Source organism: Triticum urartu, chromosome 2A (genome assembly GCF_056163025.1).
Source record: "Triticum urartu cultivar PI428250 chromosome 2A, HENAU_Tu73, whole genome shotgun sequence".
Classification (NCBI taxonomy): Eukaryota; Viridiplantae; Streptophyta; class Magnoliopsida; order Poales; family Poaceae; genus Triticum; species Triticum urartu.
In genome coordinates, this window is record NC_141874.1 from 369745932 (window position 1) to 369818020 (window position 72089).

Below are 72089 nucleotides of genomic sequence, written 5' to 3' on the forward strand. Positions count from 1 at the left end.
CTCTAGTTGACTAGCTCGTTGATCAAAAGATAGTCATGGTTTCCTGACTATGGACATTAGATGTCATTGATAACAGGATCACGTCATTAGGGGAATGATGTGATGGACAAGACCCAATCCTAAGCATAGTTCAAAGATCGTGTAGTTCGTTTGCTATAGCTTTTCCAAATGTCAAGTATCATTTCCTTAGACCATGAGATTGTGCAACTCCCGGATACCGTAGGAGTGCTTTGGGTGTGCCAAACATCACAACGTAACTGGGTGACTATAAAGGTGCACTACGGGTACCTCCGAAAGTGTCTGTTGGGTTGGCACGAATCGAGACTGGGATTTGTCACTCCGTATGACGGAGAGGTATCTCTGGGCCCACTCGATAGTGCATCATCATAATGAGATCAATGTGACCAAGTGGTTTATCACGGGATCATGCATTACGGTACGAGTAAAGTGACTTGCCGGTAACGAGTTTGAACGAGGTATTGGGATACCGACGATCGAGTCTCGGGCAAGTAACGTACCGATTGACAAAGGGAATTGTATACGGGATTGATTGAATCCTTGACATCGTGGTTCATCCAATGAGATCATCGAGGAGCATGTGGGAGCCAACATGGCTATCCAGATCCCGCTGTTGGTTATTGACCAGAGAGTCATCTCGGTCATGTCTGCGTGTCTCCCGAACCCGTAGGGTCTACACACTTAAGGTTCGGTGACACTAGGGTTGTTGAGATATTAGTATACGGTAACCCGAAAGTTGTTCGGAGTCCCGGATGAGATCCCGAACGTCACAAGGAGTTCCGGAATGGTCCGGAGGTGAAGATTTATATATATGAAGTCAAGTTTCGGCCATCGGGAAAGTTTCGGGGGTACTCGGTATTGTACTGGGACCACCGGAAGGGTCCGGGGGGTCCACTGGGTGGGGCCACCTATCCCGGAGGGCCCCATGGGCTGAAGTGGGAGGGGAACCAGCCCCTGGTGGGCTGGTGCGCCCCCCATGGGCCTCCCCTGCGCCTAGGGTTGGAAACCCTAGGGGTGGGGGGCGCCCCACTTGGCTTGGGGGGCAAGCCACCCCCCTTGGCCGCCGCCCCCTTAGAGATCCCATCTCCTAGGGCCGGCACCCCCCTAGGGGTCTTATATATAGTGTGGGGGAGGGAGGGCAGCCGCACCCTAGCCCTTGGCGCCTCCCTCTCCATCTTGCTGAGCTTGGCGAAGCCCTGCCGAGATCACCGTTGCTTCCACCACCACGCCGTCATGCTGCTGGATCTCCATCAACCTCTCCTTTCCCCTTGCTGGATCAAGTTGGAGGAGACGTCTTCCCAACCGTACATGTGTTGAACGCGGAGGTGCCGTCCGTTCGGCGCTAGGTCATCGGTGATTTGGATCACGACGAGTACGACTCCATCAACCTCGTTCTCTTGAACGCTTCCGCTCGCGATCTACAAGGGTATGTAGATGCACTCCCCTCTCCCTCGTTGCTAGATGACTCCATAGATTGATCTTGGTGATGCGTAGAAAATTTTAAAATTCTGCTACGTTCCCCAATAGCTGCCATGAACTGAGCCAGGGCAGGGTACCCGAGGATGGCGTTGTATGGGAGGCTGATGCGGGCGATGTCAAAGTCGATCAGCTCGATGCGGTAGTTGTCCCGGGTACCAAAGGTCACCGGGAGGCGTATTTGCCCCAGGGGGCTGGTGGATCCGCTACCGACTCCGGAGAAAGGCTTGGTGGGGCGGAGCCGGCCGTACAACACGTGAAGCAAGACGAAAGCTTCCATGGAGAGCATGTTGAGGCCAGCTCTGTCATCGATGAGGGTCTTGGTCATGGTGACGTTGCAGATGGTGGGTGTGCAGAGCATTGGGAGTGCGCCCAAGCAGTAGTGGTAGCGGGGTGGTCCCCTAAGTCAAAGGTGAGGTCGGCCTTGGGCGCCGCCCATCCCGGAGGGGCTCCCGGCTACACAGAGGCGGCGTTGATCTGGCGGAAGAACTGCTTGACATGGCGGTCTGAGGGCAGTGCCTGCGAGCCGCCGAGGAGGGCCGCGATGGCGACAGGCGTCGGCGCCGCGAAGCACGCGACGAAAAGGTTGCACAACTCCTCCCAAGAAGCCATAGAGGATCCTGGCAGGTTGAGCAGCAAGGCGCGCGGGGCGCTGGCGAGGGCCATGGGGAACTAGTTGGCCATGACCTTGTCGTCGCCTCCGGCCTCCAGAACAGCCTCCTTGTATGCCAGCAGGAATGTTGACCGATCCGCCACGCCGTCATAGCAGGGTGGCATCTTCGGCCTGAACTTGTGCGACCACGGCACCCATTGTAAGGCGGGGGTGAGGGCCCTGAGCCCCATGGCACCGTCGTGGGTGTCCGTCGATCCAGTCGGGGGAGCGGCGCCGGCCATGGGGGGCCAAACGGGGAGGTGAAGCTGGTGGAGGAGCGAAGCTTCGACGCATCCCTACCTGGCGCGCCAAATGTCGGATTCGGGGTTCTGGCAAGCCCTTGAGGTTCGAACTTTGGGGTGCGCATGAAGATCTCTCTCTTCCTAGGTTGCCCTTGCAATGATCTCAAGGCCTAGCTCACCGAACCCAAGGAACAAGAGACACGAGGGTTTATACTAGTTCGGGCAACTGTTGTGGTGTAATACCCTACTCCAGTGTGGTGTGGTGGATTGCCTCGTGGGCTAAGGATGAATCAATATAGTGGATGAACAGCCTCCTGAGGAGAGGTGTTCTTGAGATCGATGAGATGGTGTCTAAGGATGGTCCGAATGATCTGTCCCTTGCTATGGTGGTGGCTAGCCCTATTTATAGAGGCCCTGATCCTCTTCCCAAATGTTAGGCAGGAAGGGATCCCACAACGGCCAATTTTGAAGGGAGACAACTAGTACAAGTTATCCTGACAAAAGGTGGTCTTCGCCTGCCAAAGGTTCTGGTGATGATGCAGTTGTGGGCTCCACGGTGACCTCCGTCCTGCCGTCCTACTGGTCTTGGTCTTGTTGCACCGATATGGAAACCTTTTCCTGATGCCTCGAGACTCCTCGCGCGCGCCTGCCTCTTTAGCACCAAAGAGGAAACTGGCACTCTGCGCCTGCTGGCGCCCACCTGGCTTCGGTCGTCATGGCTCACGTCACGCGAACCTCGTGAGGTGCCCCCCGCCTTGATATCTCCACTCCTCGGGAGCCAGCCTAGTGAGGATGCCCCTGAGGAGGTCTTGTGTCATCTGCCTCGCGAGGCTTGGCCCCTAGCGAGGGTCTTGAGTGGTTGCTGATGAAGATGGGCCGTACCTGGCCGCCGGTAAAGCCACGCCGTGGGCCGCAGGCAGGCAGGTCTGGGCACCCCCGTTCCCAGGACGCCGACAGAAGCTTCTCTTAAATTAATTATTTCCTTGGTATAAGTTCATCTTATATCTGAGATCTGGTCTTTTGCAATCGTGGTTCCGACCATATTGTTCTTCCTTGATTCCATTTCTTGGACAAGTTGAAGTACTTGTCTTCTACAGATCAATACACCTATCCAACCTCTATTCTGCTCTACCTTCGAGTATACCCTCTGGTATCTTGAGAATATCACGGAACTACATAACTTCTTATGAGTTCTTCATCAACTATTATTCTCGCTGATTCCAATTTCCCTCGGGTTCTGAGTTATTAGTCACTCGAGAACACCGATAAGAGAATCGATTCCACACTCCAATTCAATAACTCTAAGTAATTTTCATTGCTTACGAGTTTAATAATCTTTCAAGTCATTCCTAGCCTGATCGGCTATATCATTATCGTGCTAAATTTAATTGTGCCACCTGGTCCTTCTTCCCGGAGCACAACTTTTCACGATGAGCTAACCTTACGTTGATCTTCCTGGTCTTATCTTTCATCTCGAACAACAAGCTTGATTCCGAGTTGGCGTCGTACCCTTGGCTCCAGTAACCTTTCGCTTCATCATTCCTTTGACTTGATGTCATTGCCGACCTGTTACATCTTCAAGAAACCTTTCAACAAATGTGTTGTGATCATCATCAACATTCTGAGTGTTTCCAGGATATCAATCAAATTCATGATGAGAGATATCATCCTTGCCCCTCGATGATTGTGTTAACATTGACAACATTCTTGCATTTCTGCAACACAAAATTGGTTCACGATTTGTGTTGTACCTTGAGTTCCTTGATATCCAACTTATGTTATGTTCTACCTTGGAGTATTACCATATTTTATATCAAGAATGTTGTGAGAATTTCACCACCTCTTAAGAATTCTTGATATAGTAATACTTCTCGCCATCTCCGTTCATATCTTGGTCCCCGTGTTGTTTCTGACCGGGATACTGGCCATTTAACTTTGAAGTGTAATTTCAAAACTTCTAGCAACCCTATTGCTTGAAGATAATGGTTGATAGCTTGATTCTTAGTCTATTGGTTATTGAATCACCATTCTAACATCGATCGGGCTACTTAGTCCGTCCTTCCAGGTGCACGTTTTGATCAATGTTTACTCGTGGGTGTTTTCCTCGGACATACTTCGTTATCTACTTCGATATGTACAATATCATCTCCTTGTTCACATAATTGTGGAAATCCATATTTTTGGGAACCTCGATGAATTGTCACTGATTCCATCAGCCACCTCCTCATCCTCTCATTGGTTTACTGACGAACTCTTGTTTCAGAACTCGCTTCCATAGTTCATGTCCCGAGAATTTTACAATGTCATCTCGTCAATTTGTGTTGCACCTTTTCTTCTCAGGCATCCTGAGTCTGAGGTAATTTGACACCAATCAGATCTGAATCTCAGTCAGATATGATGGTTGGGACATATTTCCAAGAGTTATAACATTGGTCGTTGTATGACACAGTAAGGTGGTGTCATGCCTAGTACACCTGCCGGAGGACCTATTGTTATAGTTTCCTTGTTAGCAAGGTTATCCATTCTTCCATGATGAAATTGTAAGACTTATTCTATAAGTTGTTCCTGATGGATCCTTCGTGTATCCGAAGTCTGACCTTTGCTTGAAGACCATGCCAATGTTATCTTGAAGCATGTCTGTGGTGCTCCGATTTTTAATAAAAAAACATTTGAAGCACAATACTAAATTTTCTTTATCAATTATTCAAACACCGTTGTTTGGGTAATGTCATGAAATTCCTCTCCCCTTACCTAAATGATTTTCTACTTTCTATCCTGTCATGGATATCATGCTCTGCTTGTCCTTGGGAAGGATATCCCCCTGAAATATGTGTTTAAACACATTTTCCTTTCCATTGTTTTGTTTAACCTTTCTTGTAATCCGACTTAACTTACCAGTGATAATTCCCTGCTTAGGTAAGAACCTTGTTGTACCACTCTGTCAGTAAGACCCTATTACTATTGTTGATGACATTCCGGTAACCACCAATGGACGAGAACTTTGCCTATTGGTCCGCCTCGTTCAACGAGCAGGAAAATGGTTCTCTTCGCCCCTCGCCCTTGGTACCAATGTTGTTGCCGACAGAACTGACAGGCTATCCTCTGACATGCCTTGCTTACATGATCACGCAAGACGTCACCGCCCTTCCTACTTTTAACCCACATGGTGGGCCCATAACCCACAGTTCCACAGGATCGAAACCTCACTCTCCTATACACCCCCTATTCCCAAAGATATTCCTCGCGCGTGGCCTCATAGGTAATTCACGAGCCACCTTCCGAGAGATCATCAATTCTGGTATCAGACACAAAACTAATTCTCGTTGCTCTGGACCCCTTTCACGCGCTGTTTCAGGTAATGACGATTGTCTATCTGCTTGAAACTTCTTATTGTGCCTTCTTATTTTGCTCTCGATGTTTTTCTTAAGTTCAATTTGAGAGTTACCTTGCGCCACCCCCCTGAGTTATCCCCTAGATAAGCACCCTTGTAGAGGCCCATTCTCTCGGAGTTATCCCCTTATCCTTTATGTAAGTACGATGGAGATCCTGAAGAAAGGATGTCGACTTCATCATGATGACCTGAAGCAGAGAAATGAAGACATCAACACTATGGAGCAACCTCTTCAAGAAAAGCAACCAAGACTGAGAAGATCCGTTAGAATTTCGTGACCAGAACTTCCCCCCTTACTCCACCTCTTAAATCTCGGGACGAGATTTCTTGTACTGGAGGATATTTGTGACACCCCGATAGTTAAGCTATATTAACCCCTGTTGATGATGCTAGGTCATCATGTTTAAAGTTTTGCTAAACCTCACTTGTTTCAAGATAAATTCAAATACAAATTCAAATGACAAGTCAAATTGAAGTTTCATAAAACAGTGAAATAAAAAATGTTCAAAGTGTTACAAATATTCACTAACTAATTAACAAACATAAACCAACATTGTTAGAAGTGTTTAAATACCTTATAATTGTTAAAACATTTGCTAAAGAAATGATTTAAATGCCTTTTAATTAATAAAAATTACCCACTATTTCATTTAATTACCAGACCATTTTATAGCAGTGCCAAATATTGCATAGTAATTTTTGGGCCAGGTCTCATATTAATTAAGAGTCTAATGCTAGTGGATTTAAAATAAAGCAGAAACAATAGAAGGAAATAACAGAAAAAAACTAACCTAACCTAACCTACTGGGCACTTGGCCCATCTAGAAAACCTAAAGGCCCAGCCGCCCCCACAAGCGTACTAACCCTAGCCCAATCCCCTCAATCGATCCCATCTCTCACCTCGCTCCCTCGTCCTCCCACACCGCCACTACCACACGCGTGCACACCAGGAGAGGAGCTCCTCGCCCCGATTCCCATGGCCGCAGGCGACTGCCTCGAGCCTCCCCGCGCACGCCCCTCTCCTTTAGTGTCGCGCCCGGCCTCCTTCCTCTCCCTCCTGCACCGTGCCCGTCTTCCCTGAGCTCCGCGTGCGCTACATCCAGGGCCACCCCGACCTCCTGCCGCACGTCGTCGCCATCGGTCTGCTCGCCTCTGGCCACCCCGTACCTCCCCGAGTTGCCCATGACCTCCTCTGTGAGCTCCCGCGGCTGTTCCCTCTCTCCCCCTCCTCGACTCACCGATGTAGGCTGTCGTCCGCGACGCCCGTGCTCCTAACAGTGGTCGCGGTCACCGCGCTCGCGCCCGCGTCCTGAGTGTCATCGACCTCGCCCAGTCCACGCCCTGCGTGCCCCTACTCGCGCCCGAGCAGTCCCGTGCGGTTGCTGCCTTCTGCCGCTGCCTGTGCCTGCTGTTGCTGTTGCTGCCGCTGCGCCCGCGCCCGTAGTTGCCTGCGCTGCCGCCGCACCGCTCCGCCTAGCCGCCGTCGGCTGCGCCCAGGGCTCCCAGCGCCCTGCGCTGCCGCTACCGTGGCTCCCTGAAGCCCGTCCGCCGTGGCCAGAGTCTGAGCACTACACTAACCGCCGGCCTAAACGGCCTTTGCCACTGATCCGCCCAGTAACCCCACTGACACCGGGCCCAACAACCCCTAATTAGTTTAGTTAAATGTTTGTTTTAGGTAACAGTGTATGACAGGTGGGACACCCCTGGAGATTAAACTTAATGATTAAAATCAATTAAAGCTTCTCACTATGACATGAGCAATGCTACACACACGGACGGGGTATTACGGGATCAACGAAGAGGCTTGCATTGGATCTTCTGACCTAATCAAATCAGGTGAAGGGGCCCACCCCCGCTTGAAAATCAGGGGGCAGAGATTAGTTAGAAGAGAGACCTTGTAATGGTCCCGTAAGCATCTGTGTGTTTAGAATTATCGCTATGACATATAAGTCGTACTGGACCTTTGACCAGTCAACATTGACCAGTCAATTGCTGAGAGGGCAGTTGATTGGACCCATGGGTAGCCACACATGCAAAAGTGTGGGTACACTTTCTGGTACCCATAGCATTTATATATTGAAATGATTTTCGGATTAAATAAATCTATAATTCTAGAAAATGAATAAAACTTTGAAAATTAATATAAAATAAACCGTAACTCGGATGAAAATACTTTATACATGAAAGTTGCTTAGAAAGACGAGACGAATCTGAATACGCGGTCTATTCATCCGCCACACGTCCCTAGCATAGCAAACATGCAACCGTACCCCTCCGGTTCGTCTGTCCAAAAATGGCAAACACCAGGAATACTTTTCGGATATTCCCCCCCTTCGCCGGCATCGCCGAGTACCGCGTTAGGGCATACCTAGCACCGCGTATTGCCATGTTATGCTTTGATTGCTCTGTTATTTATTATGTTCCCCCTCCGTTACTTCTTTCCGGTAGACCCTGAGACCGCGGTTGAACCAGTGATCGACTACTTCACCTTCGAGGGTTTGTTTCTGTCGGCAGAGCGACCGGGCAAGCAAACCCCCCTTGATCAAACAGATATCGCCCACTCTCTTCTCTCTTATTTTTGCATTAGGTTTGCTACTATTGTTGATTCGATAGCTCCTATTCTGTTGCATAGCCTGTCATTGTTGCTACTATTGTTACCTTTACCTGCAATCCTAAATACTTAGTATAGGATGCTAGTATTCCATCAGTGGCCCTACATTCTTGTTCATCTACCATGCTATACATCGGGCCGTGATCACTCGGGAGGTAATCACGGATACATACATATTATACATGTTACATGAGGTGACTAAAGTCGGGTCGGCTCGTAGAGTACCCGCAAGTGATTCCGATGTGGGGGCTGAAAGGACAGGTGGTTCCATCCCGGTAGTGGTGGGCCTGGGTTCCCGATGGCCCCCGACTGTTACTTTGTGGCAAAGCGACAGGGCAGGTTGTGACCACCTAGGAGACAGGTGGGCCTGATCCCTGGTCAGCGTCCGCGGATACTTCAAATAACATGCTTAACGAGATCTGGGTATTTGATCCAAGTCTGGCCATTGGCCTATACTGTAACGCCCTCGATGCGGCTATATCTCCCACGTGTCGAAGCACGACTTAGAGGCATAACCGCATTGAAAGCAATGTCGCAAGTGAGGTAATCTTCACACCACCCAAGTAATACAATAGGGGAAAAGATACATAGTTGGCTTACAATCGCCACTTCACACAATACATGAATAAAGCATTACATCATCCAAATACAATCAAGGTCCGACTACGGAACCAAAATAAAAGAAGAACCCCAAATGCGATAAAGGTCCCCGATCGACCCCAACTGGGCTCCACTACTGACCAACTAGAACGAAACAACACAAAGGACAAGATATTCATCGAGCTCCTCCTTGAGCTTGGTTGCGTCATCTGCACGGTTTAACGGCACCTGCAAGCTGGTTTTGGAAGTATCTGTGAGTCACGGGGACTCAGCAATCTCGCACCCTCGCGATCAATACTATTTAAGCTTATGGGTAAGGTAAAGGTATGAGGTGGAGCTGCAGTAAGCGACTAGCATGTATGGTGGCTAACATACGCAAAAGAGAAGGCAAAGCACGGTCGATAAAAGTATGATCAAGAAGTGATCCTAAAACAACCTACGTCAAGCATAACTCCAACACCGTGTTCACTTTCCGGACTCCGCCGGAAAGAGACCATCACGGTTACACACGCGGTTGATGCATTTTAATTTAAGGTCAACTTCAGGTTTTCTACAACCGGACGTTAACAAATTCCCATCTGCCCATAACCGCGGGCACGACTTTCGAAAATTCAAATCCCTGCAGGGGAGTCCCAACTTAGCCCATGACAAGCTCTCACGGTCAGCGAAGGAATAGACCTCCTCCCGAGACATTCCGATCAGGCTCGGTATCCCGGTTCTTCAAGACACTTCGACAAGGTAAAACCAATCCAACAACACCGCCTGAATGTGCCGACAAATCCCGATAGGAGCTGCACATATCTCTTTCTCAGGGCACACTCAGATTGTCTTAGGTACGGGTAGGCCAGCCCAGAGTTGCCCCTGGTGGCCACCGGCAGCTGACAGGTTGGACCAACACTCAGAGGAGCACTGGCCTGGGGGGGTAAAATAATGATGACCCTCAGGAGCGCGACTCCCAAGGGAAAAGAAAAGGCTAGGTGGCGAATGGTAAAACCAAGGTTGGGCATTGCTAGAAAAGCTTTAATCAAGGCGAACTATCAAGGGGTTCCCATTATAACCCAACCGCGTCAGGAACGCAAAATCCGGGAACATAACACCGATATGACGGAAACTAGGGCGGCAAGAGTGGAACAAAACACCAGGCATAAGGCCGATCCTTCCACCCTTTACCAAGTATATAGATGCATTAATTAAATAAGAGATATAGTGATATCCCAACAAGTAAACATGTTCTAACAAGGAACAACATCTCCATGTTCCAACAAGGAACAAACTTCAATCTTCACCTACAACTAACAACGCTATAAGAGGGGCTGAGCAAAGCGGTAACATAGCCAATCAACGGTTTGCTAGGATAAGGTGGGTTAGGGGCTTGGTTCAACAATATGGGAGGCATGATAAGCAAGTGGTAGGTATCGCAGCATAGGCATAGCAAAAGAGCGAGCAACTAGCAAGCAAAGATAGAAGTGATTTCGAGGGTATGATCATCTTGCCTGAAATCCCGCAAGGAAGAAGAACGAGTCCATGAAGACGACAAACGGACGTAGTCGAACGGAACCTCACAAACGCGACGTTATCGGAACCAACCCGAAGAAGAAAACACCGGAAAAGAAGCACACAACATAGTAAACAACCAACACATGAACATGGTATGATATGCGGGATGCGGTATGCGATGCATATGCATGATTTGCAAAGGAATGCTTGAACCTGGCCTCAACTTGTAAAACCAAGTGTGCCACTGGAAAGGTGAGATGAAATCGCTTGAAAACGATATAAAGATCACCGGAATCGGAGTTACGGTTTGAAAATGGCAAGCGATTCAAATATGACCACGTTCTGCGATTTACAGCAAGTAGCCAACTAAATGCAACAAGTTAAACATGCTACAGCACTCAAACATGACAACAAAATACATGGCAGGGATCCACTCATGATGCTTAACAAAATATGAACACTGAGCTACGGCCAATTCATCCATTAACAGGTTCAAACAAGCATGGCAAAAATGCATTTGGCAAACAGATCTCAGACTTAGTGAAATTAACACTTGTCTGGAATTTCAGATCAGGTAGCACACTTTGGAGCATGAAAACTATAAGCTACAGGACCTGAACAAGGCAAAGTAAAGCATGGCATGGAGCTACTCAAAGAGCTTACAAAAGTCCCTTAGTGACCTTGAGCCAAAAGGGATCAGAAAATACAATTGCAAGCATGTGAACATGGCAAAAATATAATCAGTTCTCAGACTTAGTGAAAACTGGAGCATGCTGAAAACAGATATCAAGTAGGCATGTTTACGAGCTCGATGCACTCACTACAGAGCAAGTCATGACAATCTAAGCATACACCCATCAAGAATACACAAAATACAAGCTAGATATGGCAAGAACAATAACATAGCATGCACGGATCAACTACAACATTCTCGGCAAAATCGCTAACAAGTAGACAATCTGCCCAGATTCACGAAATGACAAAAGTAGAGCTCGATTGACTCAAGCTAGGGTGCTCCATAATTGCAAACAAAGACATGGATGGATAGAGCACTACAAGATTAACAAAACATCCTTACCGATCATCCTCAAAAGAGGCACGGATCACTAGGAAACAACATGAACATATGCCATATGAGATAAACAGATCAAGGACTTAGTGAAAAAGGCTAAGTCCCTGAAATCAGCATTACCAAGTGCCTCACTTTGCAAGCTTGTGCTAGTCACCACACACATCACAAAAATACATGGGTTGCACCTCTGGATAGATGGCAAAACATATAACAAAACACATGTAGAGCTCATGGGCATATCATGCACACATAAATCATGGCAAAAATGACAAATATCTAATTGGAGTAGCAGATCTGACAATTATCTCAAATAGCATTCTTCCAACAGCATTTAGGGCATCAAGATGAACTCAAATGAAAATGATGCAATGAGATGAAATGATGTGCTCTCTGAGGCGAGCATTTTGATATGCTACACGCTCAAATCGGAGCCATGAATGCGGAGTTACGACATGATGAATATGGGCATATGAATCTGGAAATTTCGGGGACTTAGTGAAATTTATACCTCCGGAGAAAGTCAACCCGGGACGGAGACGTGCGGGACGGAGGGATCCGGATCTGGACAGGGCGTTTGGATCGGGGAGTGGTGGATCTCGTCCACCTTCTTCTCCGGATCCGGCTGGCGAGGGACGAACTCTGGCGAGGTCGAAGACGGGGCGGCGCACGCCGGCGCGGCTGCCGGAGCTTGCAGCGGCGAGAGGAGGCGGCAGGGAGGCTCGGTCGCCAAGGCACGGAGGAGGAGGTCCGCGGCGCGGCGGCGGAAGCAAGATCCGGCGGAGAAATGGCGGCGGGGAAGGTGAGGCGAGGCAGCGGTCGACGCTGGCGAGCGTCGGTGGCGGTGGGGCGAACGCCGGCAAGGAGGCGGGCGGCGGCGCATCGAACCCGCGGGCGACGGGGACACTAGGCGACGGCGCGGCGCGATTGGGCCGCGGGGGCCCTCCTCGGGCCCGGGCGGGCCGCGGGGAGAGAGAGGCCGGCGGGGAGGCGACATGGCGAGCGGTGGTTGGACGCGCGATGGCGAGCGGACATGTCCGGCCCGGTCGGACACGTCCGGCGGCTGGAGGAGGACGGAGACTAGGGTTAGGGTAGGGAAAGATCCGAAAAATTCGGGGGAAGCCACATATTTATAGGTAGAGGGAGCTAGGAGAGTCCAAATGAGGTGCGGTTTTCAGCCATGCAATCGTGATCGAACGACCGATATGATGGAGGAGGTTTAGGTGGGTTTTGGGCCAAATTGGAGGGGTGTTGGGCTGCAACACTCACGAGGCCTTCTCGGTCCCTCGGTTAACCGTTGGAGCATCAAACGAAATTCAAATGGTACGAAACTTGACAGGCGGTATACCGGTAGTAAACCAAGGCCGCTTGGCAAGTCTCGGTCCAATCCGTAAATGTTTAATCCCCACACGCGAGAAGAAGGTAGAAAGGACCACCGGAGGAGATAGGAGCGCCGGAATGCAAAACGGACAACGGGGAAAATGCTCAGATGCATGAGACGAACATGTATGGAAATGAAATGCACATGATGACATGATATGCAATGCATGACACGCAAGCAATGACAAGGCAACAACAGCGAATAACTGGACGACACCTGGCACATCGTGTTGGAAATATGCCCTAGAGGCAATAATAAATTAGTTATTATTATATTTCCTTGTTCATGATAATCGTTTATTATCCATGCTATAATTGTATTGATAGGAAACTCAGATACATGTGTGGATACATAGACAACACCATGTCCCTAGTAAGCCTCTAGTTGACTAGCTCGTTGATCAATAGATGGTTACGGTTTCCTGACCATGGACATTGGATGTCGTTGATAACGGGATCACATCATTAGGAGAATGATGTGATGGACAAGACCCAATCCTAAGCATAGCACTAGATCGTGTAGTTCGTATGCTAAAGCTTTTCTAATGTCAAGTATCATTTCCTTAGACCATGAGATTGTGCAACTCCCGGATACCGTAGGAGTGCTTTGGGTGTACCAAACGTCACAACGTAACTGGGTGACTATAAAGGTGCACTACGGGTATCTCCGAAAGTGTTTGTTGGGTTGGCACGAATCGAGACTGGGATTTGTCACTCCGTGTGACGGAGAGGTATCTCTGGGCCCACTCGATAATGCATCATCATAATGAGATCAATGTGACCAAGTGGTTTATCACGGGATCATGCATTATGGTACGAGTAAAGTGACTTGCCGGTAACGAGATTGAACAAGGTATCGGGATACCGATGATCGAATCTCGGGCAAGTATCGTACCGCTAGACAAAGGGAATTGCATACGGGATTGATTAAGTCCTCGACATCGTGGTTCATCCGATGAGATCATCGTGGAACATGTGGGAGCCAACATGGGTATCTAGATCCCGCTGTTGGTTATTGACCGAAGAACGTCTCGGTCATGTCTGCATGTCTCCCGAACCCGTAGGGTCTACACACTTAAGGTTCGATGACGCTAGGGTTATAAAGGAAGTTTGTATGTGGTTACCGAATGTTGTTCGGAGTCCCGGATGAGATCCCGGACGTCACGAGGAGTTCCGGAATGGTCCGGAGGTAAAGATTTATATATGGGAAGTCATGTTTTGGTCACCGGAAAGGTTTCGGGGTTTATCGGTAATGTACCGGGACCACCGGGAGGGTCCCGGGGGTCCACCAACCCCGGAGGCTTGCGTGGGCTAAGTGTGGGAGGGGACCAGCCCCAGGTGGGCTGGTGCGCCCCCCCCCCCCACAAGGGCCCAAGGCGCCTAAGAGGTGGAAAGGGGGCAAACCCTAAAGGGGTATGGGCCTTAGGGCCCATCCTGGTGTGCCTCCCTCTTCCCCTCCCCTCTTGGCCGCCTCCCCTTTCCCATCTAGGGCTGCCGCCCCCCCTAGGGGTGGGAACCCTAGAGGGGGCGCACCCTCCTCCCTCTCCCCTATATATAGTGAGGCCTAGGGGCTGCCCAAGACACGCGATTTGATCTCTCTCGTTGGTGCAGCCCTCCCTCTCTTTCTCCTCATATCCCGTGGTGCTTGGCGAAGCCCTGCAGGATTGCCACAATCCTCCACCACCACCACGCCGTTGTGCTGCTGCTGGATGGAGTCTTCCTCAACCTCTCCCTCTCTCCTTGCTGGATCAAGGCGTGGGAGACATCGTCGGGCTGTACGTGTGTTGAACGCGGAGGTGCCGTCCGTTCGGCACTAGGATCATCGGTGATTTGGATCACGATGAGTACGACTCCATCAACCCCGTTCTCTTGAACGCTTCCGCTTAGCGATCTACAAGGGTATGTAGATGCACTCTCCCTCCCCTCGTTGCTGGTTTCTCCATAGATAGATCTTGGTGACACGTAGGAAAATTTTGAATTTCTGCTACGTTCCCCAACAGTGGTATCTGAGCTAGGTCTATGCGTAGTTTCTATGCACGAGTAGAACACAAAGTAGTTGTGGGCGTTGATTTTGTCAATTTACTTGCCGTTACTAGTCTTATCTTGATTCGGTGGCATTGTGGGATGAAGCGGCCCGGACCGACCTTACACGTACTCTTACGTGAGACTGGTTCCATCGACTGACATGCACTAGTTGCATAAGGTGGCTAGCGGGTGTCTGTCTCTCCCACTTTAGTCGGATCGGATTCGATGAAAAGGGTCCTTATGAAGGGTAAATAGCAATTGGCATATCATGTTGTGGTTTTTGCGTAGGTAAGAAACGTTCTTGCTAGAAACCCATAGCAGCCACGTAAAACTTGCAAACAACAATTAGAGGACGTCTAACTTGTTTTTGCAGGGTATGCTATGTGATGTGATATGGCCAAAAGGATGTGATGAATGATATATGTGATGTATGAGATTGATCATGTTCTTGTAATAGGAATCACGACTTGCATGTCGATGAGTATGACAACCGGCAGGAGCCATAGGAGTTGTCTTAATTTATTTATGACATGCGTGTCAACATAAACGTCATGTAATTACTTTACTTTATTGCTAACCATTAGCTGTAGTAGTAGAAGTAAATAGTTGGCGAGACAACTTCATGAAGACACGATGATGGAGATCATGGTGTCATGCCGGTGACAAGATGATCATGGAGCCCCAAGATGGAGATCAAAGGAGCTATATGATATTGGCCATATCATGTCACTATTTGATTGCATGTGATGTTTATCATGTCTTTGCATCTTGTTTACTTAGAACGACGGTAGTAAATAAGATGATCCCTCATTAAAATTTCAAGAAAGTGTTCCCCCTAACTGTGCACCGTTGCGACAGTTCGTTGTTTCGAAGCACCACGTGATGATCGGGTGTGATAGATTCTAACGTTCACATACAACGGGTGTAAGACAGATTTACACACGCAAAACACTTAGGTTGACTTGACGAGCCTAGCATGTGTACAGACATGGCCTCGGAACACAGAAGACCGAAAGGTCGAGCATGAGTCGTATGGTAGATACGATCAACATGAAGATGTTCACCGATGTTGACTAGTCCGTCTCACGTGATGATCGGACATGGCCTAGTTGACTCGGATCATGTAATCACTTAGATGACTAGAGGGATGTCTATCTGAGTGGGAGTTCATAAGATGAACTTAATTATCCTGAACATAGTCAAAAGATCTTTGCAAATTATGTCGTAGCTCGCGCTTCAGTTCTACTGTTTAGATATGTTCCTAGAGAAAATTTAGTTGAAAGTTGATAGTAGCAATTATGCGGACTAGGTCCGTAAACCGAGGATTGTCCTCATTGCTTCATAGAAGGCTTATGTCCTTAATGCACCGCTCAGTGTGCTGAACCTCGAACGTCGTCTGTGGATGTTGCGAACATCTGACATACACGTTTTGATAACTACGTGATAGTTCAGTTAAACGGTTTAGAGTTGAGGCACCAAAGACGTTTTGAAACGTCGCGAAACATATGAGATGTTTCGAGGGCTGAAATTGGGATTTCAGGCTCGTGCCCACGTCAAGAGGTATAAGACCTCCGACGATTTTCTTAGCCTGCAAACTAAGGAGAAAAGCTCAATTGTTGAGCTTGTACTCAGATTGTCTGAGTACAACAATCATTTGAATCGAGTGGGAGTTGATCTTCCAGATGAGAAAGTGATGTTTCTCCGAAGTCATTTCCACCAAGCTGCTAGAGCTTCGTGATGAACTATAATGTATCGGGGACATATATGATGATCCTCGAGATATTCGTGATGTTTGACACCACAAAAGTAGAAATCAAGAAGGAGCATCAATTGTTGATGGTTGGTGAAACCACTAGTTTCAAGATGGGCAAGGGCAAGAAGGGATACTTCATGAAACGGCAATTCAGCTGCTGCTCTAGTGAAGAAACCCAAGCTTGAACCCAAACCCGAGACTAAGTGCTTCTGTAATAAGGGGAACAACCACTGGAGCAGAATTACCCTAGATACTTGGTAGATCAGAAGGCTGGCAAGGTCGATAGAAGTATATTGGATATACATTGTGTTGATGTGTACTTTACTAGTACTCCTAGTAGCAACAGGGTATTAGATACCGGTTCGGTTGCTAAGTGTTAGTAGCTCAAAATAAAAGCTACGGAATAAACGGAGACTAGCTAAAGGTGAGCTGACGATATGTGTTTCCAATGTTGATATGATCAAGCATCGCACGCTCCCTCTACCATCGAGATTGGTATTAAAACCTAAATAATTGTTATTTGGTGTTTGCGTTGAGCATAGACATGATTGGATTATGTCTATCGCGATATGGTTATTCATTTAAGGAGAATAATGGTTACTCTATTTATTTGAATAATACCTTCAATGGTCTTACACCTGAAATGAACGGTTTATTGAATCTCGATCGTAGTGATACACATGTTCATGCCAAAAGATAGTAATGATAGTACCACCTACTTATGGCACTGCCGTGTAAGTCATATCGGTATAAAACGCATGAAGAAGCTCCATGTTGATGGATCTTTGGGCTCACTCGTTTTTGAAAAGTTTGAGGCATGCGAACCATGTCTATTGGTGTATATGCATGAAGAAACTCCATGCAAATGGACCGTTTGGACTCACTTGATTTTGAATCACTTGAGACATGCAAATCATACCACATGGGCAAGATGACTGAAAGCCTCGTTTTCAGTAAAATGGAACTAGAAAGCAACTTGTTGGAAGTAATACATTTTGATGTGTGCAATCCAATGAGTGCTGAGGCATGTAGTGGATATCGTTATGTTCTTACTTCACAGATGATTTGAGTAGATGTTGAGTATATTTACTTGATGAATCACGAGTCTGAATTATTGAAAGGTTCAAGTAATTTCAGGGTGAAGTTGAAAGATCGTCGTGACAAGAGGATAAAATATCTATGATATGATCATAGAGATGAATATCTGAATTACGAGTTTGGCACAGAATTAAGACATTATGGAAATTGTTTCACAACCAATACAGCCTGGAACACCGTAGCGTGATGGTGTGTCCGAACATCATAACTGCACCCTATTGGATATGATGCATACCATGATGTCTCTTATCGAATTACCACAATAGTTTATGGGTTAGGCATTAGAGACAACCACATTCACTTTAAATAGGGCACCATGTAATTCCGATGAGATGACACCGTATGAACTATGGTTTAGAGAAACCTAAGCTGTCATTTCTTAAAAGTTTGGGGCTGCGACGCTTATGTGGAAAAGTTTCAGGCTGATAAGCTCGAACCCAAAGCGGATAAATGCATCTTCATAGGACACCCAAAACAGTTGGGTATACCTCCTGTCTCAGATTCGAAAGCAATAAGGGATTGTTTCTAGAATCGGGTCCTTTCTCGAGGAAAAGTTTCTCTCAAAAGAATTGAGTGGGAGGATGGTGGAGACTTGATGAGGTTATTAAACCGTCTCTTCAACTAGTGTGTGGCAGGGCACAGGAAGTTATTCCTGTGGCACCTACACCAATTGAAGTGGAAGCTTATGATAGTGATCATGAAACTTCGGATCAAGTCACTACCAAACCTCGTGGGATGACAAGGATGCGTACTACTTCAGAGTGGTACGTAATCCTGTCTTGGAAGTCATGTTGCTAGACAACAATGAACCTACGAGCCATGGAGAAGCGATGGTGGGCCCGGATTCCGATAAATGGCTCGAGGCCATAAAATCCGAGAGAGGATCCATGTATGAAAACAAAGTGTAGACTTTGGCAGAACGGCTCAATGGTCGTAAGGCTATTGAGTACAGATGGATTTTAAAAGGAAGACGGACAATGATGGTAGGTATCACCATTAAGAAAGCTCGACTTGTCGTTAAGATGTATTCCGACAAGTTCAAGGAGTTGACTACGATGAGACTTTCTCACTCGTAGCGATGCTAAGAGTCTGTTGGAATTATATTAGCGATTACTGCATTATTTATGAAATCTGCAGATAGGATGTCAAAACATTGTTTCCTCGACGATTTTCTTGAGGAAAGGTTGTATGTGATACAACCGGAAGGTTTTGTCAATCCTGAAAGATGCTAATAAGTATGCAAAGCTCCAGCAATCCTTCTAAGGACTGGAGTAAGCATCTCGGAGTTGGAATGTATGCTTTGATGAGATGATCAAAGATTTTGGGTGTATACAAAGTTTATGAGAAACTTGTATTTCCAAAGAAGTGAGTGGGAGCACTATAGAATTTCTGATGAGTATATGTTGTTGACATATTGTTGATCAGAAATGACGTAGAATTTCTGGAAAGCATATAGGGTTACTTGGAAAGTGTTTTTCAATGGAAAGCCTGGATTAAGCTACTTGAACATTGAGCATCAAGATCTATAAGGATAGATCAAAATGCTTAATAGTACTTTCAAATGAGCACATACCTTGACATGATCTTGAAGGTGTTCAAGATGGATCAGTCAAAGAAGGAGTTCTTGCCTGAGTTGTAAGGTATGAAGTTAAGACTTAAAGCTCGACCACGGCAAAATAGAGAGAAAGGACGAAGGTCGTCCCCTATGCTTAAGACGTAGGCTCTACAGTATGCTATGCTGTGTACCGCACCTGAAGTGTGCCTTGCCATGAGTCAGTTAAGGGGTACAAGAGTGATCCAAGAATGGATCATAGGACAGCGGTCAAAGTTATCCTTAGTAACTAGTGGACTAAGGAATTTTTCTCGATTATGGAGGTGGTAAAAGAGTTCGTCGTAAAGGGTTACGTCGATGCAAGCTTAACACCTATCCGGATAGCTCTGAGTAGAGATACCGGATACGTATAATGGAGCAACAATTTAGAATAGCTCCATGTAGAACAGTTATTTGAAATGGCTCCAAATATAGCGTAGTAGCTGCATCTACAAGATGACATAGAGATTTGCGAAGTACATACGGATCTGAAAGATTCAGACCCGTTGACTAAAACCTCTCTCACAAGCAACATGATCAAACCCAGAACTCTTTGAGTGTTAATCACATAGTGATGTGAACTAGATTATTGACTCTAGTAAACTCTTTGGATGTTGGTCACATGGCGATGTGACCTGTGAGTGTTAATCACATGGCGATGTGAACTAGATTATTGACTCTAGTGCAAGTGGGAGACTGTTGGAAATATGCCCTAGAGGCAATAATAAATTAGTTATTATTATATTTCCTTGTTCATGATAATCGTTTATTATCCATGCTATAATTGTATTGATAGGAAACTCAGATACATGTGTGGATACATAGACAACACCATGTCCCTAGTAAGCCTCTAGTTGACTAGCTTGTTGATCAATAGATGGTTACGGTTTCCTGACCATGGACATTGGATGTCGTTGATAACGGGATCACATCATTAGGAGAATGATGTGATGGACAAGACCCAATCCTAAGCATAGCACTAGATCGTGTAGTTCGTATGCTAAAGCTTTTCTAATGTCAAGTATCATTTCCTTAGACCATGAGATTGTGCAACTCCCGGATACCATAGGAGTGCTTTGGGTGTACCAAACGTCACAACGTAACTGGGTGACTATAAAGGTGCACTACGGGTATCTCCGAAAGTGTTTGTTGGGTTGGCACGAATCGAGACTGGGATTTGTCACTCCGTGTGACGGAGAGGTATCTCTGGGCCCACTCGATAATGCATCATCATAATGAGATCAATGTGACCAAGTGGTTTATCACGGGATCATGCATTACGGTACGAGTAAAGTGACTTGCCGGTAACGAGATTGAACAAGGTATCGGGATACCGACGATCGAATCTCGGGCAAGTATTGTACCGCCAGACAAAGGGAATTGCATACGGGATTGATTAAGTCCTCGACATCGTGGTTCATCCGATGAGATCATCGTGGAACATGTGGGAGCCAACATGGGTATCCAGATCCCGCTGTTGGTTATTGACCGGAGAACATCTCGGTCATGTCTGCATGTCTCCCGAACCCGTAGGGTCTACACACTTAAGGTTCGATGACGCTAGGGTTATAAAGGAAGTTTGTATGTGGTTACCGAATGTTGTTCGGAGTCCCGGATGAGATCCCGGACGTCACGAGGAGCTCCGGAATGGTCCGGAGGTAAAGATTTATATATGGGAAGTCCTGTTTTGGTCACCGGAAAGGTTTCGGGGTTTATCGGTAATGTACCGGGACCACCGGGAGGGTCCCGGGGGTCCACCAAGTGGGGTCACCAACCCCGGAGGCTTGCGTGGGCTAAGTGTGGGAGGGGACCAGCCCCAGGTGGGCTGATGCGCCCCCCCCCACAAGGGCCCAAGGCGCCTAAGAGGTGGAAAGGGGGCAAACCCTAAAGGGGTATGGGCCTTAGGGCCCATCCTGGTGTGCCTCCCTCTTCCCCTCCCCTCTTGGCCGCCTCCCCTTTCCCATCTAGGGCTGCCGCCCCCCTAGGGGTGGGAACCCTAGAGGGGGCGCACCCTCCTCCCTCTCCCCTATATATAGTGAGGCCTAGGGGCTGCCCAAGACACGCGATTTGATCTCTCTCGTTGGTGCAGCCCTCCCTCTCTTTCTCCTCATATCCCATGGTGCTTGGCGAAGCCCTGCAGGATTGCCACAATCCTCCACCACCACCACGCCGTTGTGCTGCTGCTGGATGGAGTCTTCCTCAACCTCTCCCTCTCTCCTTGCTGGATCAAGGCGTGGGAGACATCGTCGGGCTGTACGTGTGTTGAACGCGGAGGTGCCGTCCGTTCGGCACTAGGATCATCGGTGATTTGGATCACGACGAGTACGACTCCATCAACCCCGTTCTCTTGAACGCTTCCGCTTAGCGATCTACAAGGGTATGTAGATGCACTCTCCCTCCCCTCGTTGCTGGTTTCTTCATAGATAGATCTTGGTGACACGTAGGAAAATTTTGAATTTCTGCTACGTTCCCCAACACATCGGTCTCGGGGCGTTACATATACGCACTAACCAACTACGCGGGAACAGTTATGGGCACTCGACGTCGTGGTATCAGCCGAAGCCTTATTGACATCAGTGACTGAGCGGCGCGCACCGGGTTAGACCGCATAACGCAACTTCCTTTGTAATGGAGGTTGCTAGGTCTGCTCACCGGCCGCGTTCGCAACGTGCAGGTGTGCAACGGGCGATGGGCCCATACCCCTACGCGCTTAGGGTTTAGACCGGCGTGCTGACCTCTCTGTTGTGCCTAGATAGGGCTGCAACGTGTAGATCTTTCGAGGCCGGCCATGATCCAGGAAAGTGTGTCTGGCTAGAGGGATCGAGCGTGTTGGGTAATGTGGTGCACCCCTGCAGGGAAGTTTATATATTCAAATAGCCATATCCCTCGGTAAAAGGATGATCCGGAGTTGTATTCCGACCTTATGACAATAGAACCGGATACTTAATAAAACACACCCTTTCAAGTGCCAGATACAACCCGGTGATCGCTCTCTCACAGGGCGACGAGGAGAGGATCGCCGGGTAGGTTTATGCTATACGATGGTACTTGGTGAACTTACCGGCTACTCTCTTCTATATGCTTCAAGATGGAGGCTGCCAGAAGCGTAGTCTTCGCTAGGACTAGCTTCCCCCCTCTTATTCTGGCATTCTAGAGTTCAGTCCATGGATACTACCCATTTCATTGATACCAATGCATATGTAGTGTAGATCCTTGCTTGCGAGTACTTTGGATGAGTACTCACGGTTGCTTTGCTCCCTCTTTCCCCCTTTTCCATTCTTCTCGGATGTCGCAACCAGATGATGGAGTCCAGAAGCCAGAGGATCTCGATGATGTTCCTACGTGGAGTTCGGCTTCGAGGAGTAGTTAGGAGGTCCCAGGCAGGAGGCCTTGCCTTTTCAATCGTTGTTACTTTTGTGCTAGCCTTCTTAAGGCAAACTTATTTAACTTATGCCTGTACTCAAATATTTTTACTTCCGCTGACTCTTGTGTATTCGAGCTTATGTATTCGAGCCCTCGAGGCCCCTATCTTGTAATATAAAGCTTGTATTATTTTTAATTTGTGTCTAAAGTTGTTTTGTGATATCTTCCCGTGAGTCCTTGATCTTGATCGTACATATTTGCTTGTATGATTAGTGTATGTTCAAATCGAGGGCATCACACCTATATAATGATCATTGCCTGGATATCGTCATAATAATTTGAAGTTCTATCAATTGCCCAACAGTAATTTGTTTACCCGTTGTATGCTATTTTCTTGAGAGAATCCACTAGTGAAATCTACGGCCCTGAGTCTCTTCTTCATCATATTTTCTTTTCGATCTATTATTTGCCTCTTATCTTCAGACCTATTAATCCAAAACCCAAAATACCTTGCTGTAATTTATTGTTATTTATTTTACCTCACGTTCCCGCGAGATCTATTTATCCAATCTACTACAAATTTATCTATCTTTTACCCGGGAGGGATTGACAACTCTTCTTACGCGTTGGGTTGCAAGTATTTGTTTTTTGTGTGCATGTACCGTTTACATAGTGTTACGTGGTTCTCCTACTAGTTCGATAATCTTGGTCTCATCACTGAGGGAAATACCTACCATAGCTGTGCTGCATCATCCCTTTCTCTTCGGGAAAAATACTGACGCGGACATGAGCCATCACGTGGCTCCACCGACGACCTGGTGTGGCCCAGTTCCAAGGAATCGTAAGCAAGACCCTCGCGAGGGCCCATGCCTCGCGAGGCGAACGACACCAAGGCCTCCCGAGGAGCGGAGATCTCTATGCAAGCACCTCACCTTGCGAGGCGCGCAATGACGTGAGCCATGACGACCAAGGCTAGGCGGGCGCCAGCGGGCGCAGAAGAGGACAGTTTCCTCTTTGGTGCTAAGAAGGCAAGGACGTACAAGGGTTTCCAAGAAATCCCCCAAAGGTTTCTATTCCAGTGCAACAAGATCAAGACCACGAGCTCGGTAGGCCGGATGTCATTGCCGAGCCCATCATTGCGCCACGACCAGAAGCTTTGTAGGCGAAGACCACCTTTCGTCAGGATAAGATATACTCTTATCCCCTTTCAAACTGATCATTGTGGAATCCCTTCCCGCCTAAGCTATGTGGAAAGAGGACCAATGCCACTGTAAAGATAGGGTAGACTCCATCGTGGAGGGGGATCAAATCCTTTGGCCATCCAACCCTTCGGCAATTGAGCTCTCCCGAGGCAGCTCACCCTTGTACTAGTTCATGCTCATTCTCCTCGTGAGGCAATCCACCATAAAGCAGGAGTAGGATTTTACACCACAAGGTGGCCTGAACCTAGGTAAACTGATGTGTCCACTTCTTCTTCCCGCTCGCTCTAACCCGACGAGGCCAAGCCATGAGGCAGTGAGCTTGGGGCTGTAGCTAGGCTAGATCTTTCATACATGCCCCAGGGTTTGAACCTCGTTTGGGTCCGCGGAGCCCCGATTCCAACAATACTAGCCGTAAAATTCAAGGCAATTATTTTCTTGATTTTCTCCTTATTTATTGGGTGCATGATACCTAATCAGAACGAGATAATCGCACATGCTCCAGCGTTGGTTGTCATTAATTACTAAACTTTTTTTGAAACTCATTAATTACATGTGCACCTTCGACATGATCCAACCGTCTACCTACGCCCTAACGCAAAACATCCTTGACGAAGCTAGGCTGGGCTTCGGCTGTTGCCAAAGGGCTGGCCAGATTCACTTTTGATCCATCTTGAGTTTTGTATTTTCCTATCCTTGCTAGCATAACCATCCTCTATCCCTGGTCGTGCCTAGCCATTGTAACTCTATTCAATCTATCAATGCAATGATATACAATTTATGTATTCACAAAAATTAAGAGAATTAGTATTCACGGAAGTAACTCCATAAATGATGCATGCATCTTTTATTATTTATATGGACTACGACCAAACCCCAAGACCTATGGCGTCTCACCTAAACGTCAGAATTTATGGCATTTGAACTTTGTCACGTCAGCGCCATGTCTGCAAGTGTGAGCCAGTGTGAAACACCGAGGACCATGGCGTCTTCTGTGCGAACCAGACGCCAAGGATGTTGGGGTGATAAAAAAAGTCAGAAACGAAATTCTTTTCAAAATGGGGCCAATTCGTGATTTAGTAGTTCGTCAAAAAATTCAGAGGAAGAATTTCGTCCGCTTTAATCCCCTTTCGCCTTTCCCCGCTCGCGTCTTCTCGAAAGCGCCAGCCCAGCACAGCAGAGACAGCCAACCCGATCCCAGATTTACTACCGAGTAGTAGTACTACTAGTATACAGGAGTATTTCTCAAAAAAAGAGAGGAAAAACTAGTATACCGGAGTAACTCCAAATCAAATCCATCTCCAGCTGCAGCAAAACAAAAACAAAGGGCAGCAGCTGCCGAGCGAGCAAACAACCACCAGCTCACTCGCGCACGCATCCCAGATCAGAGATCCCATCTCCTCATGGCCACCGCCGCCACCGCCTCCGCCCCGGCCTCCGCCTCCACCTCCGCCGCCTGCGACGCCCCCTCTGCTTCCTCCTCCTGCCCCGCCGCCGTCTGCCTCGTCCCCTTCAGGTACGCTCGCTCTCTCACGCTCAACCTCCTCGCTGAAACCCCGCAAGCAGGGGTAACAATGTGCTGCTGCTGCTGCTGCACAGGTGGTGGGCGGGGGTGCGGGAGGAGGCGGCAGAGGAGGGCGGGGTCCGCTACGCAGCCACGCCGGCGGCCTCACCCTCATATTATGGCCTCAGGCTCCTCCACAGCTTCCTGCACCCGGATCTCGTGCTGCGCCTCGACCGCGGGGAGTGCCGCGCCAGCGCAACCTCAGGAGGGAGCCGCAGCTACGCACTCGTCCCGGCGGACGAGCTCTCGCGGGCGCTCGCCAGGTCAGTCGGCGTCACTCCGCATCCTCGTTTACTCCTCGTTTTTGTCTTGTGTAACAACTTGGATGCAATAATGCTCGAGGGTGAGAATCTAGAATGGTGGTGCAATCGCATGAGCTGGCTTGTTGGTAGATTCAGCTCTAGTAGTAATGCGGTGATAATGGTAACACGTGAGTCTCATGTGCTGACTATTTTGAATTCCGATCAAGTGCTTACGCTTTTAACTTAGGGCATTCAGTTAATTGGACTTCCTCTTATTGGTTAATTCGGTCACATAAACAATACTATGGATTTTCAGGGTTGAAGCCTAATTACTCAACCAAAAAATTGGAATTTTCTTTTTTTTGTTTCCTTTCAGTAAATATTCATTTTTCAATAAATTTACAGTAGATAAACCACCTACTGTTTCCCTACAAAGCTGAAGCACCTAATAAACTGATGTATTTAGGTTCAGTTTTCCAGGTTGTTAAGTGGCTGAAATGTAACCCTTTATTTTTTTCTTAAAGCAAAAACATTACTTTTTTGTACATGTACATATAGTTGTGCAGTATGTATATAGAAATTTTCATAAATATATAGTTTTATCTGTGGTTTACACAAAAAAACAAATACATGGATCAAACAAATATGTTACCTTTTGCCGTTTTAGAGGCATAGATTTGTCTGTCTATGTAGACTACAAATTAACATATTATTCAATAGAAGTTAACAGATACGTAGAATACATACACACAAAAGGGCAGCCCGGTGCATGTACCTCCCGCTTGCGCATGGCCCGGGTTCGACCACTTTGGGTCCTTTGTACACAGCCTTTCCCTACATTTCTGCAAGAGGTTGTTTCTGTTAAGCTTCATGCACTAGGCAATGCAACCAAAAGTCCGAACTAACCTTAGGCCCTGATACCATGTTAAGCTTCATGCACTAGCCAACGCAACCATAAGTCCGAATTGATGGAAAGGGCTAGGCAATCCACGTATACACTTCAACACCCCTCTCAAGTGTGATGCGGGAAGTCAACACGTGAATAGACTCAAAAGGTATGGCTCAAGAGGCCTATACGTGGACACAAAGAGGGGCAACAACAATTTTTTGATAAATTGCGAAAGCTTGGCCTTGAAAGACCATAGGCCCTGATACCATGTTAAGCTTCATGCACTAGCCAACACAACCAAAAGTCCGAACTAATGGAAAGGGCTAGGCAATCCACATATAAACTTCAACAGTTTCCAGGACTCGAACCCGTGACCTCATGGTCACAAGGCAACAGCTTTACCGTGCTCCCCTTCACACACACACACATGCACGCCCGCGCGCGCACCCACCCACACGCATAAGCGCACGCGCACACACACACACATCCTTGAAAAGTATCGATTACCATTTTCGTATTTTTGAAAATATAGTAGAGCCCGCGAGCCAAATTGCCGCTCTCTTCGCTATTAACATGCCATGCTTGCTACTCCTGAGGTGCTTGTCTTCCTGGTAGCATGAATGTTCAAACTGAGCTAAACAGACTAAGAGCAACTCTAGCAGATCCCGTATCCTAAAATTTCAAATTCTTCTCCCTGACCCATTTGCCTATTTTTTAGGGAATTCATTGTTGCGCAGCTAGCAGATCCCCTATAAATTATTTCCCTAAAAAAATTTGAACACAATTTTATCACACAAATTCATTTCAAACACATGTTTAAACCACTTTGTTCCATAATTAACAACAACACTATATTCTACCGTACTAGAGTAGTTAATTTACCTAGTACATACTACTTCATCGCCATTAAACTAGCTAGATTCATCAGGACATATAGATAAATTCTACTTCTAGTCTTCTACTCCTCATCGGAGGAGGTGTTCATCACCCCCACACCGGAGGGACCGGCCTCCTCGTCGTTGGCGGCTGGCCAAATGCATGCGCTGTCCAATGACGCGAAGATCGCGTGGTTGTTGGCGACGATCTTCGGATTCGCCATGAGTGCCTCCACGGTTAAGGCATTGGCACGCTCTGCGTCAAGTTGCGCCTCGACATAGCACCAGCGACGCTCCTCCGCCATCTCAGCAAAGCGGGGGTGCTGCTCATCCACCTCCTTGGCTAGCGCTCATCGTTTGGAAGTGGATGCCGTCGCCCCTGGCCGCCGCACCCACCACCTTGAAGCGGCCACCGGCGAATCCGGCAGCCAGGTCTACCGCCACCCGCTTCTCCTCCTCTGAGATCGTGTCTGGAGAGCTCGGAGGCTCACCGGTGGCGATACGTGCTCGGTGACGCTCGTATTAACTCTTCTATTCATGACCTTGCTCTAAGTCTAGAACTTAAGGTTGCTAACTGTGATATGCTGATGAGTTCGGCGCCCCCTCCATGCGTAAGTTTGTTTTGGGTTGCTATTATAAAATCCTTTTCTCCCAAGCATGGATGCAATAAACCTTGTGTAGACACTAGATAGCCATGTATAAATGACGTGCTCTGCATCCTATTTGACCTACATATTTCATTTTTAGTAAGTAGCATAAGTATGAAGTATCATCTGTGTATTGTCCAATGGAGCCCGTTGCTCTATAGGAAATCTTGTCTGACTACATTTTTTTTTCACAAAAAGGTGGTGCAGAATACACATGGGCTCACCGTAAAACCTTCTGGTCTGCAGTTTTCATTCAATCACTGGGAGCAATTCATTTTAAAACCTCTTTATTAATGATAGCCCTCTTTGTCAATTAGGGGCCTTGTTGGCCTCAATATGATCAATAATTTTGATGAGGATCCTTGATGTTTTATGTTTTTTTAGGAACATAGCTATTACTCATCCATGTTTCTGTATCCAGGTTCATGTTTGGGATTTTTCATTATAGATAGATAGGGCAATATGAAGGGAGCCTTGGCCCAGTGGTAAAGCTTCTGCCTTGTGACCATGAGGTCATGGGTTCAAGTCCTGGAAACAGCCTCTTACAGAAATGAAGGGAAAGGCTGTGTACAATAGACCCAAAGTGGTTGGACCCTTCCCCGGACCCTGCGCAAGCAGGAGCTACATGCACTGGGCTGCCCTTTTTTTTATAGATAGGACAATATCTCCTTAACAGCATAACTGGATTGCGAGTCCATCTTTTTGGGACCATTCTGCATCAGGAGAGCATTTTGTACATTGGACTTAACCAATTGATATGGAAGTGTCTAATATTTCACTTTTCACCTGCTCACCCAAAGTTAGGTTAGCTAGCCCCTGCTCATAGATTGATTTTGGCACGTGCCATTTCTATTTGCTCTCAAACCTGGACTCGCCTTCCATTGATGACTCTGTAGTTTATACATGATTAGTGGCTCAGTGCGTAGAATTTCCTCATATATACATGTCTGTAGCTAATGCCTACACACTTCCCATAACTGAGGTGCAATGCTTGCATTTGTGTTCCGTACTGTTGTATTGCTTGTGTCATACTTCTTATTCATGAAGTTATTTATAGTTGGATGCCAAAGATAACTCTCATATTGACCATGCTATTAATTGGCGAAGTATCCAGTGAAAATGGCTTTTCAGTGAAAACCTGAAAATTCCTTCGTTGGCCGTCAGATCTATAATGGACGCCATGGATCAAAGGAGGGATCTCTCGGCATCCACTTAAACGCCATTAACAGATAACCCCTAGGGATTGCCTTACCCAACTCCGACCTAACTCACCCACGTCCATGGGCCGTCGGGAACGCCACGACGGCTCCGAGACTCCCCGCAGCGGCCACAACCGTCAGAGACGAGGTCGTGCGCCGCGTCAGAGCTCCCTTTCCTCGGCGGGTAGGGCTCCTGAGGACGCCGCCGGGCGGTGGGGGGAAGACGAGGATATCCGCGGTGTCCGAACAGGCAGCTTCGCCGACGACGCAGACCGTGTGACAGGGGAGTGAACTGCGAAGGTGACACGCACGCCGGTCGCACCAACCGTGGGGATGAAGTAGAGCGGCGCTGTGCTACCAGGGCCACCAAGCTGCTGCGTCGGGTGACGGTAGGTGTGACCTGCAGTAGCCGCGTCCATTACAGTGGCGTCTGGATGCGTCGACCTCGAGCGGCAACACGGCGGACGCGGGCTGCCCCCATGCTACGTAGTTCTCTGAAGAATTGTACCTCACTTTCCAATTTCTCTACGAAACATTCAGCGCAGCCTCTGTTCTCTGAAGAATTGTAGTACATGAAATGTTGAAGCTTGTGCACTGATATTTGCTAATCTGTTAGTGCTGGACCTGTGCAACTCCCCTGTAGTTTTTGAAGATGTTCGTTCGGTGGTGATGAACAAATTGAAAAACCTGAAGCATCTTGTTGTACACACTGATTGTTTGGTGGTGATGATCATCAAATATGCACTGTACAGTACATGTACCATTGCATGAGCATCTCATAGTCTAATTTGCTAGGACACCTAGCGCTGATGGGGATATGTTTTGTCTGCAGAAATCGCTGTACGCTTGAGCAGCAATCTATTTTTCTATGTAATGCGCCATTAACCTTAGAGTACGAGCTGGTGAACGCTGCCTAGTGATTGATCTATGTCTTCTCTTGCATATATAGCTCTTGTCCGTTGGATGTGGTGGTCGTAAACTCTGGACAGCTTACCTCTAAATGGCTAGGAAGAGCCCGTGGCATGTCAGGGGACATAGGTTAGCACGAATAAGGATTGGCGTATAGTAATCTGAAGGTTGAGACGCAACCGGAGGAAGGCGAGCGGCAGCCGACAGAGGCCCTGTCACGGCCGACGGAGCGAAGGGCATGGCTTGAGTCGCCACCGACGAAGGGTCCGTTGCTACCGGTAGAGGGAACGACATGGCTCGAGTCGCCACCGGAGGAGGGCCCGACGCTGCTGACGGAGGGCTGGTTGCTACCGGCGGAGGGCAAGGACTAATGGCCGCCGGAACAAAATTCTCCATTGCGGCGTAGATTGGAACGTGAACCGATCCCAGGGATACTCAAGAAAGATTTTTACTACTTGATGATGGATAAGTTAGGGGGTTATCTGCTAATTGTGTTTAAGTGGATGCTGAGGGATCCCACCTTTGATCCGTAGCGTCCATTATAGATCTGATGGCCCATGTAAGAATTTTCAGATTTTCACTGGAAATCCGTTTTCACTTGATACTTCGGCCTATTAGTTTGACATAATCGTGTCATTTTGTTTGTCTGGGTCGTATCTACCTAGGGTTCAACTTGTTACTTGACTAACTTCATCTTGTCATGCCCTTAGCCCCGAATTTCATCTCGGAGTGTGGCTTGATTACCTAAAATCATGGGGACTATTTTGCAAAAGAGTCACGACGGTGAACCCGGAGACTCAACCCGTGCTTTATTATTAGGGAGAGATAATCGTGTCATTTTGTTTGTCTGGGTCGTATCTACCTAGGGTTCAACTTGTTACTTGACTAACTTCATCTTGTCATGCCCTTAGCCCCGAATTTCATCTCTCTTTTCACTTTTCTTCAGGCAGAACTCCAGTTTGGCATTGCATAATAAACATTCGTTTGCTGAAGACAGTGCTGGTGCTTATCCTTTGGTGCTTAGAATTTCTGTGCGTGAAACAAGCATTTTGACTGTTAAAATCAGCAAAAAGGTAATACTATTTGAAAAGCAATATACGACTGACCGAATTTCCTAATTTGACGATGATTCATTCTGTTTCAGGATAATCCAGTTGATAACTATAAGCGGGCAAACAAGATGTTTAACATTGATTCTCAACCAGTATGTTGCTGCTTGTTGCATTTCCAAGTTTTGGAAATACACTTCCGTTAGTGCGGTTTACTTAATGTTTCTGTATCCAGGTTCATGTTTGGGATTTTTCAGGGCAGACAAACCTAATATTGATGAATGAATGGAATAGATCACATCAAGACTATTGCCATTCAGAGCAAGAGGTAGTATTGGTTGGCCATGCATCCCCCCCCAACCACACACACACAATTCTGTTGATACAATTGTTTTTACATGATAACATTTTAACATTGAATTATTATTCAATAACCTCTGTTTCATAAGCCTGTCATAAGGTGTCCACTAGATCTACCTTATCACTTTCTTATCTTTTTACATGTGCAGAATCTTCTAGAAGTTCAAGTCTATGCAATGTCTGATTCCTTAACATTCAAGATTGGTGGGAGTAGCATGATTGTTGATATGTCCTGTGGGAACATTGGAAGAGTTAGCTCTATGGGGTTAATCGGACTAGAAAATCTTGGAAATACTTGCTTCATGAATAGTTCAATCCAATGTTTGGCTCATACAACAAAACTTGTTGATTATTTCCTCGGAGATTATGACAGCGATATAAATCGGACAAATCCACTTGGACTGAATGTATGCAGAGTTTGTCTTGAGCTTTTATTTATTTTATCCAATCAGCTAAATATTTACTGACGCTTCCATTTCCTAGGGGGAACTTGCCTTGGCATTTGGAGAATTGTTGAGAAGTTTATGGACGAATGATCGAAACACAGTTGCACCACATAACTTTAAAGCAAAGATTGCCTGCTTTGCTCCTCAGTTCAGTGGCTTTAATCAGCATGATTCACAGGAGCTTCTGGCTTTCTTATTGGATGGCCTGCATGAAGATCTTAATCAGGTAAAATGCAAACCATATGAAGAAGCTAAGGATGCAAGTGGCCGTCCGGACGAAGAAGTAGCTGATGAATATTGGAGGAACCATTTAGCCCGAAATGATTCTGTAATAGTTGATACCTGCCATGTAAGTTTAAACTCCTATTCTCTGAAGTTTCACTTTCTCAAACAATTCTAAAAAGAAAGTCTTTGCTCCAACCCTTCAAGATATCTATACCGTTTCATAAACAACAAAACAACGTATAGTAGATAGTGTTGAAAGCAAGGTTGAAAAAGATTGCATAATTCAGCCGCTTAGGCACACCAGGGAGTGGTTTTAGTTTTAGTGGGCCTTCTTGTGCCAGATATACCACATGAAGTAGAGGCAGAACACATGCTGCACTTCCTTCCATACCCTGAGTCCGCGAGCTGCACTTGCCGTTACCACCACCACGAAGCACTAGAGTTCCGTCACCCTTTTACCTCAGCACCTCACCCTCCACCATTCACCCTTCCCCCTCACTCAACCTGCTGCAGAGGAGCACTAGGAAGGTTTTGGCGGTCAAATATTTTTTACATGGCTGCCGGGCCAGATCCTAGGTTGGTGCTTAGGTGGCCAGTGAACACTCGCCTGGCACCTAGTGCCTATTTGAATGTTTGGTTGAAGTGCCCATATTCGTTTTCAAAAGAAATACCAACAAGGTTTGACTTGAAGACACTCTAGTCGATTCTTATGAATTTAACAGAAGGACATAACATGAGTTGCTCTATTATCTTTCTATTTTCCTTTTGAGAAAGTTAAATAACCATTTCTTGTGTATAATTTGTTAGGACATTGCAAGCTCAACTATTTTGCACAGAAGAACTCAATTTCTGTTGTTAATTTTCTTCTGATTTTCTGTTTGCAGGGACAATATAAGTCTACATTAACTTGCCCTACCTGTAATAAAACATCTGTCACTTTTGACCCATTTATGTACTTATCTTTGCCTGTACCTTCCATGGCAAAGAGGACAATGACTGTGACAGTTTTCAGCACTGATGGTAGCAGAGAGCCATTCTCATATGATGTCAGTGTGCCAAAATTTGGCACTCTTAGTGACCTTGTTCAGGCACTGAGTGCTGCTTGCTCACTTGGAGGCGATGAGTCCCTGCTGATAACCGAGGTATCTTTTCTTTCTCCTTCGTTACCTGTACAATGCTATAAACCTTCTGGTCTAGTTGAGCAATACAAGTGTTATAGGTCTTCCACTTACTGGAAGTGACTATACAGGTATATAATAACTGCATTATCCGATACTTGGAGGAGCCTTCTGATTCAGTGTCATTGCTGAGGGATGGAGATAAATTGGCAGCGTACCGGCTACCAAAACAATATGAAAAATCTCCACTTGTGGTTTTTACACACAAACACTTTGCTGAGTAAGCACTGTCAGTTACATTTCTTCTTTGTTTAGACTTTTTTTTGGCGAGAATCTTTGTTTAGTTTATGTGTGATAATTTAGCTAATAATGTGGTTTTCGTGGTCTTTATTGTTCTTACACTTTTTCTTGGCACCATTGAATTCAGGCATACTGGTGTTGATAATTTTGTAGCTCCACAAATGAAGGAATTTGAGGCTCCACTTTTGGCATCACTTCCTGAGGCAGTCAATGGATTGACTCTTCAGGAAATCTATCTGAAATTGTTGAACCCGTTCCGATTTTCCAAGATCATTAGTTCTGATTGTGGAAGGGGCAACAGTGACTGTGCTGTCTACTCGATGGATGCAGCTGGTGACTGTGCTGTTAATTTAATGGATATAACACCTTCCAGTTCAGACGGTAATGTTCATAGTGCTCAACTGGAGGATGGCCCTGAAAGAAACCAGTGCAATGATAATTCTTGTGAAGTGATGGAAGGACCTAGTGAGACATATTGTGGGGAAGCAGATGTTTCTGACAAGGAGGCACAGACGGAGCAGTTTGGATTTTATTTAACAAATGAACGGGATGATGTTGAGCGCACAAAAATAGAAATGAATGATCTTGATTTACTTGAGGCAAAACCAAACCGGCTACATGTAAGTGTCAATTGGCAACATAGTGCGTCAAAACAATATGATGTCTCAATGCTTAACAATCTACCCGAGATACACAAGCTTGAGGTTATTCCAAAAGGAACCGAAGATTCTGTTGCACTACATGGTTGTCTAGAAGCCTTTCTAAAAGAGGAGCCATTGGGGCCAGAGGACATGTGGTGAGTGTCCCTGAGGAACAAGTGTATTGCTTTTTGCTACTGTTTACATAATGCTGCATTTTGGCATTCCTCTTCTCATTTGTTTTTAAATAGGAGTATTATTTATAAACTTATTTCTCAAGTGTTAAATTTGCAAATAAAACCACCAATGCAAATCTCACGTCGACAATTCTGAATTTTAGGTGTCGTGTTGGGTTCATAACCGAGACTTGCTCTGTTGTGTGTTTTGCTTTTCAGGTACTGCCCTTGCTGCAAAAAGCATCAGCAAGCGATGAAGAAATTAGATCTCTGGAGGCTACCTGAAGTTCTGGTCATCCATCTGAAAAGATTTTCACATACCCAGTTCACAAGAAATAAGCTCGAGACATTTGTAGATTTTCCCATTAGTGATTTGGACCTGTCATCATATATTGCCACCGAGAATGAACAACTATACAACCATTATCGCTTGTATGCCATTAGCAACCACTATGGAAATATGGGAGGTGGACATTACACAGCAAGCATCTACGTGAGTTCCTGTGCTAGCATATGATATTTTCAACTCCTAAACAATAAAACTTGTTAATGAAGTGTCTTACTGATATTGTTTGATCTTTGTGTAGCAAGAAGGCAAGGGATGGCACAAATTTGATGATGAATGTGTAACACCTATAAGCGAGGACAATATAAAAACAGCTGCCGCGTATGTTCTGTTCTACAGACGAGAGTGACAGACATGGCTTCTGTACAAAAGCATTGTTCACTGGAGCTCTGGCGTGTCTGGATTTTGCCTATATCATTTGGACAACATTTTGGCACTTGAATCTCTCAAGCCACTAACCCATACAACAGCGTGTACAGATTCAATTGCCAACAGGAGAACAAAAGGACCTGGCTAATGCGTTATTCTTTTTTTCCAACCAACACACAGTATTCTTTTCCGTACATGGATTGGGCCCATAGTGTAAAAATGCTTCATTTGAGCAGCAATGTTCTTTTGCCAAGAGTGCGAAGTGATGTAACAGCTCTGTAAATTAACTCCTGTGACGTGTTGTAGAGCTGCCACGAGATTGACGCTACAGCCACTCGCTCCCTGTGTTGGTCCATCCATGACCATGAGCCACCGGCATGATGAAAAATGCAAAACATATTTTCATGATACCCTGGACTCTGACCTGTCCCCAAAACTCAACTGTTTGACAGGTAACACGAGATGAATGCTGAGATGAGTGCTGCCGTTGGCCTTTGTGTTTTGACAAATATTCCAACCCCGATTAAGACGTCTTATCTGCAATGACACGTCATGGGGTCAGACAAGGTAGGATGCACGCCAGGCCTGTATGTGTAAGGTGTCTTCAGAAACTTGTGAATGACATGTCATGGGGTACAGTGAAATCTTGGTGTACAAGTTCATACCCGCCCTTTATGTTTCTGTCACGTTTTTGCTGCTGATGGCGATAATATCCACTCACTAGAATAATCAAGTTGGGTTGTCACTTTGCAGTCTTATTTTTGTGGACTGGACCATCCATGCTCTAACCTAAAGTTCGATCAGAATAGAAGGCGTAATGTCCTCCACAATTTTTTTTTTGCGGGATTCACAAAAATAAAATAAAAAAATAATAGAAGGGGTAATTGCAGAAAACCATCACATTTATATGGTTTCAGATTACCACTGTAACAATGTTTTTTTTAGAATTTTCTCAATTGTGATAGTAAACTGAAACCCTAGCTCCAAATATGGTGATATTTTTTAATTTACTCCAATAGAAAGATTTCCTAAGGGTTTAGGAGAAATATCTGAATCTTTGAAACAAAGGACCACCTGCATGAGTGAATTGACATAAAGAACCACTTCTGAATTCAAATGCGGTCCTTTTTGCCATTTCACATGCGCAGGTGGTCCTTCATGCCAAAAGTTTGAAATATCTCAGTTCTATTCAAACTCCGGTTGGGCTTCGAGCAGGCTGTGAGCTTGAGTAGTTCATGGAGTAGAATTTTTGCGGTGATTACGAGATTTAACTCAAAGTTTCTCACAAACTCTCCTGCGTGTTTGGGTTGGTCATCAACCGTTGATGAGACTTAAGGTACAGGGTGCGTAAAGAAAGGCAAGAGAGCCGCTAAGACCACAAGAATGAATGGCTCTGATGGATGATGGGTCTGATTGATTGATTGGATTGGGGATACCTCCTCATTCAGGTGAAGCAACGGGCCTGGCGTGTCCTCTCCTCCTGATGGGCGACCAAGCATGCATTTGCTACGCGTAAAGTGTTCTTGTCCAGGGCCCGGGCCCTCCCACCGCGTACGACGTACGTGCTCGCCAGGTAAACGTACAGACAGTATTCAAGTCCACCAGGGTTAACTTTGTACTGGGGGTCGCTTAAAGAAAGAAAAGAAAGAAAGGCGATCTCGCCTCCTGTCGCCAGGGCGCCTTCCTCCGCCGCTGTTCTCTGGCGGTTCCCCTCCGCTGACGACCTCGGTCGTCGGATCCACGTGTGTGGATTGTTTTAGGCATTGGTTTCTTAGGATTTTGGATTGTTTATCGTCATGGCTTCGGCGGTGCCGATGAAGGTGTCGACTAATAAATCTTTAAATTCTTCCTCAATGAAGCGATCCGCTTGTGGGGTGAATTTAAAATTTTGGAAACCAGACTGTTTAAGCAAAGATGGTGCAGTGGTGGCATCCTCATGGTGGACCTGTGTCTTTAGGCTTCGTTGTTGCGACGACGTTTGCTCCAGCGCCTGCGTGGAGCTTGGGAGGTAGTTCAGAAGCGGATGCAGATTGTGGTCTGTATCGACAGCATCTGGCAGATGGTGGATCTGAGTTCGTGGTTCGTGGCAGGCAGATATGGTTTCCTCCTCCAACGTCTTAGTTGGGCGGGGTGCCATCTGGAGTTCGATGGCGTGTCTGGGGTGTTGTCCCGGTCTGATTCGTTCAACGGCAATGGCTTCGCCTTTATTGATGAGCCACCTTGGAGGTCTGCGAAGCTGTATATCAGCGATGGAGCCGCTTCGAGCTCAGGTGTGGAGGTGATCCGTCATTTTCTCCTTTGGTGTCTGCCATGGTGGTGCCAGAGGCAGGTGATGGACGTTAGTGTCAAGTTCAGATGATTCTTCAGTCTTGTTTGTAATTTTACTTCTAAGCTGGTGTTCCTGTGTGCAAAGGCTAGCATTCTACTGTCTTTTCAGTTTTGTCAGGTCGGGATGTACGTGACTTGTACTATGATCCTTATGATATAAATAAGACACGTATTACCATGAAAAAAAGTCCACCAGGGTTCAAGTCCTGATGCTTGCATTTATTTCTGGATTTATTTCATGATTTCCGGCGATGCGATTTCAGTGGGAGGAGACGTTCATGTCGACGACGAGGTGCCTACGGTGACTTCGTAAATTTAAGATGATATGAGTACGGCTTAGTCTTTCGGAGGTGCTCATAGGGGTAGAATATGAGTATGTGCGTTCATAAAGATGAATGTATACGCGTGTATATAAACGCTTGCGTCTATACTGTGTTAAGAAAAATAAACATACAAACAGTTCTTAAAAAAATAAAAGTAAATGTGCATTTCGCCCGAAGTACTACAATAGTTCTTATGAAATCATGTCTATGATGACGATGGTACGGTGGTGTACGTATATGTACAATCGATACGGTAACTGTGCCGTTCATCAATTTTAACATCTATAATTGGACCTCTCAAACGTTCAATTGAACAATCCAGTCACCGTAAGAAAAAAAGTCATCCAACCGGACCCCCAACTTTGTCCTCATATGCTCGGGCTACAACAGTTCGCCAGCCACACTACAATAGTTTTTATGACATCTGTCCACGACGATAATTTTACCTCCATGCAAAAAAGAAAGAAAAAAGATGACGATTGTACCTGTGTGTAGGTACATTCGATGCGGTAATTGCGCCATTCACCAAGCAAACGCGAGGTTATACACCCGTTTTCCTCTCGTGCCTAGTGACTGGAAACCCTAGTTGCCACTAGCAGAGGCTAGCCTTCTGGCGCCGTCCTCCGCGGCTCCCCTCCTTTAACATATATCGCGCGTGCGGTTCATGTAGGTTTAGGTTTTAAGGCCCTAATAACTTAGGTTTTAGGTTGTTCGACTTCTTGGCTTCGACGGCGACGATAGCGGTGCTGAATAAAGAAGCTATAGATCCTTTCCCGACTAGGTTACCGGCTCTATGATCGGTGATGGATTTGGGAACTAGTATGTAAGTGGGGATGTCGTGGTGGCGACGACATTGTTGCGGTGGACTTGTGTCCTCGGACTCCGCTGTTGCAGCGACGTTTGCTCCAGTGCCGGTGTGAACCTTGGGAGGTAGTCTAGGAACGGATGCAGATTGTGGTCTGCACCGACAACGAATGGAAGACGGGTTGCGTGCTGGGTTCGTGGGTTGTGGCCGATAGGTATGGTTTCCTCCTCCGGCGTCTTAGTCATCCTGGGGTGCTAGATCTGGAGTTCGATGGCATGTTTGGGGTGTTACCCCCATATGATTCGTTCAACGGCAATGGCTTCGTCTTTGGTGAGCTACCTTGGATGTCCGCAAAGCTGCATATCAGTGATGGAGCCGCGTCGAGCACGGGTGAGGAAGTGATTCGTCATTTTTTCCTTTGGTGGCTGCTATTGTGGCGCCGAAGGCATGTGATGGGTGTTGGTGTCAAGCTCAGGGGATTATTCGGGTGCGTGTCTGGCTGCCAGGACCCACACAAAACAATTTTCTATTCCCACTCGAACTGCTTCACGCCGCATTCACTACAAAACAGACACATCCGTGACATTATGGCCCAAACAAAAACATTTTGTCATGATGATATTTGTGACAAAAATACGTATCATCGTAGACTTGGTGGGCTCCTACTTCCGTGACAAAAAATTATGATAGAAAATGGGGTTTTTTGTACTACGCAGGTCGGAGTCGCACCTCCATGACATTCTTTGGACCATCTATGATGTAAAAAATCATGGTAGAAGTGAGGACGAGAATTTTTCGAGGATTTCCCGGTATATGGTGGGCAACCGAGGGGTGGTCGATCCCGAGCGATGCAGTGTGGTTTGCTTGTTTCTCTCGTATGCGCGCGTGTGCGAGCCCTTCGCTAACTGAACCCAAGCGATCCCTTCGCTTACCGAAACCGATTGATCAATCCCTCGACTCACTAAACCCGATCGATCGATCCCTCGCTTATAACCCCATCGATCGACCCCTTGCCTTACTGAACCCGAGCGATCGATCCCTCACACTAAGTACTGAACCCGAGAGATCCATCACACCACTACTGAATCTGAGCGATCCCTTCGCTGCTTACTGAACCCGAGAGATCCCTTTGTTTCTTACTAAAACTGATGAAGCCGAGTGATCGATGCAAGACTCGTGTTGGCCCGATCGATCGATGTGTTGCATTGAGCCCCCACGCGAGACGTGAGTTAACCTAGCAACTAGTTGGTTGCCTCTCGATGAACAATCCATGTTGCCGTCGCACGCGTGGTACGTAGATCGAGCCAAGACCAACAACCAGTTGCATCGATCGAACCCCTTGCGCGAGACATGTTGACCTAACCGGTTGGTCGGGTGTGGATGAACAGTCCCCGTTGCTGCCGCGCGTGCGGATGCCTCACCCCAGCCGGTGGATATTGGATGAATAGGACTCCGACCGTGTAGTAGGCGGTTGGCGCTGGATGAACATGACCCCGAGGAGGTCGTGTCGCGGTCAGTTATTTAGAGGGAGCAGACCACTTTGAAAGCACAAGTGCTCCCTGGGTGATTTTGGTAATTAATGACAACATATCTCTTGTTGGACTAACACTTTTACCTAGTATGTTTTAGATGAGTTCAACAATGAAGTGGCATGGACTAGAGGATGTGGAACCCCTTCAAAATGCTAAGGACAAAGGATTGGCCCAAGCTCCAAGCTCAAGACTCTACATTTTATATCTTAGTCCAAGATCACATTGAGTCTATAGGAAAGCCAATACTATTAAGAAGGGATGAGGTGTTTTTTAATGGCCTGCTTGCTCAAAGTGCTTAGTGATATGCTCCAAAGCCCTCAACCACTTTCTCACTTCCAAATATGTCCTAAACCAAAAGTCAAACTCGGCCCCACCGATTCTTTCTATTCGGAGCCACCGAGTTCAGTTGACATAGCCACTGCCAGAAACCCTAATCAGTTCGGTCTCACCGATGGGACCTCGGTCTCACCGAGATGGGCTTGCAAACTCTCTGTTACCTGTTGCAATATTTTCGGTCCCACCGAGATATGCAATCGGCCCCACCGAGTTTGCTTGGCCAACTCTCTGTTTCGCTTATTACCCAAATCGGTCCCACCAAGTTTGAGTAATCGGTCAAATCGAGTTATGGATTTACCCTAACCCTAGCACATCGGTCCCACCGGGTTGATCCAGTCGGTCCCATCGAAAACCCTAACGGTCACTAGGTTTGCTAAATCGGTCCGACCGAGTCTTTCACTTCGGTCTCACCGAGATTGGCAAATTGTGTGTAACGGTTAGTTTTTTGTGGAGGCTATATATACCCCTCCACCCACTCTTCATTCATGGAGAGAGCCATCAGAACATACCTACACTTCCAACCTATATTTTCTGAGAGAGAACCACCTACACTTGTGTTGAGACCAAGATATTCCATTCCTACCATATGAATCTTGATCTCTAGCCTTCCCCAAGTTGCTTTCCACTCAAATCATCTTTCCACCAAATCCATATCCTGTGAGAGAGAGTTGAGTGTTGGGGAGACTATCATTTGAAGCACAAGAGCAAGGAGTTCATCATCAACACACCATTTGTTACTTCTTGGAGAGTGGTGTCTCCTAGATTGGCTAGGTGTCACTCGGGAGCCTCCGACAAAGATTGTGGAGTTGAACCAAGGAGTTTGTAAGGGCAAGGAGATTGCCTACTTCATGAAGATCTACCGCTAGTGAGGCAAGTCCTTTGTGGGCGATGGCCATGATGGGATAGACAAGGTTGCTTCTTCGTGGACCCTTTGTGGGTGGAGCCCTCCGTGGACTCGCGCAACGGTTACCCTCCGTGGGTTGAAGTCTCCATCAACGTGGACGTACGATAGCACCACCTATCGGAACCACGACAAAAACATCCGTGTCTCAAATTGCGTTTGAATTCTCCAAACCCTTCCCTTTACATACTTGCAAGTTGCATGCTTTACTTTCCGCTTCTCATATACTCTTTGCATGCTTGCTTGATATGTATTGTGTTTGTTAAACTAGTGCCTAAGCTCCACTTCAACTTAAAGAAATTAAAAACTGCAACTTTTGGCACTTAGTGTCTAATCACCCCCCCCTTCTAGACACCTCTTCTCGATCCTTTCAATTGGTATCAGAGCTTTGGTCTCCATCGCCTTGGTTTAAACACCATTGGAGGAAGATGGATGAGTCTTCTTTGGGGAGTCTTAGACGTAGAGTGCCTATTCTTGATGGAGAATATTTTCATGAGTGGAAAAATGAAATGCTTGAGATTTTCAATGAATATCACTTGAACAAGTATATTGCTAGCCCTTGTGCACCTCATGTTGATCCCATGCATCCTACCCTTGATGAATCAATTGACATGATTCACAATCTTAGAACTATTAATCTTATCACTAGCGGCTTGCGTAGAAACTTGATTGGATGTTTGCCTACTCTTAAGTGTACCTACACCATATGGAAATTTCTTGAGGAACTCTTTCCAAATTATTCCTTGAAAATCTAGATGAAATTCTCCATAAGTCTATTGCCTTGATTAAGATGAGTTCCAATGATCCCAAATTTGGTGACTGCTTATTTGAGCTTACTAATCTTACGAGTGCTAAAGGAGATGTTGGAATCATTAGCAATATCATTTCTAGAGCTATTAGAATTCATAAGGATAACTATAGAAATGATCATTTATCTAATGAATTGCCCTCTCTAGGAATTGATCAATCACAAGATGATGTTGAACATGAATACTCGGATGAGGATGATGATGATAGTGACTATGATCTCGATGATGCGATGTGACACTTCAGTCTTATGGCAAATCTTTGCGGCTACATGGCTGGAGGAAAGGAATGGGTCCTTGATAGTGGATGTACTGATCATATGACTGGAGATAAAGACATGTTCCGTGAGCTTGCTGAAAATGACGACCCTCGAAAGTATGTCACTTCTGGTGATAATTCAAAGGGTAAGGTGGTTGGCCTTGGTAAGGTGGCCATCTCACATGATAGCTCCATACAAAATGTCATGCTCGTTGAATCTCTTGGCTACAACTTACTTTCAGTATCTAGACTTGCTGATTTCGGTTTCAATGTCGTATTTACTGAAGTAGACTGCCAAGTGTTTCGTAGAGATAATCATAAAATGGTCTTTACCGGTATATGTAGAGGAGACCTTTACATTGTTGATTTCACTAAAAAGGCTCAACCTAAAACTTGCTTAATTGCTAAATCTTCTAAAGGCTGGTTGTGGCATAGAAGGCTAGGCCATGTGGGCATGCGAAACCTTGACAAACTCATTAAAGTAAATCATATCCTTGGTGTTAACGATGTCATATTTGACAAGAATAGACTTTGTAGTGCTTGTCAAGGAGGGAAACAAGTTGGAGGAAGTCAACGCGCTAAGAACATCATGACCACAAGAAGACCACTCGAGCTACTTCACATGGATCTCTTTGGTCCAAATGCCTACAAGTCTCGGTGGTAACTCATTTGGTCTGGTCATAGTTGATGATTTTTCAAGATTTACGTGGGTGTTCTTTCTTGATGACAAATCACAGGTCCAAAAGATCTTAAAAAACTTTGCTAGGAAGGCCCAAAATCAATTTGACGTGAAGATCAAGAAGGTTCAAAGCGACAACGGAACGGAGTTCAAGAACGCAAATGTGGACACCTTTCTTGACGAAGAAGGGATCGCACATGATTTCTCGGCTACGTACACACCTCAACAAAATGGAGTTGTTGAGAGGAAGAACCGGACTCTTACCGAGATGGCAAGAACGATGCTTGATGAGTACAAGACGCCAAAATACTTTCGGGCGGAAGCGGTAGAGACAGCTTGTCATGCAACAAATCGCTTGTATCTTCACAAGCTACTCAGCAAGACAGCATACGAGCTCCTCACCGGTAACAAACCACAAGTTGGATACTTTCGAGTATTCGGCTCAAAGTGCTACATTCTTGATAAGCATCGTCGTTCTAAATTTGCTCCTAAGTCTCATGAAAGTTTCCTACTTGGTTATGGCTCAAACTCTCACACATACCGTGTCTACAACAATTTCACCCGAAAGGTTGAAGAAACGGTAGATGTGAAGTTTGATGAATCTAACGGCTCGCAAGTAGAGCAATTGCCAATTGATGTAGGAGACAAAGATCCCTCGGAAGCAATTCAAGACTTGTCTATCGGCAAGATTCGTCCAATGGAGGTGAAGGAGAGTACCTCGTCCGTCCAAGTGGAAGCTTCTACCTCACAACAAGGTGAACCAAGAGTTGATACGGAAGCATCCACGAGTGGGACACACCAAGAAGAAGAAAACGAGGAAGTGCACCAAGACGAACGTCAACAACCTCCTTATCCACCACGACAAGAGAACGACAACGCCAACAATGAAGAAGGCCAAGAAGAAGAACAAGATGAAGAAGATGTTCAACAAAGACCCAAGCAAAAGCTTTCACGAGTTCGAGCAACAATTGCTAAAGATCATCCCGTGGAGAAAATCTACAATGATATCCAAACCAGGAGAATCACTCGCTCAAAAACTCGTTTAGCTAACTTTTGTGAACACTATTCATTCATCTCTCGCATTGAACCTATGAAGGTTGAAGAAGCATTGGAAGATCCGGATTGGATAAATGCTATGCATGAAGAGCTACACAACTTTGAGAGAAATCAAGTGTGGACATTGGTTGAAAAGCCCGACAACAACCACAACATCATCGGTACCAAATGGGTGTTTCGCAACAAGCAAGATGAAGATGGACAAGTGGTTCGCAACAAAGCGCGTCTCGTCGCCCAAGGCTACACACAAGTCGAAGGTATGGACTATGGTGAGACATATGCTCCCGTTGCTAGACTTGAGTCCATTCGCATCTTACTTGCCTATGCTAATCACCATAATATCACCTTGTACCAAATGGACATTAAAAGTGCTTTTCTAAATGGTGAAATTGAAGAGGAAGTTTATGTTAAGCAACCTCCCGGCTTTGTCAACCCTAAGAAACCTAATCATGTTTACAAACTTCACAAAGCCCTTTATGGTCTTAAACAGGCTCCTAGAGCATGGTATAAATGCTTGACCAAGTTCCTTATTGAAAAAGGCTTTGAAATTGGAAAAATAGATTCTACTCTCTTTACTAAAAGGGTTAATGGAGAACTATTTGTATGCCAAATTTATGTCAATGATATTATATTTGGATCAACTAACCCTCATTTTAGTGAAAAGTTTGGGAAGCTAATGTCGGAGAAGTTTGAGATGTCCATGATGAGTGAACTCAAATTCTTTCTTGGTTTGCAAATCAAGCAAACTAAGGAAGGCACCTTTGTCTCTCAAACGAAGTACACCAAGGACTTATTCAAGAAGTTCAATATGCAAGAATGCAAAGGTATGACTACATCCATGCCTACTAGTGGACATCTTGATTTGACCAAAGATGGTGAACCGGTTGATCAAAAAGTTTATCGCTCTATGATTGGTTCATTATTATATCTATGTGCTTCACGTCCAAGCTGCTCCTAAGGAATGTCATCTTAAGGCCATGAAAAGGATAGTGAGATACTTAATACATACACCAAATTTTGGCATTTGGTATCCAAAGAGAGCTTCCTTTGATCTTGTTGGCTACTCCGACTAGGACTATGCCGGTGACAAGGTTGATAGGAAGTCCACTTCGGGTACTTGTCAATTCCTTGGTAGATCTCTTGTGTCTTGGTCTTCCAAGAAACAAAACTCGGTATCCTTATCCACCGCTGAAGCGGAATACATTGCTGCGGGTTCATGTTGTGCTCAATGACTCTGGATGACCCAGACTCTTAAAGATTATGGGATATATGTGAAACATGTTCCATTGCTTTGTGACAATGAAAGTGCTATCAAGATTGCTCACAATCCCGTGCAACACTCTCGAACTAAGCATATCGAAGTTCGTCATCATTTTATTCGAGATCATGTTGCTAAGGGTGACATAAACCTTAAGCATGTTCGCACCGATAAGCAATTAGCGGATATATTCACCAAACCACTTGATGAGAAAGTGTTTTGTAGGTTAAGAGGTGAATTGAACATCATTGACGCTTCAAACTTGGAGTAGGAACTCCATTGGATACATGCAAGACTTGAGCTTGCGACTAATCTCTTGATATTTCTCTTATGATGATTATCTTATGTCTTGAGAATTTGCATCTTGCATGTTATCTAACCCTTGTACGCACTTGAATGAATCTAATTCTATGAGATTGTAATTCACTCACATCTTGAGTAATCTCTACATCATAAAGTCTCTATACAATGGTGATTGATGACAAGGAAGCACGAAACCTTTCAAACATATCCTTTGACAATTTCTATGTTGAGTTTCATGATTGTCATGTTGGATACACAAGTGCTCTTCCTTGAGAAAACTAACCCATGTAGGTAGATGAACTCAAAATCCAAAGGGTGCTCCAAACTCTTGATGGGCTACATCAACCTTGAGCAACCCACACAAGTTCAACTACATGATCAAGATCAACACCGCCACCCAAGGTATGTTATTCCATCTTAGAGTAGCTTTACTCCAAGTCATGAGTCAAAGCAACTCGACAAGATGTGAATACTTCAAGATACTTAAACGAAAAATGGTAACCCCATTTTGAGCTTAAACGATGAGTATGACCTATGATCAAGTGATCTCACTTGACTCCTAAGTCAATGTACTCTAACATAGGTGACTTTATCACCGCCCAACTCTAGATGAAGTTCTCTTGTGTTCTTTTCTGTGTTCTTGCACTTGCCTCATGCATATTTGTTTCCCCTTTCAAACTTCATCTAGACCTTTTAGTTTCTTTTCTTTGTTCTTTGTTCTGCATTTTTCTGCATCCAATTCATTGCAAATCTTTGTGAGATCTTATTTGTCTAGTGAGCTGAGGTGACAAGTGTTTTTCTGTGATGAACTCGGTTCCACCGGTTTCATGTTTCCGGTCTAACCGAAGATTTTCAGAGCAACCGAAGCATAAAACTCGGTGACACCGATTGCACTACAGGAAAAACATTTTTCCATTTATTCCTGCTTTATTCTTGATCCAGCTCCACTCAATGAATCTTGTCCTCTGCAAGCATCACATTTACCTTAATGCTTTGTACTGTGATGCAAGGACCGAACCCATTCACAACAAATTCCAGAAGACCCTTCTTGGAAATTTATGTCAAAGGGGGAGAGAGAGATCACATCAAAGCTTAATCATATCTCTAGGGGGAGAGATCTCTAGGGGAGGGAATACTCCAGGAAAGAGTAATCTTCAAGGATCCCAGATGCTTGATGTTCAAGAGGAGAGATGCCACATGTCTTCTTGGGGGAAAGACATGTTCATATGTGCTTATTTCATTTGTTTCTTTGAGCTCTGTTTTTCTGTTCCCTATCTTCTCCCAGTATCCCATGCTAGATTCAGGGGGAACAAGACATCCAAGGGAAAGAAAATTCTTAAATTCATTGCATATCCTTCTCTTTGGGGACATGTCAATACCTATCGTGGTACTCTGTACTCACTCTACATGTCATCCCAGTCTTGGTACTCTTGTGGTTTCTTTTGTTTGCTCTAGCTAGTAGGTGCATATGTGTTATCTAACCTTGTTTACGCAGGTTCATACCATCCTAGCCAACTCAAGACCACAAGGTAAGTATATGCATCATGGTCATGTGTATGAGAAATTCTTGCTGATGTACATACTGTTTGCAAGAAGGACTCATGGGCATGAAGGTACATTTCTCATATTTTCATCACTTGCTGTGATGCATATAGCCAAGATATATGTAACACATTGCCACTCTGTCATGGTTATGCTCTCACATGCTTCTATATACCATATTCACATGATTGCATACATGTAGGGGGAGCCTATGCTTGTTACATGTCTTTCCAAAGCTTTACTTGCTATTCTCTATATCTTTATCTAAAGCTTTGATGTATGTTGCCATCAATTACCAAAAAGGGGGAGATTGAAAGCACAAGTGCTCCCTGGGTGATTTTGGTAATTAATGACGACATATCTCTTGTTGGACTAACACTTTTACCTAGTATGTTTCAGATGAGTTCAACAATGAAGTGGCATGGACTAGAGGATGTGGAACCCCTTCAAAATGCTAAGGACAAAGGATTGGCCCAAGCTCCAAGCTCAAGACTCTACATTTTATATCTTAGTGATCCAAGATCACATTGAGTCCATAGGAAAGCCAATACTATTAAGAAGGGATGAGGTGTTGTTTAATGGCCTGCTTGCTCAAAGTGCTTAGTGATATGCTCCAAAGCCCTCAACCACTTTCTCACTTCCAAATATGTCCTAAACCAAAAGTCAAACTCGGCCCCACCGATTCTTTCTATCCGGAGCCACCGAGTTCAGTTGACATAGCCACTGCCAGAAACCCTAATCAGTTCGGTCTCACCGATGGGATCTCGGTCTCACCGAGATGGGCTTGCAAACTCTCTGTTACCTGTTGCAATATTTTTGGTCCCACCGAGATATGCAATCGGCCCCACCGAGTTTGCTTGGCCAACTCTCTGTTTCGCTTATTACCCAAATCGGTCCCACCAAGTTTGAGTAATCGGTCAAACCGAGTTGTGGATTTACCCTAACCCTAGCACATCGGTCCCACCGAGTTGATCTAGTCGGTCCCACCGAAAACCCTAACGGTCACTAGGTTTGCTAAATCGGTCCGACCGAGTCTTTCACTTCGGTCTCACTGAGATTGGTAAATTGTGTGTAACGGTTAGTTTTTGTGTGGAGGCTATATATACCCCTCCATCCACTCTTCATTCATGGAGAGAGCCATCAGAACATACCTACACTTCCAACCTATATTTTCTGAGAGAGAACCACCTACACTTGTGTTGAGACCAAGATATTCCATTCCTACCATATGAATCTTGATCTATAGCCTTCCCCAAGTTGCTTTCCAGTCAAATCATCTTTCCACCAAATCCATATCCTGTGAGAGAGAGTTGAGTGTTGGGGAGACTATCATTTGAAGCACAAGAGCAAGGAGTTCATCATCAACACACCATTTGTTACTTCTTGGAGAGTGGTGTCTCCTAGATTGGCTAGGTGTCACTTGGGAGCCTCCGACAAAGATTGTGGAGTTGAACCAAGGAGTTTGTAAGGGCAAGGAGATCGCCTACTTCATGAAGATCTACCGCTAGTGAGGCAAGTCCTTCGTGGGCGATGGCCATGATGGGATAGACAAGGTTGCTTCTTCGTGGACCCTTTGTGGGTGGAGCCCTTCGTGGACTCGCGCAACCGTTACCCTCCGTGGGTTGAAGTCTCCATCAACGTGGACGTACGATAGCACCACCTATCGGAACCATGACAAAAACATCCGTGTCTCAAATTGCGTTTGAATTCTCCAAACCCTTCCCTTTACATACTTGCAAGTTGCATGCTTTACTTTCCGCTGCTCATATACTCTTTGCATGCTTGCTTGATATGTATTGTGTTTGTTAAACTAGTGCCTAAGCTCCACTTCAACTTAAAGAAATTAAAAACTGCAACTTTTGGCACTTAGTGTCTAATCACCCCCTTCTAGACACCTCTTCTCGATCCTTTCACACTCCTATTTACTCCATTAGGTCTTTGCTCTAATTTATCATGCTGATATGCATACGACGCCTTGCATTGCTTACTTTATACATCGTGTATGTCATCTGATTATTTTAGACATGCTTTGTGTGAATGCCATCTATTTAGTTTTTATATCATATAAGTGAATTATGCAATGCCATCTTGTTTAGCCCGACATCATATATTTGAATTATGCAATACCATCTTGTTTAGCCAGTCATCATATATGTGAATTATATCATGCTATCCTTTTTTCATCATGTATTACATTTCTCAACAATGTTAGTACATTCAACTACACCATGTGCATCAACCATTTGACACGGTGATGGAAACATCTGGAGTGAAAATAAGGTCATCAGAGCAGACAATGCTACCCAATGAAGCACATATCTTGCCGGTTATAGATAGATCCTCAGAGGAGAATTCAGAGACAGATGACCAGTCCTATTTCCCCTCGAGGTGTATGCTCTCACTTGGCAGGGTTATATTGCTCATATCATGCATATGGTGTCTTGCATTGCTATGTCATCTGCTTTAGTTTAGACATGCTTTGTGTGAATGCCACCTGTTTAGTTTCTATACCATATATGTGAATTATGCAATGTAATCTTGTTGCAAGGCATTATATATGTGAACTACGAAATGCCATGCTGTTTAGCCAGGCATCATATATGTGAATTATATCATTCCATCCTTTTTTATTACGTATTCCATTTGCCGACAATGTTTATATATTCAAATACTCTTCATGTGCATTAGCCGTTTGAATCGGTGATGGAAAATTTTTGGAGTGAAAACAAGGTCCTTCTTAACATTGCTCTTGTTTAGCATGTGCGCTAATGGAACAAAGGACCCATCGTATGGGCCATCACTGATGTACACCTAAGCACTAACCTTTTGGGCTGATGCCCCCCAAGAGTAAACATCCAATGCTTTAAAGGTCCGCCCAGAGAACGCCTAACCCTAAACTCTTTCCCCCACTTCTTTTTATACTCCCCCTTCTATCCCTCTTAACCAGCGATGCATCACATCAATATCTCCTGCACACATCTTTCCACCTCAACCCCCTCCCGCGACTACCCTTCCATCAACATGTCCTTTCCACCCACATGTTGATAATGCATCTATGCCGCCTATGGATCTTGGTGGTTCATGACAAGGAAAGTAAGAGGAACATGTTTTACTTGAGTATATTTCAGATTAATTTCTCATGTTTAAGTGAAAACAGAAGATGGCAAACCCCAAAAATTGAGTTTCCCACAGCTCAATGGCTTGTAGTTTTGTATGACTTCTAGTGGTTCTGAGGCTCCACATTGAGTCCGAGGACAACCATTCAATGAACATGGGCACAAGCATTAGAAGTAGGGATGACGACTTTCACAAACAATGTTATCCCTCAAAGTTTCCCCTCATTCTGTTTCATTTTAACTATTACATGTTGAGATAGCACCGATGGGCCAACTCATATCACCACTGATGCGCCAACGACCCATCAATGGTTCTAGGTCAATGATGACTTAGTAATTAGTGATGAGCTAGTTGACCCATTTGTGATGACTTTCATCACTAACCAGGTGAATGGTACTTGTGAGTCGCATTGGGATTTCCCCGAAGAGGAGGGGATGATGCAGTACAATAGAGATTAGTATTTCCCTCAATTATCAAACCAAGGTTATCAATCTAGTAGGACAATCACGCAATAACTCGTTAGCAGCACCTGCATACAAAATAACAAATCCTCACACCCAACACGAACAAGGGGTTGTCAATCCCTTGGCGGTTATTTGCAAGATTAAATTGTATGGTGATAGATAGATATATCAAACAAAAATACAAAATAAAATAAATAAACCAAAATTGCAGCAAGGTATTTTTACGATTTTTAATAAGGTAGACCTGGGGGCCATAGTTTTCACTAGAGGCTTCTCTCTTGAATATAGCATACAGTGGGTAAACAAATTACTATTGGGCAATTATAGAAAAGCAGATAATCACGGCGATATCCAAGGCAATGATCATGTATACAGGCATCACATCCGAGACCATTGTTCAAGAAATCGGTAACTGGTAGCTGCTCGGTCGGCTTGGGAGTAGTGATTAATCGGTGAATTGGCCTATTAACTAGATTAATCAGTAGATTAAATAGGAATTGCCAACATATATCTAGTTTTTATGTATTATACATACTCTCATGCTCTGAACTATGTAATATACCAAAATATGTTACTATTTGGTCGAACCCTAGCTATTGAGGAGCGAGAGGGAGATGGGAGGGGTTATAGGGTAATTTTTTGGGATTTGTTTGCCAAAAAATTAATGGTCAGCAGTGATTAATCGGCCTAACAACCGATTAATCAGTCTAACTGGCGAATTAATCGGTCTAACAAGTTAACATGATGAATAGGTGCTATTCGATTCAGTCACCCTAAGATTAGCGATTAACTGGCCCGTTAACTGATTAATCGGATGAATTCTTGAACAGTGTCCAAGACAAGTAGAGCATCTACTAGTATTAATCCACACATCGACCGCTATCCAGCATGCATCTAGAGTATTAAGTTCGTAAAGAACGAAGTAATGTCTTAAGCAAGATGACATGATGTAGACAAAGTAAACTCACGCATGAATAAACCCCATCTTTTTATCCTTAATAGCAATGATACAATATGTGTCGGTGAAACAAACCTTGGGTCTGTTGCCCAACTATGCACATGCACAAGATCAAGATTGAAGCACCAGCTCAAGATAGGGACTGAAGGCCCAAGAGATTTGAAGAACCTGTATACAACCAAGGAGGACCAAGGACGGGTCAGAGAACAAGATATCTACGAGGAAAGTGCCTCCCTCACCGGGTAGGAGAGCCTGGCAAGGGGCCAGGCCACCACCTGAAGCAAGCAACCAAGACTCCCCGGCAGCGCCTGCCAGGGCTTGCGGGGCCTGAACCACCCCGCCAACCGCGCAAGTACGATCCACATCGTCATTCAGTGCGGTGTCAAGCCGCAAGGTGGTTAAGTGGCAGCATTTGCCACATGGCAGCCATCTCCTATAGAAGAAACCCAGAGGTGACACCCGTCCAACGACGTGTCAAGAGAACGGATGCGGAGCTGGCGAGATAAGCCCGGCAGGCATTGCCGGGCAACTAGTGATGTGACACTAAGCGGTGCATTTAATGCACCCTGCCAGCCCGCAAAGTTAGGTATGATAGCACTGTTTACTATCATATCAGTGGGTAATGACTATTTTGCCACTGTGGTGACCCCTTTATCTATAAACGGAGGCCCATGGCAATCATAGGAGGGGGTTAGAGGGTTGGAAACTTGACAAACCCAAGCCACCATATGCTTGTGGTCACCATAGCCTTGAGGTAGGCCTTGCCGGGCAAGTGTACCACGCACCACCATGTTCATTTCCACCATCAATCCACCAAAGCAGGAGTAGGGTCTTACACCTCGCGGTGGCCCGAACCTGGGTAAATTGCTTGTGTGCTCTCTGTCGTGCCGCCCTGCATTGGTCTGCTCTTTGTGCAACGCGACGTCCCCCGTCGAACCAGCAAGGGGCCGCCCGGTCCCATAGGTGGCCGTGGATATCCCGCAACATCTTTGGCGCGCCAGGTAGGGGGCTCACTTGTGCGAACCTGAAAGCACGCACAACACGTCATATTCATCGCCATCTTCATTTTCGACGACGCCATCAACCATGGCGCCCAAGAAGAAGAAGTCTGACCCTTCGGCCCAGCCATCCACCTCGAAGGCTCCGCCGCCCGCGACCTCAGATGCCGCGGGGGATGCGGGGACAAGTGAGGACGTGAGCACTGCTGGGGGCGTGGCAGGAGCAGGTGGCGCCGTCGCCACTCCCCCTGCGGCAGGCACGAGGGCTGAAGGCGTTGGAGGAGAACAACTTCAGCAACATTTCAACGGTCAAGCTCCGCAAGGTATGGACGGGAGGGTGACTCCACTTACATCCCTTCCTCCCACCGACGGGCGCAGCCACAACAATGGCGCTCGGTCCGGGATGAGCCACCGTCCTCTGGCCGTCCCTGCCACGGGGGCGGTCATGGCACGTGTGTCTCCTCCTGGGCGAGCCGACCCAACCACCACACCTGACGGAGCCACGGACCCTCGAGCGCCATCGCCGCGTGACCCCGCTGCCCATGTGGCCGCCCCACCACAGCACAGGTGCGCCACCGCTGTGATAGCCTGGCTTATTAGGGATGATAGACTACTCATATCAATAAGGAATTCCTTCTTTTCCGGGAGCCCATTCAGACGAAACTCCAAAGTTAAGCGTGCTCTGATACCAGGGACCGATGATACCGCTCCAGGTGATTCGACTGAGCTCAAGTGGGAGTTCGATGAGGACTCAGGACGATACTATGTGTCTTTCCCAGATGATCAGTAGTGGTGCCCAGTTGGGGCGATCGGGGACTATGTTGCATTTGGGGTTTATCTTTATTTTGGTTCCGTAGTCGGACCTTGAGTGTATTTGGATGAATGTAATGACTTATTTATGCATTGTGTGACGTGGCGAGTGTAAGCCAACTATGTATCCTTTTCCCTTATTGTATTACATGGGTTGTTGTGAAGATTACCTCACTTGCGACACTGCTTTCAATGCGGTTATGCCTCTAAGTCGTGCCTCGACACATGGGAGATATAGCCGCATCGAGGGCGTTACAAGTTGGTATCAGAGCCGACCCTCGCGGTTACGCGGATGTTTGCGGACAGGTGTGCGGTCATGTTGTTCGACGTTTGTGACCCGTTGTGGCACACGGCATGGTACATGTACCGGACTGGATGCACAGACGTATGTGCCAAGAGGGAACGTTCATGTGGCCAGACAAGGACGTCGGTTCCTCTGAGTGGGGGTGTATGTGATAGCCTGGCTTATTAGGGATGATAGACTACTCATATCAATAAGGAATTCCTTCTTTTCTGGGAGCCCATTCGGACAGAACTCCAAAGTTAAGCGTGCTCAGTTTGGAGTAGTGTCAGGATGGGTGACCGACCGGGAAGTTGCTCCCGGGTGCGCACGAGTGAGGACAAAGTGCGCAAAAAAGACTAGTATTGATCTATGGGGCCAGTCTAGATCCCGCCAGGAGTAACGACCACCGGCGGGTGTGTCCGGGGCGTTACAACCGCCGTCGCCGCCGCGGGCATCGTGAGGAGCCAGGCGACGGTGCGGTCGAGGTCATCAACTTCCATGCCAAGCACAACCACGGAGGCTATGGCGCGGGCCCACCTGCTACTAAGGTTCCCGCCAGTAGCCGAGCAAATGGATGAATGGCGTGCCACCATCCAGAGTATCGGTTTCACCGAGGCTGGGGGCTCGTGGCGCGCTGGCCCTCCATGACCTCCCCAAGTGACGACAACTGCTCGTACTGCTGGGCGAACGGAGGGGGCGGTCCCTACTGTGCAGTCCCCACCATGGCAGCATGCGCGGGCGCAGCAAGATCAAGATCCTGACGACGTCTCGATGGCCTCTTCTGACCCTCGAGCACGTCCGGGCCAACGGCGGACCCCGGAAGATAGGCGGTGGGGAGACGCGCGCGTTGTCGTGGGACGGCCTCTTGACGACCCCCGCCAGACCGACGGGTACGACGGCCTCAAAGTCAACGAGCCTACGTTCGGTGTTGGCAGGTGCCTACCTTTCGAGGTCGGCTGCCCTACCTTTACGCGTGAGCTACGACAAGTCCGTTGGCCACCCGTCCACACGTTCAAGCCGGAGATACCCGAGAAGTATGACGGGAGACTGAACCCTGCAGAGTTCCTGAGCATCTACACCATCGCTGTTCAGACTGCCGGGGGAAGAGACAAGAAGGTGTTCGCCAACTACTTCCCATTGGCTGTAAAGTCCAACGTGAGATCTTGGCTCATGCACCTGCCGGAGAACTCCAGACCTATGCCACAAGTTCATTGGTGCCTTCATCGGTGGCCACCAGGAGCCCGGCAGGCCCAGCGACCTACACCTTCTCCAGCAGAAAGAAGGAGAAACTCTCCGTAAGTATTTACAAAGATTCAGTGAAGTCCATAGGAATATTCCGAATATCCATCCTGCGGCTGTTATAGCAGCCTTCCAGTCCAATGTGCCCAACTGTCACATTCGTTCTAAGATGAATGTGCGGTTGCCCAAGACTATGAAGGAGCAATACACACTAGTGGATAAGTGTGCTCGGATGGAGGAAGGAAGGAATTGCCCAGAGAGGATGATTGCATCAACGTTGATTCAGAGGAAGAAGATGAATCAACCAGTCAAAGAAAGGGCAAGAAGCGCAACAAGAAGCCAAGAGATAATACAGCGATGACTGTGGAAGGTTCTGGCACGCCTAGTACCGGCAACAAGGCCAAGGCCGAGGCCCCCATCTAGGAAGTTGCCACGTGCACTGCATGCCAGGAAGCCGCTGCCGTGGAGAAAGCCGGGAAAGGTGAAGGGACGTACTACAAGATCCACCAGACCAAGGGCCACGACCTCCATGAATGTTATCAAGTTGAGAAGCTCGTCAAGAGACAGAGAGCAGAGTATGATAAGCGTGATAAGGAGAAAGGTCGGAATGCTGCTGGCGGAAAGGGCCGAGGCGGTGAAACAAACTGTCCCGGCAAACCCTTTCGGAACCAAGGAAAACCCGCCAGGGGCCAAGAGAAGGAAACCTGTGATGATTTGAGTGATGGAGGGAATGAAGAGGAAACCAGTGAGCAGGAATTTTAGAGGGACACTGACGCCTTATGCATCGATGGGGGTGTGTCTTGCACTCCTCCGGTCCTCCCATCGCTAGCTCAAGCGATGGGAACGAGAGGTCAATGCTGTGGAGCCAGCGCCAGAGGCCCGGAAGCCGCTCAAATGGTCCCGCACGCCCATCATCTTTGATGAGGAGGACCACCCTTGCCGCACCACCGCAGTAGGGTGTTTGCTATTGTTGGTTTCCCCAACAATTCACAACCTCAAGGTCACAAAGATGTTAGTGGATGGCGGGGTCGGGTTGAATCTGATTTCCCCATCAGTTATTAACAAGCTTTAGATAGGAGAGGAAGAGCTGGAGGTTACCGGCACATTTCAAGGAATCAATCCCAGCAGGAGCCGTCCCAAGGGAAAAATTACGTTGCCGGTGACGTTTGGGGGAGAGCTGAACTATAGGACTGAGAAGATTGTGTTTGATGTGGTTGAGCTCCCCCTGCCGTATAATGGGATTCTGGGATGACCGGCCTTGGCCAAGTTCATGGCAGCATCCCATTATGCTTACAACACCTTGAAGATGCATAGGCCGTTGGGAGTCATCACCAACCCATCAGATGAGAAAGATGCGATTATCTGTGTGGACATGATGTATCGGGATGCCGTCACAGCAGCGGCTGCGGCGGCAACCGTCCCCGCCAAGGAAAGCAAAGGAAAGAAGAGGGATTGTAGGACCTCCGACAAGGAGTCTGGGAAGCATGCCCCCTCCGAGTGCACGTCACCCGTTGACGACGTGTCGGAGTGTTCCAACAACAAGAGATCCAAGGTTGCAGCACTCCAAGTGAAGAAGGTCCCGGCAGGGCTGGCTGGTGTTGATGGTACTTTCGCCATTAGCGCCACCCTTGACGACAAATAGGAAAGCACGCTCGTTGCCTTCCCGCGGGCGGATATCGATGTGTTTGCTTGGCAACCATTTGATATCCCCGGTGTTCCCAGGGAGGTAATCGAGCACCACCTTGATGTCTGCCCACATGCCCGACCCGTCAAGCAGAAAGTTAGGAAGCAAGCCTTGGAGCGGCAGTAGTTCATTGTCGAGGAAATCAAGAAGTTAGAGGCAGCTGGATTGGTCAGAGGAGTACTGCACCCTACATGGTTGGCAAACCGAGTGGTAGTTCGAAAGGCGAATGGGAAATGGAGGCTTTGCATTGATTTCACAGATCTCAATAAGGCTTGCCCAAAGGACCCATTCCCCTTGCCGCGCATTGATTCGATTTTGGATTCTACTTCAGGGTGCGATCTGCTCTCCTTTTTGGATGCATACTCCGGATATCACCAGATCTTCATGTCCAAAGAAGATGAGGAGAAAAAATCATTCATCACTCCATGTGGTACATACTGTTTTGTCCGCATGCCTTTCAGACTAAAGAGTGCCGGGTCTACTTTTGCAAGAGCAGTCCAGATTGGTTTTGAGCCATAACTACACATAAACATAGAATCTTATATGGATGACATTGTAGTCAAAACCAAGGATAAGGCCACCCATACCCAGGATTTGGAGGAGACATTTTCTAATTTACACAAGATCAACCTGAAGCTTAACCCGGAGAAGTGCGTATTCCGTGTTCCCTCCGGCAAGCTACTTGGATTCTTCGTGTCCCACTGGGGGATCGAAGCTAACCCCGACAGGATCAAGGCCATTGAACAGATCCATGTGCCAAGGATAGTTAAGGATGTGAGGCGCTTGACGGGATGCGTTGCTGCGCTAAGCAGATTCATTTCCAAGTCTACCGAGCGTGCCCTGCCGTTCTTGAAAATTTTGAAGAAGGCAGGGCCTATGAAGTGGACCCCGGAAGCAGATACAACCTTACAAGAGTTGAAGGCTTACCTGTCATCTGTGCCTACTTGGTTGCACCCAAACCTCAAGAGCCGTTACTGCTTTACTTGGCAGCAACCAACCAAGTGGTCAGTGCAGCCTTGGTAGCACAACAAGAAGTGGATGAAGCAGAGAGTGGCCAGACCGCGATAGAGTCAGAAGAGGATGAGAACAGCAGTAAGCACGGCAATGAGTGCAACCCCAAGGACGCGACAAGGAAGAAAGTGGTGCAGCGCCTAGTGTACTTCGTCAGCTCCTTGTTGCAAGGGGCTAGATTGAGGTACTCTGGTGTGCAAAAGTTGATCTTTGGCCTCGTCATGGCCTCAAGGAAATTGTACCACTACTTCCAAGCCCATGAGATCACGGTTGTTACTCGTTTTCCGTTCTAGAGGATACTCCGAAACCCTAAGGCTACTGGCAGAATAGTGGAGTGGGCTTTGGAGTTATCCAATTTTGGTTTGAAGTTTGAGAGCACTTCAACCATTCAAAGCAGGGCGCTGGCAGAGTTTATTGCAGAATGGACGCCAACCCCTAATGAGGAAGCAACAGAAACAACTCTCCCCGACAAGGAATCACCCCAAGAATGGATTATGTATTTTGATGGTGCCTTTTCCCTACAAGGTGCTGGAGCTAGCGTGCTTCTTGTTGCCCCCTCCGGGGAGCACCTGAAGTACATCATCCAAATGCACTTTGCTCGGGAAGAAGCCACCAACAATACAGCTGAGTATGAAGGGCTCCTTGCCGGGCTCAGGATTGCAGCAGAATTGGGAATCAAGAAGCTGATCATTCGAGGGATTCATAATTAGTGGTGAGACAAGTCAACAAGGATTATCAAAGCCCATTGATGGAAGCATATGTTAAGGAAGTAAGGAGGTTAGAGGAGCGCTTTGACGGGTTGCAAGCAGAGCATGTACCCCGTGCGGAAAACAGCATAGCTGATCAGCTGTCAAAGTGTGATGCGTAGAAGCTTCCTGTGGAACCAGGAACTTTTGTTCTCTGCCTCTCTCAATCCTCCGTATCACCAACCACAATGGCTCGGAAAAGGAGAAAGTTGGACTATGGTAAGCCTCTCCCGATCGAGCCATTCGCTCCCGGCAGAGACCCTGCCGGAAACAACTCCTCACAGCCTGCCGGACCACCCCCTCCAGCTGGGCCTATGGACCCCGCGAACGAGGCTGGTGCTCCCGCAGCCAAGTAGGTGCCGCTAGTCCTCGTTGCCGAGCCTTAGGCTCCAACTTGGTCAAGGCACATCGTCCGCTTCCTCCAAACCATAGAACTCCCCGACGACCCAGATGAAGCTGAGAAAGTAGCCTGGAGGGCCAGTATGTATCAGTTTATTGACGACACTATGTATAGAAGGATGCCCAACGGTGTGAAATTGAAGTGTGTCTGCCGGGTGGACGGAAAGGAACTGCTGGCTGAGATTCACACAGGAATGTGCGGCTCACACATTGGATCAAGGGCATTAGTTGGGAAAGCATTCCGATAAGGATTCTATTGGCCCACAGCCCTCCAAGATGTAGTTGAGCTCGTCATGACATGTGAAGCCTGTCAGTTCCATTCCAAGAAAACACGCCTGCCTGCCCAAGATCTTAAGACAATCCCTCTGTCATGGCCATTTTCGGTCTGGGGGCTCGATATCCTCAGCCCCTTCCCACGATCAATCGGGAGCTTTGAATTCTTGTTCGTTGCCATCGACAAGTTTACAAAGTGGCAGGAAGTGACTGCCGTGAGGAAGGTGACTGCTCAGTCAGCTGTCAAGTTCTTGAAAGAATTGGTGTGTCGTTTCAGAGTTCTGACAAGGATCATCACTGATAACGACACCCAATTCACGAGCCACGCCTTCATGCAATATGTTCAAACCCTCGGATGCAAGCTATCATTTGCCTCTGTGGCACACCTCCGGAGCAATGGACAAGCTGAGAGGGCGAACGCTGAAGTGCTTCGTGGACTCAAGACAAGGACTTTCGATACGTTGCAGAAGCACGACAGGCGGTGGATCGAGGAGCTGCCGGTAGTTCTCTGGTCCCTCAGAACAACACCTAATCGAGCTACCGGGCAGACTCCCTTCTCCCTAGTCTATGGGGCAGAAGCAGTTATCCCCACATAACTCATTTACAGGTCTCCTTGGTTGCTTGCCTACGACGAAGTAGCACAAGATCAGCACCGGCGTGACGACGCTGTGCTACTTGAGGAGAACCGTCTCCGGGCCGCTAAGCGTGCTGCACGCTATCAACAAGCCCTGTGTCGCTATCACAGCCGCAGGGTTCATGCCCGGTGTCTGGAGGAAGGTGACCTTGTCCTTAGGTGCGTTCAGTCCGCCAAGGGTACACACAAGTTATCACCGAAGGGGGAAGGCCCTTACCAGGTAGTATGAGTCTCCAGACCCGGCGCAGTCCGTCTGGAGACCGGAGATGGCACACCGTTGCAAAACTCATGGAACATTGAGCATCTCCATAAGTTCTACCCATAAGGCGCAGAGGCCCTAACCGGCAGCTACCCATTGTACATGGCCTTGACGAAGTTGCATGTAACCCCTTGTACAAGCCAGGGTGATGACCCCGTGCAAGAGAAAATAAAGAAGCGCTGTAGGGGGGCCCCAACTGCGATTTCATGCATGCACAAGCACACCCAGATCATTGCATAAGCACTTCATGAGCCTTTGCATATGCATATAGATAGGATTGCATCCTGCATTCATTCTCATCTACATGGAGTTGCAGGTTCTTGCCGTGAACCTGGGTTCAACAAAGGACGAGAAGATTGCACGACACGGCGATCCCCGACAAGCCAAACAGATAAGTTTACCTCTTGTCCATTAGTATTCTGTAAAGCTACAACTTTGCATAAGAAAACCTCACCTCCCTCTTTGAAACTTAGGTGCTCCCATCCATGACTCGAACGCTGCTTCAGTCAGGGTGGTCGCAGTGGCCTTTGGGAAAAAGGAGTTGGCGGGGGCTTGGCCCCTCTGTCTGTTCCCCGGCAGACGAAGTTCTCTGGCAGACAAAGAGGGTGCAGGCAGGATATCCTGCCGGGGAAACTCGTTTATTCTATTAATGAGGCACTTTTCCTCTGCATGAACATACACATGCACGAGTTCCCGACAAGATTCATATTTTTCATTCATATGCAGTTGCAAGCACAAGCATTACATAATACAAAGATGGACTCGGGAGATTACATTATTTGAATTAAAACTTGTCGATTGCCGGCTAGTTTAAGATTGAAAAAAGATAAGTGCCCCATAAAATCCTCTCCCTGTTCCTCTTATCCCAGGTATTGCGGTGGGAAGAGAAGAGGATGGGCGCCGTGCCAATACAACGCCACCCCGATCCTCGTCAGGAGCTGGCGAACCCAGTCTGACAGGATCGGGAGTGGCGAGGCTGCGAAGGAGGAAGACGTGTGGAGCGCCTCAACGGATCTCTGGTCACCGCCTCCAGGACCGGAAGGAGGGCTCTAGCACAAGCACCAGCAGAGGAAGACACCGGGGCCCAGTCAGAAGGCCCCTGCTACGTCTTGAGCTTACGTTGGTTTTCCCCGAAGAGGAAGGGATGATGCAGCAGAGTAGCGTAAGTATTCCCCTCAGTTTTTGAGAACCAAGGTATCAATCCAGTAGGAGGCCACGCTCAAGTCCCTCGTACCTGCACAAAACGATAGCTACTCGCAACCAACGTGATTATGGGTTATCAATCCCTTCACGGTCACTTACGAGAGTGAGATCTGATAGATATAATATTTTTTGGTATTTTTGGTATAAAGATGCAAAGTAAAAAGTAAAAGCAAAATAAAAAGCAAAGCAAGATTAAAGTGATGGAGATTGATATGATGAGAATAGACCCCGGGGCCATAGGTTTCACTAGTGGCTTCTCTCAAGAGCATAAGTATTCTACGGTGGGTGAACAAATTACTGTTGAGCAATTGACAGAATTGAGCATAGTTATGAGAATATCTAGGCATGATCATGTATATAGGCATCACGTCCGTGACAAGTAGACCGAAACGATTCTGCATCTACTACTATTACTCCACTCATCGACCGCTATCCAGCATGCATCTAGAGTATTAAGTTAAAAACAGAGTAATGCTTTAAGCAAGATGACATGATGTAGAGAGATAAATTCATGCAATATGAAATAGACCCCATCTTGTTATCCTCGATGGCAACGATGCAATACGTGCCTTGCTGCCCCTTCTGTCACTGGGAAAGGACACCGCAAGATCGAACCCAAAGCTAAGCACTTCTGCCATGGCAAGAACTACCAATCTAGTTGGCCAAACCAAACAGATAATTCGAAGAGACTTGCAAAGATAACCAATCATACATAAAAGAATTCAGAGAAGATTCAAATATTATTCATAGATAGACTTGAACATAAACCCACAATTCATCGATCTCAACAAACACACCGCAAAAAGAAGATTACATCGAATAGATCTCCACAAGAGAGGGGGAGAACTTTGTATTGAGATCCAAAAAGAGAGAAGAAGCCATCTAGCTACTAACTATGGACCCGAAGGTCTGAGGTAAACTACTCACACTTCATCGGAGGGGCTAAGATGATGTAGAAGCCCTCCGTGATGACGGCCCTTTTCCGGCGGAGCTCCGGAAGAGGCCCCAAGATGGGATCTCATGGATACAGAAAGTTACGGCGGTGGAATTAGGTTTTTGGCTCCTGTTCTGATTGTTTGGGGGTACGTAGGTATATATAGGAGGAAGGAGTACGTCGGTGGAGCACCGAGGGGCCCACGAGGCAGGGGGGCGCGCCCTGGGGGGGGCGCTCCCACCCTCGTGACCTCCTCTTTGACTCCTTGGAGTAGGGTCCAAGTCTCCTGGATCACGTTCGGTGAGAAAATCACGTTCCCGAAGGTTTTATTCCGTTTGGACTCCGTTTGATATTCCGTTTCTTCGAAACACTGAAATAGGCAAAAAACAACAATTCTGGGCTGGGCCTCCAGTTAATAGGTTAGTCCCAAAAATAATATAAAAGTGGAAAATAAAGCCCAATATAGTCCAAAACAGTAGATAATATAGCATGGAGCAATCAAAAATTATAGATACGTTGGAGACGTATCAGGCATCCCCAAGCTTAATTCCTGCTCGTCCTCGAGTAGGTAAATGATAAAAAGAGAAATTTTGATGCGGAGTGCTACTTGGCATAATTTCAATGCAAATCTTCTTAATTGTGATATGAATATTCAGATTCGAAAGATTCAAGACAAAAGTTTATATTGACATAAAAATAATAATACTTCAAGCATACTAACAAAGCAATTATGTCTTCTCAAAATAACATGGCCAAAGAAAGTTATCCCTACAAAATCATATAGTCTGGCTATGCTCTATCTTCACCACACAAAGTATTTAAATCATGCACAACCCCGATGACAAGCCAAGCAATTGTTTCATACTCTAACTTTTTCAAAACTTTTTCAATCTTCACGCAATACATGAGCGTGAGCCATGGATATAGCACTATAGGTGGAATAGAATGGTGGTTGTGGAGAAGACAAAAAGGAGGGGAAGATAGTTTCACATCAACTAGGCGTATCAACGAGCTATGGAGATGCCCATCAATAGATATCAATGTAAGTGAGTAGGGATTGCCATGCAACGGATGCACTAGAGCTATAAATGTATGAAAGCTCAACAAAAGAAACTAGTGGGTGTGCATCCAACTTGCTTGCTCACGAAGACCTAGGGCACTTGAGGAGGCCCATCATTGGAATATACAAGCCAAGTTCTATAATGTAAAATTCCCACTAGTATATGAAAGTGATAACATGAGACTCTCTACTATGAAGATCATGGTGCTACTTTGAAGCACAAGTGTGGTAAAAGGATAATAGCATTGCCCCTTTTTTTGGGCCTTCTTTTTTTTCTTTAGCCTTTCTCTTTTTTTTGTGACAATGCTCTATTAAATGATGATCATCACACTTTTATTTATTTACAACTCAATGATTACAACTCGATTCTAAAAAAAAGTATGACTCTATATGGATGCCTCCGGCGGTGTACCGGGATATGCAATGAATCAAGAGTGACAAGTATGAAGGAATTATGAACGGTGGCTTTGCCACAAATACTATGTCAACTACATGATCATGCTAAGCAATATGGCAATGATGAATGTGTCATGATGAACTAGATGGTGGAAAGTTGCATGGCAATATATCTCGGAATGGCTATGGAAATTCCATAATAGGTAGGTATGGTGGCTGTTTTGAGGAAGGTATATGGTAGGTGTATGATACCGACTAAAAGTGCGCGGTATTAGAGAGGCTAGCAAAGGTGGAAGGGTGAGAGTGCGTATAATCCATGGACTCAACATTAGTCATAAAGAACTCATATACTTATTGCAAAAATCTAGAAGTTATCAAAGCAAAGTATTACGCGCATGCTCCTAGGGGGATAGATTGGTAGGAAAAGACCATCGCTTGTCCCCGACCGCCACCCATAAGGAAGACAATCAATAAATAATTCATGCTCCGACTTCATCACATAACGGTTCACCATACGTGCATGCTACGGGAATCACAAACTTTAACACAAGTATTCTTTAAATTCACAACTACTCAACTAGCATGACTTTAATATTATCACCTCCATATCTCAAAACAATTATCATGCTTCAATCTTTTCTTAGTATTCAACACACTCAAAAGAAAGTTTCACAAATCTTGAATACCAAGCATATTATTATTAAGCAAATTACCATGCTATTAAGAGACTCTCGAAATAATTTAAGTGAAGCATGAGAGATCAATAGTTTCTTTAAAACAAATCCACCACCGTGCTCTAAAAGATCTAAGTGAAGCACATAGAGCAAAATTATAACGCTCAAAAGATATAAGTGAAGCACATAGAGCAAAACTACATAGCTCAAAAGATATAAGTGAAGCACATAGAGTATTCTATCAAATTTTAATTTATGTATGGCTCTCTCAAAAGGTGTGTACAGAAAGTATGATTGTGGCATACTAAGATGAAAATACACAAATAATACAAGACGCTCCAAGCAAAACACATATCATGTTGGTGAATAAAAATATAGCTCCAAGTAATTTACCGATGGAAGTGGACGAAAGAGGGGATGCCTCCCGGGGCATCCCCAAGCTTTGACTTTTTGGTGTCCTTGGATTATCTTGGGGGTGCCATGGGAATCCCCAAGATTAGGCTCTTGCCACTCCTTGTTCCATAATCCATCACAAGAATTCACCCAAAACTTGAAAACTTCACAACACAAAACTCAAAATAGAAAACTCATGAGCTCCGTTAGCGAAAGAAAACAAAAGACCACTTCAAGTTACTGTAATGAACTCATTATTTATTTATATTGGTGTTAAACCTACTGTATTCCAACTTCTATATGTATTATAAACTATTTTACTAGCCATAGATTCATCAAAATAAGCAAACAACACACGAAAAACAGAATTTGTCAAAAACAGAACAGTTTGTAGTAATCTGTAGCTAGCGCAAGATCTGGAACCCAAAAAATTCTAAAATAAATTGCTGGACGTGAGGAATTTATCTATTAATCATCTGCAGAAATAATTAACTAAATAGCACTCTTCAAATAAAAATGACAGCAGTTCTCGTGAGCACTAAAGTTTCTGTTTTTTACAGCAAGTTCAACAAGACTTTCCCCAAGTCTTCCCAACGGTTCTACTTGGCACAAACACTAATTAAACACAAAAAACACAACCAAAACAGAGGCTAAATAATTTATTTATTACTAAACAGGAGCAAAAATCGAGGAATAAAAATAAAATTGGGTTGCCTCCCAACAAGCGCTATCGTTTAACGCCCCTAGCTAGGCATAAAAGCGAGGATAGATCTAAGTATTGCCATATTTGGTAGGCAATCCATAAGTGGCTCTCATGATAGTTTCATATGGCAATTTTGTTTTCTTTCTTGGAAAGTGTTCCATGCCCTTTTTTAATGGAAATTGAAATCTAATATTCCCTTCCTTCATATCAATAATCGCACCAACCGTTCTAAGGAAAGGTCTACCAAGAATAATAGGGCAAGAAGGATTGCAATATATATAAAGAACAATGAAATCTATGGGCACATAATTCCTATTTGCAACAATAAGAACATCATTAATCCTTCCCATAGGTTTCTTAATAGTAGAATCTGCAAGATGCAAGTTTAGAGAGCAATCATCAAAATTACGGAAGTCTAGCAAATCACACAAAGTCTTGGGAATAGTAGAGACACTAGCACCCAAACCACACAAAGCATAAAAGTCATGATATTTAATTTTAATTTTAATAGTTGGTTCCCACTCATCATAGATTTTTCTAGGGATAGAGACTTCCAGTTCAAGTTTTTCTTCATAAGATTGCATCAAGGCATCAACGATATGTTTAGTAAACGCTTTATTTTGACTATAAGCGTGAGGAGATTTTAGCATGGATTGCAACAAGGAAATACAATCAATTAAAGAGCAATTTTCATAATTAAATTCCTTGAAATCCAATATAGTGGGTTTAGCAACATCTAGATTTTTATTTCTTTCAATCCCACTTTCATCAAATTTAGCATCAAGATCAAAAGATTCAGAATTATTAGAACGCCTTCTAGGTAAAGGTGGATCATATTCAGTCCCATCATTATCAAGATTCATATTGCAAAACAAAGATTTAATAGGGGACACATCAATAACTTTTAGATCTTCATCATTATTTTCATAGGAACTAGAACAACACGCTTTAATAAAGGCCTCTTCGGAAGCACGCATCCTAGCGGTTCTTTCCTTGCACTCATCAATGGAAATTCTCATGGCTTTGAGAGACTCATTGATATCATGCTTAGGAGGAATAGATCTAATCTTTAAAGAATCAATCTCAAGAGAAATTCTATCAACGTTTCTAGCCAAGTCATCAACTTTAAGCAATTTCTCTTCAAGCAAAGCATTGAAATTCTTTTGTGAATTCATAAACTCTTTAACACTATTCTCAAATTCAGAGGGCATCTTATTATAATTTCCATAAGAGTTGTTTTAGGAATTCCCATAATTATTAGAAGGATTACTAGGATATGGCCTAGGATTAAAATTCCCTCTATAAGCGTTGTTACCAAAATTATTCCTACAAACAAAATTCACATCCATAGATTCATTGTTATTCTCAATCAAAGTAGACAAAGGCATACCATTGGGATCAGAATAAACACTCTTAGTAGCAAATAATTTCATAAGTTCATCCATCTTTCCACTCAAAACATTGATTTCTTCTATCGCATGCACTTTTTTATTTGAAGATCTTTCAGTATGCCATTGAGAATAATTAACCATAATATTATCTAGGAGTTTAGTAGCATATCCTAAAGTGATTTCCATGAAAGTGCCTCCCGCGGCCGAATCTAAAAGATTTCTAGAAGCAAAATTCAATCCGGCATAAAATTTTTGTATAATCATCCACAAATTCAAACCATGAGTAGGGAAATTATGTATCATTAATTTCATTCTCTCCCAAGCTTGTGCAACATGTTCATGATCAAGTTGCTTAAAGTTCATAATATCGTTTCTAAGAGAGATGATCTTAGCGGGAGCGAAATACTTAGAGATAAAAGCATCTTTGCACTTGTTCCAAGAATCAATACTATTTTTAGGCAAAGATGAAAACCAAGCTTTAGCACGATCTCTAAGTGAAAAAGGAAATAGCTTCAATTTAATGACATCATTATCGACATCTTTTTTCTTTTGCATATCACATAAATCAACGAAGCTATTCAGATGAGTAGCGGCATCTTCACTAGGAAGGCCGGCGAATTGATCTTTCGTAAAAAGATTCAACAAAGCAATATTAATTTCACAAGACTCAGCATCGGTAAGAGGGGCAATCGGAGTGCTAAGGAAATCATTATTATTGGTATTGGTGAAGTCACACAATTTAGTATTATCTTGAGCCATCGCGACAAACAAGCAATCCAACACATGAGCAAACAAAAGGCAAGCGGGCAAAAGAGGCAAATAGAGAGGGAGGATAGAGAGAGAGGGGGCGAATAAAACGGCAAGGGTGAAGTGGGGGAGAGGAAAACAAGAGGCAAATGGCAAATAATGTAATGCGAGAGATAGGGATTGTGATGGGTACTTGGTATGTTGACTTTTTGCGTAGACTCCCCGGCAACGGCGTCAGAAATCCTTCTTGCTATGTCTTGAGCTTGCATTGGTTTTCCCCGAAGAGGAAGGGATGATGCAACAGAGTAGAGTAAGTATTTCCCTCAGTTTTTGAGAACCAAGGTATCAATCCAGTAGGAGGCCATGCTCAAGTCCCTCGTACCTGCGCAAAACGATAGCTACTCGCAACCAACGCAATTAGGGGTTGTCAATCCCTTCACGGTCACTTACGAGAGTGAGATCTGATAGATATAATATATTTTTTGGTATTTTTGGTATAAAGATGCAAAGTAAAAATTAAAAGGAAAATAAAAAGCAAAGCAATATTAAAGTGATGGGGATTGATATGATGAGAATAGACCCGGGGGCCACAGGTTTCACTAATGGCTTCTCTCAAGAGCATAAGTATTCTACGGTGGGTGAACAAATTACTGTTGAGCAATTGACATAATTGATCATAGTTATGAGAATATCTAGGCATGATCATGTATATAGGAATCACGTCCGTGACAAGTAGACCGAAACGATTCTGCATCTACTACTATTACTCCACTCATCGACCGCTATCCAGCATGCATCTAGAGTATTAAGTTAAAAATAGAGTAACGCTTTAAGCAAGATGACATGATGTAGAGAGATAAATTCATGCAATATGAAATAAACCCCATCTTGTTATCCTCGATGGCAACGATGCAATACGTGCCTTGCTGCCCCTTCTGTCACTGGGAAAGGACACCGCAAGATCGAACCCAAAGCTAAGCACTTCTCCCATGGCAAGAACTACCAATCTAGTTGGCCAAACCAAACAGATAATTCGAAGAGACTTGCAAAGATAACCAATCATACATAAAAGAATTCAGAGAAGATTCAAATATTATTCATAGATAGACTTGATCATAAACCCACAATTCATGGATCTCAACAAACACACCGCAAAAAGAAGATTACATCGAATAGATCTCCACAAGAGAGGGGGAGAACTTTGTATTGAGATCCAAAAAGAGAGAAGAAGCCATCTAGCTACTAACTATGGACCCGAAGGTCTGAGGTAAACTACTCACACTTCATCGGAGGGGCTAGGATGATGTAGAAGCCCTCCGTGATGACGGCCCTTTTCCGTCGGAGCTCCGGAACAGGCCCCAAGATGGGATCTCATGGATACAGAAAGTTGCGGCAGTGGAATTAGGTTTTTGGCTCCTGTTCTGATCGTTTGGGGGTACGTAGGTATATATAGGAGGAAGGAGTACGTCGGTGGAGCACCGAGGGGCCCACTCGGCAGGGGGCGCGCCCTAGGGGGGGGTGCCCCACCCTCATGACCTCCTCTTTGACTCCTTGGAGTAGAGTCCAAGTCTCCTGGATCACGTTCGGTGAGAAAATCACGTTCCAGAAGGTTTTATTCCATTTGGACTCCGTTTGATATTCCGTTTCTTCGAAACACTGAAATAGGCAAAAAACAACAATTCTGGGCTGGGCCTCCGGTTAATAGGTTAGTCCCAAAAATAATATAAAAGTGGAAAATAAAGCTCAATATAGTCCAAAACAGTAGATAATATAGCATGGAGCAATCAAAAATTATAGATACGTTGGAGACGTATCAGCCCCAGAAGGCAACAGGAGCACCAGGGGTACAAGCCTTTTCCCGGCGGCCGGAAGAAACAGTGATGACGACGCTGGGAAAAGGGGGGAAGAGCCAGACAGATGGGCAGCAGGTTGCCAGTACGACACGAACGCGTCGATGCAGTCGTGCTCCTACTGGTCGACCTGCCTCCCATCTTCTCCTTCTCCCCAGGTTTCGTATCCATCAACACCATTCCAGGAGGAGGCCCAGACACCAGTCTGGTGCTCTTCTCAGGAAGACGTAGAGTAGCTCAAACGGCCAGGGGGCTCGATGCGCACCGCTCCCCTCCTTGGTGGGCAGGAAGGCGCGCGCCTCGTCGACAATGGCCCCAAGGCCTTTGGGAGGGGCAGTGCTGGGATTACGAGTGATCTCCATCTCTGCCTCCTGGCTGAGCTTCAAAGAGACCAAGAGGTTCACTGCACCAAGGACCAAGCTCACTCCCCGAGCGTCATCACCAACATGATGCAGCAATTGCCTTGATCAGAAGCCCGGGGGCTGGCCCCGGGCCTTTCCGTTCAGCATTACCAGAAGAAGCAGAGAACCAAGAGAAGAGGAGGAAGAATGCAGGGATGAATGACTTCGCCCTCCTCCACCCTCCTTTTATAGGCCGGGCCGGGGAGGGCAGCTGCTCCGTCAACAGGCAACCACCGCCCTCCCCCGCCAATTCAAGGCAGGCGGGCCCTCTTCAAGATCGGTTGGTGAAGCGGTTGACGTTGCGAAACATCTTTGGCCAAAAGTAGTTTTTCGAGAGCGTGGCGAACTCTTGTCTCGTCCAAAATGTCCCATTAAGCTTCCTCCATGAGATTCCTGCAAACGCAACAAACGAAGAGAAGGCTCGGGGATGCAAAGTTTGTTAGCTCTCATAAGATATCCATATTTGATGTCATAGCGTTCCCAAGAGGTGAGCGTCAAACATTTGGCATAAGGAGTAGCAAAAGTAGGATCATGCTCATACAATTCTTTGATATGCTCAAAGACAATGACATCCAATTCAAGTTGAGTGACAAGCATGCATATGCGATAAAGGGCATCCGCCACAATGTTTTCCTTACCCTTAATGTACTTGATGACATAAGGAAAAGACTCAATAAATTCACTCCATTTATCATGGCGCTTGTTCAACTTGGTTTGGCCCTTAAGGTACTTGAGCGTTTCATGATCGGTATGAATGATAAACTCATGAGGGCGAAGATAGTTTTCCCATTCATGCAAAACGCGGACTAAAGCATATAGCTCTTTGTCATAGATGGGGTAATTGAGTTGCGCGCCGGAGAGTTTCTCACTAAAGTAAGCTATGGGGCGCTTCTCTTGCATTGACACACCTCCTATGCCATTACCACTAGCATCGCAATGAATTTCAAAGGGTTTGTCAAAGTTGGGTAAAGCAAGCACGGGAGCATGAGTAAGTAAATTCTTAAGCTCATTGAAAGCGATATCTTGGGATGGTCCCCAAACAAAAGGCACGTTCTTCTTGCTCAAAGCATGCAAAGGCGAAGCAATGGTGCTAAAATCTTTCACAAAGCGACGATAGAAACCCGCAAGGCCAAGAAAGCTATGCACTTGTTGCAAATTGGTTGGTTGTGGCCAAGTCTTAATAACATTGATCTTGGACTCGTCAACATGAACACCCTTAGAGGAAATAACAAAACCCAAGAAAACGAGCTTGTCAACGCCAAAAAGGCATTTCTCCATATTAGCATAGAGGTTCTCTTTTCGAAGAGTTTGCAAAACGGTTCGAACATGGGTGACATGATCTCTAAGAGATTTGCTATAAACAAGGATATCGTCAAAGTAGACCACACCCAATATACCAATGTAAGGGCGAAAGACATGATTCATAAGACGCATAAAGGTACCCGGTGCTTCCGAAAGGCCCATAGGCATGACTAACCACTCATACAAGCCAAACTTGGTTTTGAAAGCGGTTTTCCATTCATCACCCTCTTGTATGCGGATTTGATAGTAACCACTCTTAAGATCAATTGTGGAAAAGATAGTGGCACCGCTAAGCTCATCAAGCATATCATCTAGGCGTGGAATGGGATACCTATACCGAACGGTGATAGCATTGATAGGTCTACAATGGGAGCACATGCGAAAGCTACCGTCTCGTTTTGGCACAAGAATGACCGGGACGGTACAAGGGCTCAAACTTTCACGCACATGTCCATGGTCTATGATATGCTTTACTTACCTTTGTATTTCTTTAGTTTCTTCAGGGTTGACGCGGTAGGGAGGTTTGTTCGAAAGCGGTGCTCCGGGGATGAGGTCGATGCGGTGCTCAATACCTCTTAGTGGAGGTAGTCCTGGAGGTAGCTCGTCGGGGAAAACATCGTGAAATTCCTGCAAAAGAGAAGACAACACTAGAGGAAGAGTGTGAGAAGTGTTAGTTTGTGGTGCATTGTCCTTGCACACAAGGACGTAGTGTAGG

At 45.9% G+C, this 72089-nt stretch overlaps 1 protein-coding gene across 1 annotated transcript; it reads left to right on the top strand.

Annotated features, from left to right (window-relative positions):
- The first annotated feature begins 25215 nt into the window (after positions 1-25215).
- Positions 25216-35725, top strand: LOC125531655 (ubiquitin carboxyl-terminal hydrolase 8). The gene is made up of 12 exons (XM_087543905.1): positions 25216-25481; positions 25565-25792; positions 31237-31363; positions 31435-31494; positions 31575-31667; positions 31849-32106; positions 32183-32494; positions 33255-33512; positions 33620-33768; positions 33916-34584; positions 34822-35095; positions 35190-35725. The coding sequence occupies exons 1-12, from the start codon at positions 25369-25371 to the stop codon at positions 35295-35297; spliced, it is 2649 nt and encodes an 882-aa protein (XP_087400031.1). The 5' UTR covers positions 25216-25368; the 3' UTR covers positions 35298-35725.
- The last annotated feature ends 36364 nt before the right edge of the window (positions 35726-72089 follow it).

Excerpts from the sequence above, each read along its gene's own strand:
- LOC125531655 (XM_087543905.1), top strand. The coding sequence starts at position 25,369 with ATGGCCACCGCCGCCACCGCCTCCGCCCCGGCCTCCGCCTCCACCTCC. Across the intron at positions 31,495-31,574 it reads TTAACATTGATTCTCAACCA|GTTCATGTTTGGGATTTTTC; the intron begins GTATGTTGCTGC and ends TTCTGTATCCAG. Across the intron at positions 31,668-31,848 it reads ATTGCCATTCAGAGCAAGAG|AATCTTCTAGAAGTTCAAGT; the intron begins GTAGTATTGGTT and ends TTACATGTGCAG.